General features: G+C 38.3%; 1 long non-coding RNA gene across 1 annotated transcript; it reads left to right on the plus strand.

The window, feature by feature from the left end:
* The first annotated feature begins 413 nt into the window (after window positions 1-413).
* On the plus strand, window positions 414-16,571 carry LOC117076450. The gene is made up of 3 exons (XR_004434370.1): window positions 414-639; window positions 15,286-15,505; window positions 16,424-16,571. It is a non-coding gene; the product is annotated as an uncharacterized LOC117076450 (long non-coding RNA).
* Window positions 16,572-72,089: the final 55,518 nt, after the last annotated feature.

Genomic DNA, 72,089 nt, shown 5'->3' on the forward strand with positions numbered 1-72,089 from the left:
AGACCTTGCTTGTAGAAGACGTATTTACTTATTCAACAAATATCTACTGAGTACCTACTAAGTGCCAAGCACTATTCTCAGCATTGAGACATAAGATATGTAATTTGTCATTGCTGACTCACTTCTTGTGAATCCAAGAACTCCGTAAATAGTAGTCATTTATTATTAACAATCCTTACTGAGATAAAAACCTGCTTTTTATAGTTTACAGAGAAGTAGCTTTTCTTTTATAAGTGTAACTGCAACTAAATAGTTCAACATGATATCATAGCTTACTTGTGGTACGGCAGTACTGGGAAGAGGAGAGCGTGGTCCCTTTAAATGATACGGAAGTGGGGAAAGGAAGTGAGGGTTAGAGGAAAGCGGGTCCCTGGCTAGGGCTCCACCCCCATGGATCTAGGTGAGGACAGGAACTCCTGCTTTTCTGCCCAAATGTTGCATTTTCCGAGCCCACCCTTTCCAGCCATGCCCCCATCCTGGGCCTATAAAAACCGCCCTGCCACGCCCTAGCGGGCAGACACCCACTAGACGTCGTGAGGAACGCATCCGCGGAGAAGACACAGGTGGCTGGTCATCGAGAGCCCGATGGGGGAAGAGCACGCGGACAGGCATCGGCAGGCCATTGACCAGCGGGACAAGGTGGAGTTTGGCTGGGGCAGTGGGAGGAGAGCTGGGGCTGCTGAGCTGCCTTACTCCAGGGGAAAACCATCTCCGTCTCACTCCCCCATCACCAGAGAGCTACTTCTACTCAATACAACTTTGCACTCATTCTCTAAGCCACTTGTGACCAATTTTTCTGGTACACCAAGCCAAGATATCCAGGGATACAGAAAGCCCTCTGTCCTTGCGATAAGGTAGAGGGTCCAACTGAGGTGATTAACACGAGCTGTCTATAGACGGCAAACTAAGAGAGCACCCAGTAACACACGCCCACTGGGACTTCAGGAACACACAAGTCCACTGGGGCTTAAGGAGCTGTAAACAGTCACCCCTAGACACTGCCGTGGGGTCGGAGCCCCACAGCCTGCCTGTCGGTATGCTCCTCTAGAGGTCTGAGCAGTGGGGCGCTGAAGAAATGAGCCACACTCCCATCATACGCCCTGTGAGGGGGACAAGAGAACCTGTCCCTTTTCACTTGTGATAAAGTTATTATTGTTGTAATTTTAACTTCTAGAACTATAATATAATGGTACAATGGTATATATTGACAATATTCCTCTTTCACCCACATTTTGTATCTGTTCAAGATTAAATGAAAAAGGATATTCTCAAAAAGCTAGCAAAACCAAAAGCAAGACGTTATGCCAAATATAAACATATTTCTGTTTAGCAAATAGCAGGAGTGTATAAAACATTCCATTTCTCGTTTCACATAACAGAATGTTCTATGCTTACTGTATTAGTTAACAAATTCAAGTCTGTTTATTTTGTTTGAAATTCCACTTCATCCATAAATTACAGCATTACACAATAACACCAGAAGGACAATATCACCATTGTTTGCTTTTACAATCATCTCAGCCCACAAAATGCTTCCCATTGTCAGCTTGCTGTCATCAAGCTATTGTTGTTTTCCTCTTTCTGGGGTCTTGTATTAATATCATTCAAATTATTTAGACACTCAACAGTGTTTTTGCTATCAGTGCAAACCTCTAAAGAGCTGGAGCCCCAGCGTGATGACCAAATAACCCTTGACTATTTATCTTTCCATAAGTCATTATTTCCCGAGGCCCTGGAGAAGCTGTGTTGCCATGTGTGCACTGCAGAGACAGGGAGCTTCTCCTGCTGGAGCTGGTTTGTTCCATTGGACAATGAGCACTTTTCTGCTTGGCTCTCTGTATGGGTGCATACACAATGAGGCGGTTTAGGGAAGAGAGATGATGTGGTGGGTCATTGATAACAACAATCCCCAAACTTCTTAAAGAATTTTTGAGGCACCTAAAAATGTGTTGTCTTTATGAATTATCCTTAACCCTTTTTAATTGCATAAAAACTTCAGGCACTTGAAAAACATTAAAAGATGAAAAGTAAGTCTCTCTCTAGTGCAATACATAGTGTTAGTCATTGGAAATACAGAAAGGAATGGGCCCTGAGGACCTAATGGGAGATACAATGTTAAGGTTGTTTCTAGTGTTTGTTGTTGTTGTTATTGTTGTTTTAAGAATATGTTCTACATGTAATATGTATTCTCTCCCATTTTTTAAAAACACAAATGGTGATTTACTATGCATACACTTTTTGTTTTTGCATTATTCTTTTAACAGTGTGTAGAGGATGCATTTTCTACTGTAAAGGGTTCTTTCCCCCATAAATAGCACTCTGATTTTATTTTGGGAGAATCACGACTTTCTAATTTTGCATACTCCTTGTGGGATTGTAAAGCAGGTACCCTGTCCTCAGGTAGCCAATGGTTAGGTATGCAACCCAGCTTATTTCTCCTTAGACCAAATCTCAGCCAGATCCAGAGATACTCAGGATCAGAACAATATTTGAAAGGCATTGCCAGAATTCAGACAAGATGATGGAGCAATACCTGATGCCCAGTGGTCTAGGGTAACTGTTTCCTGTTCTGCTCTCCAGGCTCCTGTCCATTCTGTGGATCAACTCATATTGCCTCAGTTCATTTTGTTTTGCTTACATAAGCCAGAATTAACTTCTGTTGCTTGTAAACAAAGAGAGTTAACCAAAGACATACAATATATCAGAGTATAGAGACCTACTTTACTCTTGGTCAATGCCTGCATGAGTCTTCTATATATGGATGTATCACAGTTTATTTAACCAGGCCTTTGTAAGTGGACATTTAAGTCTAGTGTTCTGTAAATAAAAGTTCAGAATATACTTCTCTATACAGTATGTATTCTTGCATAGCCACCTTTGCACAGATATGTGAATGTGTTCTGGGGAAATACATTTGTAGAAATGGAACTGCTGGGTCAAAGAATTAGTAGATTTTTAGTAACATCAAACAGCGTTGAAGGCCCCCATATGAGAATAACGACTACTGATAGAAGACATAACTAATTAAAAAATTAATGACAGCTTATTCATAATAACTTCTTATCGTCACTGAGTGAAAAGGTAATTCTCGGTGAATTTACGAAGTGACTAATATTAAATTTAGAAAACTCAGAGAATATATAAAAACACAAAGAAAAGCCAACCATCAAGTCACTTATAATTCTCTCACCAACAGTGGTAGAATTACATTTAGTCATCATCATTATTCTTATATCCAGTTTTATAGTTATTTTTGAAGAGGATTATTATCCACTATCAACTCTGTCATAGCTGGAAGTAGAGGCTACTAACATGTATTTCTTAAACTCCAAGTACTGTGTATGGATTTTCTACTTAACTTTTTGTTTTTGATTACTAATTTAGTTGCTACAGGTCAGAGAACATACTCTATATGGTTCCAACCTCTTGAAATTTGTTAGGAGTTACTTCATGGCCTGTTATCAACTGTGGCTACATTTTACATGTGCCTGTGAAGAATGTGCATTATCTAGTTTGGGACAGTATTCTATGTACTTGCTTTGAATTGGGTTTGCTAGTTGTATCCTTCAAATCTTTTACATCTATACTGATTTTGTTCAGTTGGCCTGACAGTAGCAGAGAAATCGATGTTAAAATACTCTACTATGATTGTGGATTTACCTACTTCATGTTATAACTGTGTTAATTTTTGATTCATGTATTTTGAGGTTATGTTGTTAGGTGCATACAAATTTAGAATTGCTACATTTTCCTAGTGAGTAAATATTTGTTATTTATTTGCCCCTGTTTACTCCAGTAGTACTTTTGACTGAAAATATATTTTGTTTTATTTCACAGTTTCCATTTTGTTACTTTATATTGCATATATTTTTCCTCTTTTAAAAAATATTTTGCCTTCAACCATTATATTTATGCCTTTTAAACAGTATAGAGTGTTTTGTTTTGTTTTGTTTTTAAGTCCAGTTGGATAGTCTTTGTCATTTATATGGAGCATTTAGTACATTTATAGTTAATGTAATTATTGATATATTAGAGTGTCTCCTATCTATCTAGCCTATCCTCTCTTCTTTTTCTTTTCTATGTTTTTGGATAAATTATATTAAAGAGTTTTTATTATCTCCGTTTTGCTCTAGGAGTTTGAAAGTTTTACTTATATTATTTTGGTATTTACATGGCTATTAAATCTATCTTTGACATATCAAAGTCTAATATTAGGACTTTTAACTTTATTATGAACATTAGTGATAGCCACTTTAATGCTATTTATTCCCTACTGATTGATATGACATTGTGTATTTTAATTTTATATATTACAGAAGCCAGTAAGACATTAGTATTATTGTTTCGTACATTCAGTATTCATTTTGAGACATCACATATTTACCATTTTTTTTTGGCTCTTTACTCTTTTTTTTTATCTCTGTTCTTCATCTGGGATAATCTTCCTTCTGCTTAAAGAATACTTTTTAGTGGTAGGGGCGGAGCAAGATGGCCGAATAGTAACAGCTCCAGTCTCCAACTCCCAGCGCGAGTAACACAGAAGACCGGTGATTTCTGCATTTTCAACTGAGGTACTGGGGTCATCTCTCTAGGGAGTGCCGGACAATCGGTGCTGGTCAGCTGCTGCAGCCTGACCAGCGTGAGCTGAAGCAGGGCGAGGCATCGCCTCACCTGGAAGCGCAAGGGGGAAGGAAATCCGTTTCCTAGCCAGGGGAACTGAGACACATAACACCTGGAAAATCGGTAACTCCCACCCCAATACTGCGCTTTAAGGAAACAGGCACACCAGGAGAATTATACCACACACCTGGCCGGGAGGGTCCCACGCCCACGGAGCCTCCCTCACTGCTAACACAGCCGTCTGCGGCGATCTATCCGCAAGGCAGCAGCGAGGCTGGGGGAGGGGCGCCCGCCATTGCTGAGGCTTAAGTAGGTAAACAAAGCCGCTGGGAAGCTCGAACTGGGTGGAGCTCACAGCAGCTCAAGGAAACCTGCCTGTCTCTGTAGACTCCACCTCTGGGGACAGCCACAGCTGAGGTCCAATAGGGAAAGCAGCGGGGGCGGTGCAGAGGCGAACAACTCTGTCTGACAGCTTTGGGGAGAGCCGTGGATCTCCCAACGCGGAGGTTGAGATCGAGAACGGACAGACTGCCTGCTCAGGTGGGTCCCTGACCCCTGAGTAGCCTAGCTGGGAGACATCCCCCACTAGGGGCAGTCTGACACCCCACACCTCACAGGGTGGAGTCATCCTGAGAGGAAACTTCCAAAGGAAGAATCAGACAGGTACACTCGCTGCTCAGCAATATTCTATCTTGGCAACCTCTGCTGCTGATACCCAGGCAAACAGGGTCTGGAGTGGACCTCAAGCAATCTCCAACAGACCAACAGACAGTCCTTCTGACTGTCAGACGGAAAACTATCAAACAGGAAGGACACCTATACCAAAACCCCATCAGTACGTCACCATCATCAAAGACCAGAGACAGATAAAACCACAAAGATGGGGAAAAAGCAGGGCAGAAAAGCTGGAAATTCAAAAAATAAGAGCGCATCTCCCCCTGCAAAGGAGCGCAGCCCATCGCCAGCAACGGATCAAAGCTGGTCAGAGAATGACTTTGACGAGATGAGAGAAGAAGGCTTCAGTCCATCAAACTTCTCAGAGCTAAAGGAGGAATTACGTACCCAGCGCAAAGAAACTAAAAATCTTGAAAAAAAAGTGGAAGAATTGACAGCTAGACTAATTAATGCAGAGAAGATCAAACGAAATGACAGAGATGAAAACCATGACACGAGAAATACGTGACAAATGCACAAGCTTCAGTAACCGACTCGATCAACTGGAAGAAAGAGTATCAGCGATTGAGGATCAAATGAATGAAATGAAGCGAGAAGAGAAACCAAAAGAAAAAAGAAGAAAAAGAAATGAACAAAGCCTGCAAGAAGTATGGGATTATGTAAAAAGACCAAATCTACGTCTGATTGGGGTGCCTGAAAGTGAGGGGGAAAATGGAACCAAGTTGGAAAACACTCTTCAGGATATCATCCAGGAGAACTTCCCCAACCTAGTAGGGCAGGCCAACATTCAAATTCAGGAAATACAGAGAACGCCACAAAGATACTCCTCCAGAAGAGCAACTCCAAGACACATAATTGCCAGATTCACCAAAGTTGAAATGAAGGAAAAAATCTTAAGGGCAGCCAGAGAGAAAGGTCGGGTACCCACAAAGGGAAGCCCATCAGACTAACAGCAGATCTCTCGGCAGAAACTCTACAAGCCAGAAGAGAGTGGGGGCCAATATTCAACGTTCTTAAAGAAAAGAATTTTCAACCCAGAATTTCATATCCAGCCAAACTAAGTTTCATCAGTGAAGGAGAAATAAAATCCTTTACAGATAAGCAAATGCTTAGAGATTTTGTCACCACCAGGCCTGCCTTACAAGAGACCCTGAAGGAAGCCCTAAACATGGAAAGGAACAACTGGTACCAGCCATTGCAAAAACATGCCAAAATGTAAAGACCATCGAGGCTAGGAAGAAACTGCATCAACTAACGAGCAAAATAACCAGTTAATATCATAATGACAGGATCAAGTTCACACATAACAATATTAACCTTAAATGTCAATGGACTAAATGCTCCAATTAAAAGACACAGACTGGCAAACTGGATCAAGAGTCAAGACCCATCAGTCTGCTGTATTCAGGAGACCCATCTCACATGCAGAGACATACATAGGCTCAAAAAAAGGATGGAGAGAAGATCTACCAGCAAATGGAGAACAAAAAAAAGCAGGGGTTGCAATCCTAGTCTCTGATAAAACAGACTTTAAACCATCAAAGATCAAAAGAGACAAAGAAGGCCATTACATAATGGTAAAGGGATCAATTCAACAGGAAGAGCTAACTATCCTAAATATATATGCACCCAATACAGGAGCACCCAGATTCATAAAGCAAGTCCTTAGAGACCTACAAAGAGACTTAGACTCCCATACAATAATAATGGGAGATTTCAACACTCCACTGTCAACATTAGACAGATCAACGAGACAGAAAGTTAACAAGGATCCAGGAATTGAACTCATCTCTGCACCAAGCGGACCTAATAGACATCTATAGAACTCTCCACCCCAAATCAACAGAATATACATTCTTCTCAGCACCACATCGCACTTATTCAAAATTGACCACATAATTGGAAGTAAAGCACTCCTCAGCAAATGTACAAGAACAGAAATTATAACAAACTGTCTCTCAGACCACAGTGCAATCAAACTAGAACTCAGGACTAAGAAACTCAATCAAAACGCTCAACTACATGGAAACTGAACAACCTGCTCCTGAATGACTACTGGGTACATAACGAAATGAAAGCAGAAATAAAGATGTTCTTTGAAACCAATGAGAACAAAGATACAACATACCAGAATCTCTGGGACACATTTAAAGCAGTGTGTAGAGGGAAATTTATAGCACTAAATGCCCACAAGAGAAAGCAGGAAAGATCTAAAATTGACACTTTAACATCACAATTAAAAGAACTAGAGAGGCAAGAGCAAACACATTCAAAAGCTAGCAGAAGGCAAGAAATAACTAAGATCAGAGCAGAACTGAAGGAGATAGAGTCACAAAAAACCCTCCAAAAAATCCATGAATCCAGGAGTTGGTTTTTTGAAAAGATCAACAAAATTGACAGACCGCTAGCAAGACTAATAAAGAAGAAAAGAGAGAGGAATCAAATAGACGCAATAAAAATGATAAAGGGGATATCACCACTGACCCCACAGAAATACAAACAACCATCAGAGAATACTATAAATGCCTCTACGCAAATCAACTAGAAAATCTAGAAGAAATGGATAATTTCCTGGACACTTACACTCTCCCAAGACAACCAGGAAGAAGTTGAATCCCTGAATAGACCAATAACAGGCTCTGAAATTGAGGCAACAATTAATAGCCTACCCACCAAAAAAAGTCCAGGACCAGATGGATTCACAGCTGAATTCTACCAGAGGTACAAGGAGGAGCTGGTACCATTCCTTCTGAAACTATTCCAATCAATAGAAAAAGAGGGAATCCTCCCTAACTCATTTTATGAGGCCAACATCATCCTGATACCAAAGCCTGGCAGAGACACAACAAAAAAAGAGAATTTTAGACCAATATCCCTGATGAACATCGATGCAAAAATTCTCAATAAAATACTGGCAAACCGGATTCAGCAGCACATCAAAAAGCTTATCCACCATGATCAAGTGGGCTTCATCCCTGGGATGCAAGGCTGGTTCAACATTCGCAAATCAATAAACGTAATCCAGCATATAAACAGAACCAAAGACAAGAACACATGATTATCTCAATAGATGCAGAAAAGGCTTTTGACAAAATTCAACAGCCCTTTATGCTAAAAACGCTCAATAAATTCGGTATTGATGGAACGTACCTCAAAATAATAAGAGCTATTTATGACAAACCCACAGCTAATATCATACTGAATGGGCAAAAACTGGAAAAATTCCCTTTGAAAACTGGCACAAGACAGGGATGCCCTCTCTCACCACTCCTATTCAACATAGTGTTGGAAGTTCTGGCTAGGGCAATCAGGCAAGAGAAAGAAATCAGGGTATCCAGTTAGGAAAAGAAGAAGTCAAATTGTCCCTGTTTGCAGATGACATGATTGTATATTTAGAAAAACCCATCGTCTCAGCCCAAAATCTCCTTAAGCTGATAAGCAACTTCAGCAAAGTCTCAGGATACAAAATTAATGTGCAAAAATCACAAGCATTCTTATACACCAGTAACAGACAAGCAGAGAGCCAAATCAGGAATGAACTTCCATTCACAATTGCTTCAAAGAGAATAAAATACCTAGGAATCCAGCTTACAAGGGATGTAAAGGACCTCTTCAAGGAGAACTACAAACCACTGCTCAGTGAAATCAAAGAGGACACAAACAAATGGAAGAACATACCATGCTCATGGATAGGAAGAATCAATATCGTGAAAATGGCCATACTGCCAAGGTGATTTTAGATTCAATGCCATCCCCATCAAGCTACCAATGAGTTTCTTCACAGAATTGGAAAAAACTGCTTTAAAGTTCATATGGAACCAAAAAAGAGCCCGCATTGCCAAGACAATCCTAGGTCAAAAGGACAAAGCTGGAGCGTCACGCTACCTGACTTCAAACTATACTACAAGGCTACAGTAACCAAAACAGCATGGTACTGGTACCACAACAGAGAAATAGACCAATGGAACAGAACAGAGTCCTCAGAAATAATACCACACATCTACAGCCATCTGATCTTTGACAAACCTGAAAAAACAAGAAATGGGGAAAGGATTCCCTATTTAATAAATGGTGCTGGGAAAATTGGCTAGCCACAAGTAGAAAGCTGAAACTGGATCCTTTCCTTACCCCTTATACGAAAATTAATTCAAGATGGATTAGAGACTAAATGTTAGACCTAATACCATAAAAACCCTAGAAGAAAATCTAGGTAGTACCATTCAGGACATAGGCATGGGCAAGGACTTCATGTCTAAAACACCAAAAGCAACGGCAGCAAAAGCCAAAATTGACAAATGGGATCTCATTAAACTAAAGAGCTTTTGCACAGCAAAAGAAACTACCATCAGAGTGAACAGGCAACCTACAGAATGGGAGAAAATTTTTGCAACCTACTCATCTGACAAAGGGCTAATATCCAGAATCTACAAAGAACTCAAACAAATATACAAGAAAAAAACAAACAACCCCATCAAAAAGTGGGGAAAGGATATGAACAGACATTTCTCAAAAGAAGACATCCATACAGCCAACAGACACATGAAAAAATGCTCGTCATCACTCGCCATCAGAGAATGCAAATCAAAACCACAATGAGATACCATCTCACACCAGTTAGAATGGCAATCATTAAGAAGTCAGGAAACAATAGATGTTGGAGAGGATGTGGAGAAATAGGAACACTTTTACACTGTGGTGGGATTGTAAACTAGTTCAACCATTATGGAAAACAGTATGGCGATTCCTCAAGGATCTAGAACTAGATGTACCATATGACCCAGCCATCCCACTACTGGGTATATACCCAAAGGATTATAAATTACTCTACTACAAAGACACATGCACACGTATGTTTATTGCGGCACTATTCACAATAGCAAAGACTTGGAATCAACCCAAATGTCCATCTGTGACAGACTGGATTAAGAAAATGTGGCACATATACACCATGGAATACTATGCAGCCATCAAAAAGGATGAGTTTGCGTCCTTTGTAGGGACATGGATGCAGCTGGAACCATCATTCTTAGCAAACTATCACAAGAAGAGAAACCAAACACCGCATGTTCTCACTCATAGGTGGGAACTGAACAATGAGATCACTTGGACTCGGGAGGGGAACATCACACACTGGGGCCTATCATGGGGAGGGGGGAGGAGGGAGGGATTGCATGGGGAGTTATACATGATATAACGTATGCACATGTACCCTAGAACTTAAAGTATAATAAAAATAAATAAATAAAAAAAAAATAAAAAATAAAAAAATAAAAAATAAAAAATAAAAAATAAAAAAAAAAAAAAAAAAAAAAAAAAAAGAATAACTTTTTAATATATTTTTTAGTAAGTATCTGGTGACAAATTATTTCAGTCTTTTAGAATGAAAATGTCTTTATTTTGGCTTCATTGGGAATTAATTTTTTTAATTTGCAAGTTTGACAGGTGATAATGGTATTATACTGCTTTAATTTGCATATATTTTATATATTTACTATTTTTTTTTCTTTCTTCTCTTGGGTACTTAATTTTTTACAAAGTTAAAAGCATCTTTTTCTCTGTTTCTTTTGTCTTTTTGCAGGAGAGAAGGAGAGGCTAAATTGTTTATATAACTGGGGTTAAAATACTATTATGATTTTGGTAACTTATCATGTGTTCATGCACACACACAGACATGAGACACCTGTCTAAGAGCTGCCTATGGCTAGTAAGTTAGCTCTTTATGTGGGCAAACATTTTGTTAACACCACCAAGACATGTGAAACATTCTGTACAGTTATTTTGATTTCTTGGGACAAACTTTTTATTTCTGATGAAGCCTATCAGTTCAGAAGGATGTCTTGGTACCATAAAAAGATATCAGAAAAATTACAAATTATATTCAATATGTACTTTATTATTCTGTAGGTACAATAATGAAAGAAAACCTGGGTGACAGTCAACTTATAGAGCTAAAAGGGATCCTAGAGACAACATAGCTACTAACACCTAGGATTTCTTACAGCTTAAAAGAGGTACAGATCAGTTCTATCTTCTAAGACTTCCAAAATGTTAGAAACAAAGAAATACCTAAACCAGCTTACAATATTTAGAACATTTTTTAAAGTTTGAAAATTTCAAATTAAAATTTAGTCAGCATACAAAATACAATGCAACATAATTACATTGGTCACAAGTTATAGTTTTTAAAAACAAATTATAACACCACATTACACAGGCAGTGAGTTCAGATAATGAGACACAAATTTAAAGTTTTGTGGAGAACGTTATCTATTCTCCATCCTTGAGTATCTTTCTCTGATTACATATAAAACAATACAGAAGGTTCATGTTTCAGCATCTACACCTAAGGCTGTAAAATCCTAGGCCAAATGACCCTCTTAGCTACTTTTATTCATTTGACTGATGACAAAATGGAAGCCCAGAGGGTGAACTGCTTTATCCAGCATTGTTTCACTGAGTGGCAGAGCCCGGGCTGGAGCCAGAACTCTGAATCCTAGACCAATGTTTTCTCATCTGTGTGCATTCTCTCTCTTTCCTACAATGTTTCAGTAAGAGGAGCTCTTTCTGTTGAAATTTCATTGAAGGGAAGAGGTAATCCTGGGCCAACAGAAATTCACTCCTTCAGTAAAATATTTTATTTTAAAAGTTACCTGAAAGTCTATGGTCATTCTCTTATCCCTCCTGCCCTTGTTTGAGTTATATATTGATGAATAACAGAGCACCCCAAAACTTAGTGGCTTAAAAAGATAATAATTTATTATTATTCACAGTACTTACATTAGGAATGCTGGTAGAGCTTATCTGGGCAGTTCTTCTGTTCCATATGGGGTGGGCCGGGCTGGGAGCTACAAGAAGATGCTACTTGCTTGTCCCACATTGCATCTCTGAACTTCACCATGTGTCCTTCTTTTTCCATGTGGTGTTTCATCATTTAGTATTCTGGCCCAAGCTTTTTTAGAGCGTGGCATCTGGCTTTCTACATTCAAAGTGGAAGCTCTTAAAGGCCTCTTGAAGACCTTGACCAGAACTGGCAGAGTGTCACCCCCACCATATTCCATCAGCCAAAGCAGGTCACAGGCAGAACTAGATTCAGAAAAAGGGGCAGAACATTTACCTCTTGGTGGCTGGAATGACATGCAGGTACAGGGTGGGAAGGAATGGAGGGAAGTCATCTTTGGATACTATTCACCACTCTCCCTTAGCACGTACTTGGTATTTCTTTTCTGAAGACCAGAACACATTGCTTCTTTCAAACTTGTTTTTATTTTAAAGCATAAATTAGAACATGAGTTGCACATATGCTTACCCACTTGGTCCTTTCCTTATTGACTAAAGATAGAACAGACTTGTTCTAAACAGGCTTCAGTTAATGCAAAGTATGTAGGCCACCCCTATAGAAACTTGCTTCATAATCAAGAATTCATGTAATGTTTTAGTTTTTCTTTTGCTTCAGCCCTCCTGCTATTAGCCAATAAAAGAATTATAGTTTTAATAACTAGTTGACACAGCTGATTTTATCGATTTTAATAAATAATCAAACATGCCTAAAAGCAAAAACATCAAACAAATGATTTAAATCCCTAAAACCTTGCCTGTGCTAATCATGAAACTCAGTTAAATGACTAAGATAAAAACAGATTAGTGTCATTAGGCAAAAAAAGAACATGCACCAATTACAGAATATAAGTCTTATCAGTTTGTGTAATGAAAACCTGAAATGCTAGATGAGCAGCTGTGCTCTCACACATTTGTGGAGTGTTTCAGACTCTTATTTTAAATGGTCATCCAAGGGAAACCAATAACCACAGCATAAGAAGGAGGAAGGGAACGTGCATTAAGGGCCTGCCCTTCCCTCATGGCGTTCTGTCCTTTTGTATTTTTCCTGAGCCTTATAAAGTTTGGCGAAGCTGGATACTAAGACTCACAGATGAAGTAAGTAGTCCAAGGACCTGCAGCTAATGACAGGTCGAAGTAGGATTTGTACCCAGGTCTTAGTGGTTAACCAAGTCCATGTGATTTCCACCACTCCTACTTCTCAAAAAGGAATACAACCATAGTTTATCAGGAACAGTGCTCCTTGGGTCAACCCTAAGACCTGTCCTGTTTATTGCCAAACCTTCGCCATAGCATGGAGGGGAAGATGGATGCTATTTTCACTGATGTCATTCTTGTGTCTTAGGGTTCCTGTTAAACCACCCCAACTCCCTGTTAATAACCTATTTGTAATTTCAGCATATTGTAATCTCTTTGCCGTAATTGTCTCCGGAGAGGTGTATGTGCCATTGTATTCGTTAGTTCTCATGCTGCTATAAAGAACTGGGTAATTCTTTACTGCTGCCCTAGACTGGGTAATTTGTAAAGGAAAGAAGTTTAATTGACTCACAGTTCTGCATTGCTGGGGAGGCCTCAGGAAACTTACAATCGTGGCAGAAGGCAAAGGAGAAGCAGGCATCTTCTTCGCAGGGCTTCAGGACGGAGTGAGTGCAAATACGGGAAATGCCAGTCGCTTATAAAACCATCAGATCTCGGGAGACTCACTCACTATCATGAGAACAGCATGGGGGAAACTGCCCCCATGATTCAGTTACCTTCACCTGGTTCCAACCTTGACACCTGGGGATTATAGGGATTACAATTCAAGGTGATAGCGAAACCACATCAGCCATATACCGCCCCGGTTTTTATACTTTGGGGTATTATTCAAGGGTTCTTCACCTTTTTATACCCTTTTATTTTTAATTACTATAGACACATAATAGTTCTACATATTTCTGAGGTACATGCTATCGTCTTTTTTTTTTTGTAAAGTTTATTGGGACACCATGACTTTCATTTATTTATGTATTGTCTATGGCTGCCTCTAAAGAAATAAAAAAAGCAAAAACAAAAAGTCTTCCACTTTCTTATGCAGAGTAATGCAGTTTTCCTTAGCTCTCCCTTAAAACTCCATTCCAGGTCTCCTTTGAATTCCAAAGATTTGGTCAAAGCTTTGAAAATACCTATTGTTAGGACAAATGATGTTCTTAAATGTAGGGCCCTTCTTCTCAGCCCTAATATGTGAATAAGGAGAGTTTGTTTTTTTTATTCATCTTTCAGAATGTATAATTTAAAGCCAACTTTGACCCATGACTACTTTCATTTAGTCCAAGATTTAAGAGAGTGAAGAGACTCCATAATTGTATGTGAGACTGAAATAAAGAGTTTACTGTTTTTTTTTTTTTTTTACTATGGAAGTGAAGACAATTGGTTAAGAAGTGTCTGAAAACTGTGGGTATTTCAGTTCCATTTCTCTGATATTGTAGCAAAGAAAACAAAGATTGGCAAAATTCTATAATGCCATTCAAACATAGCCTGGGAGGGAATCCAAGAACACAGGCTCTAAAACAAATAAATCACTTGCTATTATGAAGTATGGAAAGCACGGTGATCTCAGACCTAAAGAAGGAAATAATCACTGCTCATACTGTGTTTGAAAACACAAGTATTAAAGAGAGAACTGTGTAAACTTACTCTGGAAGTTTCAGATGCAGCAAATACCCAGAGATGAATGCATCTGACAATCAGAAATGGCAATGCTGTGAGTTAAAGGTGATAATGACCTTTAGGCCAGAAGAAAAAGGGATAATGGTGTGAATGGTCTCAACCCCTTTCTCTAGCTCCCTCTTGGACTCAGCAGGAGAGCCTTCTGGTTCCAATCCATGATCCGGAGCTGGAGGAGAGAGATGTGACTCAAAACTGAAATCATGAAGCTTGAAGTTATTTTCAAGCAGTAGTGTCTGTTGGGCCCTGGGGAAGGTATATGGGAATCAAAATAATGGCTCCTCAAAGATGTCCGCATCTTAATCCTTGGAACCTCTGAGTATATTACCTTTACAAGGGAAAGGGGACTTTGTAGATGTGATTAAGAATCTTGAGATGGGAAGTGTTTTTTTTTTGTTTTTTTTGTTTTTGTTTTTTGGATTATCCAGGTGGACTCAATGTCATTACAAGGGTCCTTATGCGGGAAAGAGGAAGCCACAAGGGTCAGAGTCAAAGGAAGACTTGAAGATACTACACTGCAGACTTTAAAGATGAAGGAAGGGGCGAAAGCCAAGAATGCAAGAAGCCTCTAGAAGCTAGAGAAGGCAAGGAAACAGATTTTCCCCTAAAGCCTCCAGAAGGAACACAGCCTTGCTGACCCACTGCAATGTCTGACATCTAGATGTGTAAGGTAATACATTTTTGTTTTTCTAAGGCACTAAATTTGTGGTAATTTGTTACATCAGCCATAGAAAACTAATATAACTACGTGCCCCTTTTTATTCTGCTACCAAGAAGGGTCTTTGACATGACCCAGTGAAATCAGAAGACATGAATTGGGCCAGACTGTAGACGGTGCAACTTTGAGTGTGATGTAGACAATGGTGAGGCTTTGCTGTGGCAAAGTTTTCTGTTTCTTACCTTTGGTTGTCAATGGGAAGTTCTCGTACATAGATAGGATGGTATAAGGGTCTTGGGGCCTCTTCTACTTTACAAGGAGGCACTGTTCTTCCTTTTTATCTACCCTAAAAGGCTAAGGAAAGAAGAAAACTATGATCAATAATCTACTATCAAGTTTGTAGACTCCGGAGCAAGATCATCTAGTTTTGAAACATACTTGCTGTGTCATTTTAAGCAAAGTTAATTTTGGTTTTCCCATTTTTGAGAAAAGGATAAAATTAACTACCTGTTCCATTATTTAGGTAAAACACTTGAGCAGTTTCTGGCATATAATAAATGTGATCATGATAATGATGATGTTGATGATAATGATGATTTTAGGTTCCTAATTTGTATAGGTTTTGACTCTGCCTTTGTTATTTTTAGGTTTGTAGTCTTGCATAATTTTTTAAAGTCTGAATGAGTTTCTTTTTTTAAAAAATTATAAACTAGAAGCAATAATAGTAGCCTCCTCAAAGGTTGTTATGAGGAGTAAAATCATACATTTAAAGCATTTGGCACATAGTAAGTGCTCAGTAACAGTCAGTCATGTTGCTTTATGAATTGTAGTCAGTGGAGCTCCAGGCAAAGGAGGCCAGTACGTGAGCCTCCCTAGGATGTAATTCTTCTTCATCTTCTTTCATTCAGCTTCTTCTTCTCTTTCCTTCAGGATAGTAAGACTGAAAGTCTCAGAAAGGCACTGTTAACATTCTTATTCCACAACGATGCAACTCAAAACTGGGGTCCTCAGCAGTGAGCGAGGGGCGAGAGAAGACACTGTATAAACATGGCACATCCTTCTGGAAAGTCAACTTTACTCAAAGGTAAATAATTTAACATGTTTTTCTTTTTAAAACACACATGGATGTATTATGAAGGAGAATGCAAATTTTGCATGAATTTTTAAGAATAGGAGTGGATTATTCAGCTACTTTCTTATTGCAGCTTTAGAAACCCAGCTCAAACTAGCTGAAACAGAAAAGACACTACTGCGCCTGTAAGTTGAAACTTTGGAGGGATATATTTCAGAGTTGTGGCTAGATCCAAGGGCTCTCTCGAAAACCCTCTGTGAAAAAAAAAAAAATGCTTCCTCAAGTCCAGAAACCAGAAGCTCAGGAAATTCTTGCTTGGTTCCTCTTATTAGAGGCAGAGATGGGTCAAAGACCTGCAGGGTAGAGTTTGAACACTGTCATCAGGACTCTACTTTGCCATCTTCCAAGTCTGTTCTCCTCAGTATTGGTTTCATTTACAAGAAGGCCATCTCTGCCCTTATGGCAATGATGGTCTTTACTCCAGGCTTAAGACCCTTACTATCTACTATTTCCAAAGCGGAGAGAGAACTTCCCACACCTAGTGACCTGTGACACAGGATTTTATCCTGAGGACAGAGGGAATTCAATTGGCTAACATAATCTGCCTTCCAATGGTGTAAGAATGTCTGGACTCTTTCCTTCACCAACCCCCAAGACATGGAGGCATCTAAAAGATAAATAAAACTTGCTGACTGACTGAAGGAGGAAGAGGGGATTTCAGGCAAAATCAACCCTGTTCACTAGGAGGAGACTTCAGAGAAGTTGTCTGCTTCTGGAGAGCATAGTCCCCGATTCCTCAAGACATACATTTATTGTTTTATTCAATGTATTTGCCTGCAGTCAAAACAAAACCATTACCGTTAGCCAAGTTCACATGTTTCAACCAAATCCATATGTATCGGATCTGTTCTGTAGGTTATGGGTGAGCATGAACATATAAAAGAGGCACTTGCCTGTACCTGTCCACTCCATGGAGTTTGAAAAGGGGCCACTTATGGAGAATGTCTTTAGGGACAGAACCAATCACTCTGTCTTTCCTTCAACTCTCAAAGTAACTTCTGGCTTTAATCCTCAAGTGTCTACATGGGAGTTTAAGAAAAATGTTTTTCATAGAATTCAGGTGTTTGATATTGCATGAGTTATCCATCTTTGTATATATCTCAAGACTTGTGGTGTTAGTTAAAGATTCAGAGTTCTGTGTCCTGAACAAGCTTCATACCAGTATTACTAAGGATGATTATGGGATTTTAAAATTCTTTACTTAAATAGATTTTATGACTTTAGGTTACCAAGTCAACAAAAGTTAAGACAAAATGAGTAAATTTGGATGTAAAACCATCTTGGGGGTGGGTGCGGTGGCTCACGCCTGTAATCCCAGCACTTTGGGGGGCCGAGGCGGGCAGATCACGAGGTCAGGAGATTGAGACCATCCTGGCTAACATGGTGAAAGCCCATCTTTACTAAAAATACGAGAAATTAGCCGGGTGTGGTGGCGGGCGCCTGTAGTCCCAGCTACTTGGGAGGTTGAGGCAGGAGAATGGTGTGAACCCGGGAGGCGGAGCTTGCAGTGAGCCAAGATCATGCCACTGCACCCTAGCCTGGGTGACAGAGCGAGACTCTGTCTCAAAACAAAAACAAAAACAAAAAAAAAAATCTTGGGACTTTCCTCAGCATTTTGGGGAAATGTTCTGTGATTTAAAAAAAAGTACTGGATGGCCAGGAGTGCTGTTCTTAGGAATTATTATTCCATATTAACACATTCAAGGCTCTGAGAAGTCTTGCAGTAAGGAACTCCATTTGGCTTTGTTTGACAGCCTTTCTCACACTTATTGGCAGCTCGGATAACAACTGTTAAAATTTGGTGTAATGTGAGTTCTCTGAATACTCTCTGTGAAGAAATGCTTCTTCAAGTCCAGAACCCAGAAGCTCAGGAAATTCTTGCTTGGCTCTATTTTCATAGGCAGAAATGATCCAAAGGCCATAAAGGTAGAGTTAAAAATGCACTTGCGCATCACAGCCAGAGAAATGATGGTGTTCCTGCAGCATATGAGGGACTGGGCTGAGCACCAGTTGCAAATATGTGATTAGCCAAATCCCCAGGTGAATCTTGCAGAAAAGAATACTAAATATGGATCTAAAAGTCATGTTTATTCCCTTTTATTCTTTCCTTTAACCCTCTCTATCTCCTCAATTATTTTTCCACAATCAAGAGCTAAGAGATTAAAACATGAAGCAAAAATTCAACAGGAACGTGGGTCTTCAGCCACCCTAGACAAAAGAGGACAATTTTTGACCTCTCCTAGGAAATGACCAAAGGAGCTGAAATTATCCAAATGCTCTGGATTTGCACTGATTTTCTTCTATTAGTCTGCCCACCAATATGGAGACTGTGGCATCTGTGGTAGTGGCAGATGAGTCAATAGAGCCAGGCCTGGCTGCAGGCAAACTTGTCAAAGAGGTGGTGGTGTTGATTAGAGTCTTCTGCTCCCTGTACAGCATGGAACGGCAGAGCCTGCAAACTTCTCATCCTCCATGGCTTTCATCCACACACTTCTCTTCGCCTTCTAATCATCTGATTGAGCCCACTTGGATCTTATTCCTTTCCCATTAGCTAATGAGAATAGTAACAATAATAATTAATAATGATAATAGCAGTAGCAACTACTGTTGATTGAGTGCCTTTTACAATTCAGGCGTGATGCAAAGTAAGCCCTTTATGGACATCATTCCATGTCGTCTTCCCCACAACTGTAGGAAACGTGCATCCTTATATAAACGTACCTTGTTATTTACCAATGAAGGAAGGAGATTTAAGAATGTTTAAGCAAGTTCTTAGTGCCAGAGAATGAGAAAATGGCAGAACCAAGTTCTGAAAGTGTTGGTAATGGTGAATGAAATGAAATATTAGTATTCTAGCAGAGGCCCTCTGGAGATTATGATGCCATAGCTTCAAGAAGGGAGTTAAACGTTGGAATTTTATTTTCCATGGAAAGTGACTTTAGAGCATTTCCTCTTTTCACCACATTGACTGTTCATGGAAAACATTCCCTCTGTGTGTGTACATTCAGGGTGGGGAGGTGGGAAGAGAAGGGAGGATGTGAGACGTGAGAAAACCTTTTCAGTAAGAGGCTACCAAAACACATTTCCTGTCATAATTAGTGTAATGAGTTCTCGTTTTCAGTTAGAATATATTTTTTCATATTAGATTTTCTTTTATTTCAGTTTGATATGTTTACTTTTCAAGAAAGAAGCCAGCATATGGCCTCTGTTTCAGCCTTGTTAACCTTTTGCTGTTTTTATAACTGTTTACCTATTTTTAGACATTTTAGTCAATGAAAATGATGAAGTTCATCCACTTATAAAATAAAACATCTGTGGCAAAATGAGGAAGTGGCAAAATGCTAAAAGAGCAGTCAAGAAAAACATAGCTTGTTTAAATAATGCCAAATGTATTTCTACTAGGCCTGATTATATTTAGTTTTTTCACTTTTCAAAACCTCTCTTTGGTCTTCTGTAATTGTCTTTAAGGATCCAAATCATTTTCAGTGCAACGGCTCAAAGAATTTCTCAGATTGTGGTAATATTAACAGGGAAAAACAACCATCATCATTATAAATTTTATTATTTTGGGATTGTTTTCAAGCCACCAGAGTAATTGGACTGTAGCCTGCTTCAATTAATAAGGTTTTTAAATGCATTTGTACAAATCTGTTTTTTTGGAAGTAAAAATCTTGACTTAAAAAACCTTGCTTGCAGCTGAGACTTATTGCTATGCACAGATAAAACCTGGGGGCCATTTCTTTTTCAATAATTATTTTCAAAGAAACCTATGAAATCTTCATCAACATTTTTAAGAAGTAGTTCTTATCAAGGGGAAGAAAGACTTTGAGATCTAAACCTGCTTAGGCACCAGAACGGAGGTGGTGGGTGACAGAGTTTCACATCACCTGCTGAGTGTTAGTAGTGCTTGCTGGAAGGCAACATCTTAACGAGAAGGGCCTTTTGCTTTTTTTTACCAATTTAAATATTTTGTTCCTCCAATAATCTGTTGTCCTTGAGTTGGGGCTAGAATATACAGGGATTTCTACAAACCAATTCTCCACGGTAATTCAGGGGATTCAAATGACAACATGATATTCCCCCAACGAGCCCCCCAAATGTACATAATTTGATTTCATCAAGAAATTGTATTGTGATACTGCCAGTAGAGAAGAGAGACAACTGTCTCTCATGTTTTTTTGGTTCTTTTGCTCTTTCAGTTGGGAACATTTATGGAACTAATTTTATTTCGTATTGCAAAATCTGTGTAGCACTCTGACTTGTATCATGAATTCCAAAGGCAATTCTAATTGACTAGATGAAATAAAGTCCCTTTGGACTTAGCATCTTATCATTTCACCATGTCTTTTTGGGTTGTTTCTCAAGAATACCATTAAATAATTCACTGATTCTGACCAAGTTTGGTGCACAGCTAAAGGGCCTAAGCCATTCTAAAAGATTCAAGTTCCATTTGGTTTGACTTTCTGATTTTGAAACAAAATATTAGCTGACACCATTTGCAAGTGGAATAGCTCTGCCATGTAAAAATTGTTTTTGTTATCATTTTATTCTGGGGATGAAGGAAAGATTGAATGGATACATTTCTTGTGAAGAAAAAGTTGGGTTGGAATTCCATGTAATTGCCTTGAATTAAGATAATGGTTAGAAGAATTGGGTCCAAATTTCCTATTAATACAGCATTCCACTAGACACTAAAACATCGCTATGACTAGAATTGCAAAATCTCAACTCATCTCATAATCTCTGCTTTGAAGTTGGCTTCTTAAAATTCATTTTAGTGAAAAGTGCAAATAATTTTCCAGTCTCTAAGACTAGGAATCTTATGTTTCTTTATTTCCTTGTATTCTTTCTTTTATTTAAAATATATTTCCTTTATTTCCTGTAGTCATGAATTTCTTATTGTGTAGCTATTACTCATGCCACTGTTCAAAATTAACATCTGGGAGGCAGTGTTCACAGTAAGTAAAAATGTGAATCCTCACTCTGCTGTAACTTCTCCTCGTACTTCTCCTTGACTCAGTTAACTGTCAGTGGCTCCCATTCGTCCACTATCAGAAATTTAGCTGCATCTGCTTGTTGTTTGAAGCAAGGTATCATCTCTATTTCCAGCTCTTGCTATGTCCATTTCTTTTGTCATGTGTATGTATTCCAATAAAACTTTATTTACAAAAATAGGCCTGGGTCAAATTTGGACTGCAAGCCATAGTTTGCCAACCTGTTATTGAGTCTTACAACCTACACCATGTCCATTTCTGTCTCTGTCCTTCTGTTCATATTGAGCCTTCCTCCCAGAGTGCCCACAGTTTTTCCTTCTGCCTGTCTCCAGCTGACCTTTGTATTCAGGTTTGGTGCAGCTCTTCCTTCCTATCTTTTTCCTAACCATTGTACTCAAACTGGTCTATCCCTAATTTCACATCTGCCTCAATCAGTAACAGATCTATGCAATTCCACCTGGGATTGCACTCTCATTATTCTGTCTGTCTTATTTCCTCAGTTAGATTGGCAGTTCTTTGACCCAAAGAACAATGTCTCACATTTCTTTTATATTTCTACAATAAGTAGCACAAGTCTAGACATATAGTGGAAATGGAACCATCGCATGCTTTTCACTGATATACGATGATAAAAGCATGATAGTTTCCTATGATTTTTCATTATTTATCTTCTCTGTTTTTATAAATCCACTTCTTGTAGTTGTCACAAATTAAATATTAGGCAGACATATAACTTCTGATTGGAATAGAAACTAGTAGATGATATTAGACCAGCAGTACCTCAAAAATAATTATAAAATTAGAGGTATTTGTCAACAACTCATCATATACCACCAAATGAAATGCAGGATTTGAGAAAATAAGCTGTTTGCCCAAAGACACGGAGCTAGTAAGCAGCAAAGCCTCTGATGCCAGGAGACCCCTTCCAACCACCATGCTTTGCTGCCTCTCAGCCTAATTTTGCTTCCCCCAATCTGTGGTTCTGCACAAGGTCCTTGAAGGATTCATACGTGGAAGAGGCAAAGGAAAGCATTCGAATTTTAAACCTCAACGTAGAAGACTGTCATTTAGGCTGGTTCCAAGAAAGACTTTTTGCTTTGTTTTCCAGAGATGAGAATCTAAACCAAATAATCTGTTTCCTCCTACCTTGTGCAGATCTTGGGTCTTAACATTGGTAGTAAAAACGAAAGGTGCAGAGGAAAAGGAGTGAGAGAGGCAGAAAACTCATTTGTTTGATTCCTTGGGGCTGTTTAGTCAATTGTGAGAAGAGGTGGAAGATGACCTAAGACTGCTGAGGTCATGAGCTTGCCCCATTCTTGCTGAAAGGGGAGAATAAGGGACGGGAAGAGGCCTTGAGCTTCCCATAGACAACACCATTGTCTGAGATCTACATAGGTACAAAGAGCATGTTATTTTATGATAAAATCTGTGAACTCCAGAATGTTTGCCAGTTGGCGGATGTGATAAAGTCTGAGGCATATTGTCACTTAAAAGAATCTAGAGAAAAAGGCATTTTGGAATAAATACCATAGTTTTATGTTAATGCTGAGTCTCCAGTTGTTTTATGTTTTTATATTTTTATTTTTTTTGAGATGGAGTTTCATTCTTCTCACCTAGGCTGGAGTGCAGAGGCGCAATCTTGGCTCACTGCAACTTCTCCCTTCCAGGTTCAAGCGATTCTTCTGCCTCAGCTTCCTGAGTAGCTGGGATTACAAGTGCCTGCTACCACACCCAGATAATTTTTATATTTAGTAGAGAAGGGGTTTCACCATGCTGACCAGGCTGGTCTTGAACTCTTGACCTCAGGTGATCCACCCGCCTCGGCCTCCCAAAATGCTGGGATTACAGGTGTGAGCCACTGTGCCTAGCCTGTTTTATGTTTAAGTAGCTAACAACCACCTTAAACCATAACTCCTATTTCCAGAAAGAAGTCAGAAAATAGGAAACAGAAAGATGAAGACCCTTGAACAAAATGGGAGTTTGGGGCACCAACTCCCATGCAGTCGACAATCTGAGTGTAACTTTTGACTCACTACAAACTTAACTACAATAACCTACTGCTGGCCAGAACCCTGACTGAGAACATACAGTCTGTTAATACATATTTTGTATGTTATATGTATTATATACCATATTCTTACAACAAAGTAAGCTAGAGAAAAGAAAATGTTATTAAGAAAATTGTAAGGAAAATATATTTGCTATTTGTTAAGTGGAAGTGAATCATGATATGGTCTTCATTCTCACCATCTTCATATTGAGTAGGCCGAGGAGGAGGAGAAAGAGAAGGGGTTGGTCTTGTTGTGGCAGAGATGGAAGAAAATCAGCCTATAATTGACCCATGCATTTCAAACCTGTGTTGTTCAAGGGTAATGGAAATGACAAATGGTGAAATTTTCATAATTTATAAAAGTAAAAAAAGAGAAAATAATTTTGGAAAATCATTTAATGACACAATGATATGTTTCTTACTTATTTTATTTTGCTAAGGTGCTAATTTATTTTATGAAAGGAAATAATGTCACTGGAAAATGATATTTACTGCTGCTCTCCAGACATTGAATATATTCTGTTTTAACTTCTAAGAACAGGATTTCTGATTTCAGGAACTAGTGTTCCTGATTTAGTGTAGTTGTTAGCTAATTGAATATAAGACAGTTTGAAGGTCAGGAATTTATTTTATTCATTTTTTTCCATTCCTTCCTCCTTTCTACTTTTTCCCCCGTTTCAGTCTTTCTCACTTGTCTCTCTTTCTGCCTCTATGTTTCTTTCCCACTGAAATCAAGATTTCCTGCTGGTTAGTAAAGCTTTCCCAAATAGCAGAGGGTATTGGTTTAGATGACAGACTGCAGAAATATTGAAGACATATCAAGTCCCTGATCACCACAGACAAGTGGTCTAGACTAGGATTTTTTTTTTCTGTGTCCACAACATCCTGTGGGAGGAAAATTGTTAAGATCACATAATATGATAATCTTATGGTAGCCGGAGAGATGCTGATGGAAGCTCCAAGTCTCTTTAGAGACTCATGTTGATGATCATGCAGTAAAAGGAGCCAGGGTCCTCTGAGTTTACCACACTAAGATTCTGAACCGGGTGGCAATGTCAACCTGCTTGGTGGAAATATATTAATTGGACATAATTGTGTGATGGTGCAAGCATGACATTTTATCCAATCAATCTTTTCTTTTTCTCTTAGCGTAATGAATATTGATTAAACCCAGTTAAAGAAGCATCCCCGGATGGTGGAATAAGGCAACAAATTGAATTGGGACATCATTTTAGCACTGACTCCTTGAGGCTCAGTGCTTAAAATGAGAAAGTAGGGCCGATTCCCAGACTATACTGGGAGTTTGTAAAATGGGTTCTTTAAAACCATTTTAACAAGGAAGTCTGTGACCCTGCAGATCATACTCCTATCCATGAATCAGGACATTAAGGCATTTTCATTTGCTATAATTTTCTTTGAGGTTGAATATTCATAATGATTTATTTCAGTAGTTAGCTAAAATATTTGTGTCCGATTTAGACAAAGTAATGGGGAGGGAAGCATCCTGGACTTTGAAGAATGGAAATGGGAGAATTGAGCTTTAGGAAAAATGTATCATCAGCCATGTAGAAAGTGAGAATTTGGTATAGACTAATTAATTGTGACTCAATTTTTGTTCTAATGCCCTTGAAGACATCAGATGTTAATCTCCTTTCTCTCTTTTGGAGAATCTACTGAAAAATTTAAGTGAGCAAGAGGTGGACTCAATTAGAGTTTTCTTGAAAGCCGTGACTGAAATTTATCATCAAGCCTGTGCTAGGTTATGTCTCAATGCACCAACCCACGCATTTTAGAAACCTTCCCTCTTTGTCATCAAAAATCATTTTAATGTCATGAAGAATCATTTTACTACATCAAGCAAGTTGTAAAGATGGTTATGAGGGTTGGAGTAGGTTGATAGCAACAAATACTGGTTTATTTTAGAATAACACTACCAAGGCGGATTTGTGCATTTATTCCTTTACACCAAATCTATTCTTAGGCCCATTCATCCCCAGATGTTGCCATCTTAGAAGCCATACATCATCAGAGTAAGGTGCTCCTATAATGTATTGCACTAATACATTGTGCGAAGGACAGCACTGATGATAAATTTCTTAAATGATGGTGCTGTCTAAGGCTAATGACTCTAAGAGCAAATGCAAGGTAATGCGGTGATTTCTTTTCGGGCCCCAGCAAAGAATACAGAAGACATCTCAAAGCCATTTTCATTTGGGGGTAATATTGAAATAGACAGTATTTAAAAGGCCTTTGCAACATACACTTAGGCAGTATTAGGGCAAATGTGAATGGCTTTGCATTTTCAGTTAAAAGCCACTTAATACTTTACCTCATCAAAGTCCCTTCCTTCCTTCCTTCCTTCCTTCCTTCCTTCCTTCCTTCCTTCCTTCTTCCTTCTCTTCCTTCTCTTCCTTTCTTTTCTTTCCTCTCTCTCTCTCTTTCTTTCTTTCTTTCTTTCTTTTTCTTTCCTTCTTTCTCCTTCCTTACTTCCTTCTTTTTCTTTTTTTCTTTTTCTTTCTTGTTTTTCCTTCTTGCATTTTAGAGAGCTAAAAAACACCTTGTTATTTGATAAGGAATAGCAGTTGAGGCTTTACTCTCTCTTCGTGGGAATGATGGGCCTTGTGCTTCTTTGAATATGTTGTGTTTGCTTTCAGGTCTTTCAGGTCTTTACTTTAGGCAGGAGATACATTCCCAAGACCATTCACACAGTTGCAGCCAGAGGGATGAACTAACGGGGAGAATTTGTGGCTGTGAGACCCTTGTCCTATCAAAAGGGTTGTGGGTGGGTGGCAAATTCCTGTCTATGCCACAGAGTTGTGTCACATCCAGGCCCAGGAAATGCCTGGTTATGCATTAGTTGGAAAAAAATCCCTAAATTTGAGAAATTAAGAGGTAAAATGAAACATTTAATGGAAGATTTTGGTAGAAGTCATTCCTTTGGGCTGTGTGGTATATTCTCTTTGTGCTAACCGCAGCAAAAACTGACAGAATTCTTTCTTAGTCTGGGGGATGAAGCCTCTCCAAATATTTTCATTCTCATTCTTTGGGCAAGTTCAAAATGAGATGTGTCTCATGTTTTTCCAGAGGTAAAAATGTCATCCACACAATGGAGTTTTCTCACTGATGATAATGATAGTAGTAAGAGGTAAAATATATTTGTCATTGCCAGCTACTGGTCTGAGTGCTTTCATACATTGCCCATTGAACTCAAGCAGGCACAGTTGTTAAGCCCATTTGACAACTGAGCAGTCTGGGCTTAGAGAGATTAAGACACTTGTTCCAAGTGACTAGGAGATCTGGTATTTGGACCATATGACTCCTGTGTCCATGAGCTAAACCATTATACCATATTGCAGGCTCATGTATTTTAAAATTAATCCTATATCTTCTTCTGCATCACGACATGAGACAGGAAGTATCAAGTCACAGACTGGACTTGAAAATAAATAATTTCATTGCCCAATTCATTGGCTTTTATCAGATGATAATACACTTAACCCTTCCTTCTTTGCAGCCAGACACATACATAATAACAAGAGTAAATTCTCTCCTCTTTGGCTAGATGTCATATCAAATTTTAAAGTCTTTTAAAAATACCATTATGCCTAATCTTTGAACAATGGATGAGACCAGTGTGGAATCTTTTCTTAGTTTAATGTCCCTTCAAAGTTCTTTTCTCTCTGTTGAGAGCTAGAATAGTGTTTCTAAACCTCCCATTTAGCCAGAAAGTAGCATTATCTTTCTATTACTTATCCCTTAATTTGGCTGGGCATGGTGGCTTATGCCTGTAATACTCTCACTTTGGGAGGCTGAGGTGGGCAGATCACTTGAGGCCAGGAGTTTGAGGCCAGCCTGGCCAGCATGGTGAAATCCCATCTCTACTAAAAATACAAAATATTAACAAGGGGTAGTGGCATGTGCCTGTAGTCCCAACTGCTTGAGAGGCTGAGGCACAAGAATCACTTGAACTTGGGAGATGGAGGTTGCAGTCAGCCGAGATCACACCAGTGCATTCCAGCCTGGATGACAGAGTGAGACTCTGTCAAAAAAAAAAAAAAAAAGAAAAATCGCTTAATTTGTTGGTGAAAATAGCTGCTTATTGAATTAGGTCCTTTGGGGTATAATGTTAACTTCCAATAGGAAGAATTGGTTGAAATCCTTGCTCTTTACTATTTGAGTGTGGTTTGCATTAGAAATCATTTCTCTGTAGATTTTGGATATTAGCCCTTTGTCAGATGAGTAGATTGCAAAAATTTTCTCCCATCCTGTAGGTTGCCTGTTCACTCTGGTGGTAGTTTCTTTTGCTGTGCAGAAGCTCTTTAGTTTAATTAGATCCCATTTGTCAATTTTGGCTTTTGCTGCCGTTGCTTTTGGTGTTTTAGACATGAAGTCCTTGCCCATGCCTATGTCCTGAATGGTACTACCTAGATTTTCTTCTAGGGCTTTTATGGTATTAGGTCTAACATTTAAGTCTCTAATCCACCTTGAATTAATCTTCGTATAAGGGGTAAGGAAAGGATCCAGTTTCAGCTTTCTACTTACGGCTAGCCAATTTTCCCAGCACCATTTATTAAATAGGGAATCCTTTCCCCATTTCTTGTTTCTCTCGGGTTTGTCAAAGATCAGATGGCTGTAGATGTGTGGTATTATTTCTGAGGACTCTGTTCTGTTCCATTGGTCTATATCTCTGTTTTGGTACCAGTACCACAAGAACTCAAACAAATATACAAGGAAAAAACAAACAACCCCATCAAAAAGTGGGCAAAGGATATGAACAGACATTTCTCAAAAGAAGACATTCATACAGCCAACAGACACATGAAAAAATGCTCATCATCACTGGCCATCAGAGAAATGCAAATCAAAACCACAATGAGATACTATCTCACACCAGTTAGAATGGCAATCATTAAAAAGTCAGGAAACAACAGGTGTTGGAGAGGATGTGGAGAAATAGGAACACTTTTACACTGTTGGTGGGATTGTAAACTAGTTCAACCATTATGGAAAACAATATGGCAATTCCTCAAGGATCTAGAACTAGATGTACCATATGACCCAGCCATCCCACTACTGGGTATATACCCAAAGGATTATAAATTATTCCACTACAAAGACACATGCACACGTATGTTTATTGCGGCACTATTCACAATAGCAAAGACTTGGAATCAACCCATATGTCCATCTGTGACAGACTGGATTAAGAAAATGTGGCACATATAAACCATGGAATACTATGCAGCCATAAAAAAGGATGAGTTTGTGTCCTTTGTAGGGACATGGATGCGGCTGGAAACCATCATTCTTAGCAAACTATCACAAGAACAGAAAACCAAACACCGCATGTTCTCACTCATAGGTGGCAACTGATCAATGAGATCACTTGGACTCGGGAAGGGGAAAATCACACACTGGGGCCTATCATGGGGAGGGGGGAGGGAGGAGGGATTGCATTGGGAGTTATACCTGATATAAATGATGAATTGATGGGTGCTGTCAAGTTGATGGGTGCAGCACACCAACATGGCACAAGTATACATATTAACAAACCTGCACGTTATGCACATGTACCCTAGAACTTAAAATATAATAATAAAAAAAAAGAAATCATTTCTCTGTCCATTATCTGATGGATTCTCACTTCTATAATTGTTTTTTTGAATTCATATTTATTCCAGCTTCCTCCATTGTAAAGAAAATAAGTTGAATTTCAATGATACTTTTAAATGAATTTAATTTTGATTCATACTCTATGGAATGTTTATCTTGTAAGAGTGCTAGTAAGAGAGAAATTGGCATGACAATCAAAGCTTGGTTTGATATTTTTGCCAATAAATTTGTCCAGATGTGAATAAGAAAAGTTAAATAAATAATAAAAATAACTATGAGTGTTTAGTGTTATCAAATCAAGTGTTTATAAAGTTAAAAAAATTTAACACATTATTTATTGCCCTATTCAGATTTTCTTTTTTGTTGCTTAAGTGATTGAGAGACTGGGAACTAGCCTCTAACTTTAGTTTTCTTCTTTGTTAATTTTCTTTAAGATGGAAGGACATTGCAGGCCACCTTAAGAAGCTAGATTAAGCAACTGGTTCTGATGGGTGATCATTTTGCTTCACTTTCTACAAATATAACCAGATAGCTAAGAACAAATAGTTAATATTTTCAAAATATAACTACATCTGTTGAGTCCTGACCATATGCCACACATGCTATTAGGTAATTCTACATCATTATCTCACTTATGTCTGACATCAATATCCTGAGGTGGTTATTAATGGCCTCATTTTACAAACAAGGAAACTGAGGCTTGGGAATTTTAAATTAACTCCATAGGTCTGTAAATGGTGGAACTGAATTTTAAGCATGTGTTTGTCTAACACCAAAACCCAATTCAACAACAATGAAAATAAATAATCCAATTCAAAAATAGGCAAAGGACTTGAATAGACATTTGTCCATAGAATATATACAGATGGCCAATACACATATGAAAAGATGCTCAACTCAACATTATTAGTTATTAGGAAAATGCAAATCAACACCATAATAAGATACCACTTCACACTCATTATGTTGGCTATTATTTTTTTAAAAAGAAAATAACAATTGTTGGCAAAGATACGGAGAAATTGGAACTCTTGTGCGTTGCTGGTGAGATGTAAAATTGTACAGCTGCTGTGAAAAACAGTTCAGCAATTTCTCCAAATGCTGAACATAGATTTACTATGTAGTCCAGCAATTCCACTCCTAGGTACATACCCAAAGGAATTAAAAACAAGGACTCAAACAGATTCTTGTAAAAGGTTGATGGCAACATTATCCACAATAGCCAAAAGGTGGAAACAACTTTTGTCCATCAACAGAAGAATTCATAAACAAAATGCAGTATATACATGCAATAGAATATTATTTTGCCATAAAAAGGAATAAAATTCTGATACATGCTACAACATAAATGAACCTTAAAAATATTACACTAAATGAAATAAGCCAGACAAAGGACAAATGTCGTATGATTCCACTTATATGAGGTACCTGAAATAGGTAAATTCATAGACATGGAAAATAGGATAGAGATTACCAGGGTGTGAGGGAGATGGGGGGTATGAGGAGTTATTTAATGGGTACAAAGTTTCCATTTGAGATGATGAAAAATTTCTGGAAATAGAGTGATGGTTGCACAGCATTGTGAATGTACTTAGTGCCACTGAATTGTACACTTACAATTGTTAAAACAGTAAATTTTATGTTATGTATAACACGCACACAGGAGAGGGTGAAATACTTCTGGGCAAAGAAAAGACTAGGTAAGAACTGAAATGTAAAGCTAAGTATAGCCATTGCTTAAAATTGTAGTGACTATCAGTTTTAACAGATGGCAAACATCTTTGCAGGAAAAAAAAAAAATCCTTGTTTTAGGTGTATGCCTAATTAGTGGGATTTGGTTAGCTTTTCTAAATGAAATCAACTTGGCCTTCCAAGAGAGTTCGATGATAAGACATTAAAACACTGTGGACTGACAGAGTTTGAAATGGCAGAGTGGTTCTTCATGCTTAAGAATAAATACAGCCATCAGCACAGTACCAGGCTCACGGTAAGTATGCAAAAAAGAGTTGTTGAATGGAACACCTAAAATTATAAAAAACCAACAGCTATGTAATAATTTCAAGTTAACTGTAAAGATTACTTATGAGTTGTGTTTTACACATTTTTGTGTGCAATGCACATTTTTTTCCAACCATAAGTTTTATAAAATGGAAAAATAATGCAAACTGGCACACTCAATCAAAGGCACTGGAATTCTATTTTTAAATTTATAGGAATTTGGGAACATGATTCTTTTAGGGATGAGAGCTGCCTAGAATTAGGATGAGGCTGTTATTTTGATCAGCCAATTAACATTTCTAGGCTGCCCCTCTGAACAGCCACCCATATTTGTATTGAATTTATGTCAGAGTACATCAAGCAAACAGGAGGAGAAGAGTACAGGAAAAAAAAATATTTTAAATTAATTTGAATAAGTCTAGAATAGAAAAAAATACAGCCACTTGCTTAAATGATTTTAAAGGTAACTTTTTATCGATTGAATTTATAGCAACAAAGATTTTATAAAAATATAATAAAGATGTATTGAACCGTGAATTTTAAACTCCTTCAGCCTAGAGGATTTTGCTTTCTCTGTCTCCTTTACTTAGTATTTCTTAAATTACAAAGCCTGGGAAGGAAACAACTTTACTGTAGCATTTTGATTTGAGTGAAAAGTATTTGGTCATATATTAGATAACTAGGGCTGCAGATCTTACACTTTCTATTAATGAGTTGTTATCTTTTTAATCTGTGTTCAAAATATGTGGAGTTTGATGGTTAGTACCATGCAATGGCTTAGGATAAGCTTTGTGCATTGCTTGATTTAACAAACATTTGAGGAACTGTGGTAGGGGCCAGCTGCTCTACAGCAGGGTATGTTCCTCAAGAGTTCAGAGCCTGGTGCAGGGAAGACAGTGCTGAACCAACAACTACAATCAACTCTAGGAAGTGCTGCAACAGGGCTAAGCTCAGAGGACCCTGGGAGAGCTCTTCTCTTTGGACAAATAAAGGAAAGCTTCATAATGACGTAGCAGATGTTTTGGGGGCGTTTCATAGTAGCCCCTCAGTCCACTTCTGCTTTCGTTGCCCAGGTGGGGGACAGTTCTGACACACTGAGAGTGTGAGCTGTGCCTCTCAGCTTGTCTGTGGAGGGCTTTCTCTGAGGCATCAAGATCTGGAAGTATAAATTGCCCAGTCACTTAATACTCCTGGAGGTAACATCTGACATGAGGGGACGGAAGCCAATTGACTTTAAGTAGACAATCCTGAGAAAAATTCTGCGTGGTTTTCAAAGGCCCTGACATTGTCTATAGCAATAATCTTGACAATGCAGCTTTACTTACCTTTCCTTCTTCCCTTTCTCAATCTTCCTGCCTCCCTCTCCTACTTCCTATAATCATTTCCCAAGTAAATCACCTGCACTTGAACCCCTGCTTCAGGCTGGGCTTTCATGAGAATCCAAACTAAGAGAGAATGTGGCATTTCAGCTGGGGAAGAATGATGTGAAGAGGGGTTTGTTCATGGTGTATGTGGGCAGAAGGGCTGCCGTAACATCACCAAGGACCATGGGGTGTTTCTTGGTGGCAGTAAAGGTGATGAAAACGTCAGAGCGTGCTGACCAGTGGGACCTGGGAAGGGAGAGAGATTGGCGAAATATGCTGGGATTAGTCATGAAAAGCCATATGAGACATAGCAAGAACTTGGGACTATCTTGCAAGTAACAGCCAGCCAGATAAAATGCTTAGCAGGGATGTCATGCATGGAGGTCAGAGACCAGAGGTCAGGCAGTTAGGACACTATTGTAATAGGCCAGGTGAGAAAGGATGAACTAGGACAGGTCAGATACGAATGAGGAAGAGGAGACTACTTGGAGGGAGGTGGAAATAGTAGACTCAGTGGATTTGGGGACTGCATGGGGGCTGAAGAAAAGGGTGAAGTTGAAGTTGCGATCTAGCTTTTTAGCTTGGGAGACTGGATGAAAGATGATGTCTTTAGCTAGAAAATATGGAAAAAGGAGGATGTCAGAGGATGGGGAAGGACAGGAGAGAATTGGGCATGCAAAATCTGAACAGTTTCAGTTTGGGATATGTCCTTTGGAAGACTCCTGTGAGCTATCCCAGTAAGATTAAATAGACAGGTGATAAAACGGATCTATATTTAGGGAGAAAAAATGGAGCTAGAGATAGAAATTTGAAAGTTATTAACTTTTGTACTGGATACCACGGAATTAGATGAAATTGCCTGAGAAGAAATGGTGAAGAAGAAGGAGAGATGGAACCAAAGCTGGGCTGCCTGTTCAAGCATCACATAAAACATCGAATACAAGTTTATATTAACAAAATAATCACCTGTATTTCCAACACATTTCCTGGAATATACATTACAAAGTTGCTCGATATTGCTATTCTCTGTGTATGTGTATGAAGTTTGGCTGCCTGTAGATTTTTAAAAGGCTATATTTAGTACAATAATTTGATGAATATATTCATTGAAGAATGGGTTTGGCTGAATTGATTTCTTTGTGATTTTTGATATATATATAGATACTTATATATAGATACTGCCATTGATAAGAGCCAAAAAAGGAAATGTTTAAGCCTGGAAACCATGCTGTATAAACACCCTCCAGTGGCTTGATCTGTGGGTGCTTTGAACTTAGGGCACCCCTGGAGTGCAGAGAAATGCCATTAAAACTTTTGTTCTGCCAGGCGTGGTGGCTCATGCTTATAATCCCAGCACTTTGGGAGGCCACGGTGGGCTGATCACTTGAGGTCAGGAGTTTGAGACCAGCCTGGCCAACATGGTGAAACCCCTGTCTCTACTAAAAATACAAAAATTAGCTGGGCGTGGTGGTGACCACCTGTAATCCCAGCTACTCAGGAGGTTGAGGCAGGAGAATTGCTTGAATCTGGGAGGCAGAGGTTGCAGTGAGCCAGGATTGTACTACTGCACTCCAGCCTGGGTGACAGAGGAAGACTCCATCTCAAAAAACGGAAACACAAAAACCTTTTGTTCTGTGGTGATGTACACTATACTATTAAGAGGAAATCTTAGTTTAGAAATGTTCTATTAATTTTTTACTGCTGTGTAACAAATTACTATAAACTTAGTGGCTTATGACAGTATAAATGACCTCACAGATGTGTAGATTAGAAGTCTGAGGGGACTTGGCTGGGTTCTCCATTCAGGGTCTCATACAGCCCATATTAGGGTGTTTACCTGGCTGGGATCTTACCTAGAAGTTATGTGAGGTGGGTGATTCACTTCGGGCCCATCCAGGTTATTGGCAGAACCTAGGCTGTGGTGTTGTAGGTTTGAGGTCCCTGTTTTCTTGCTGACTGTTGGTGGAGCACTGCCCTCAGCCCTATTCCTTAGAGCTGCCCACATCCTATTTCATGTGTCCCCCAGCCCTATCTTGAAGTCAGCAACAACACACTGAGTCCTTTTCACGCTGCAAATCTATTTCTTCTACTGTCGACTAGAGAAAACACTCTACTTTTATAAGGCTCATACTAGGTACACCCAGATAATCTTCCTGCCTTCAGGTCAACTGATCAGTAACTTTAGTATACCTGCAAAGTCCCTTCATATCAGTATATAGATTGGTGTTTAAGTGAATAACCAGCAGCTGGGAATCCAGGGTGGCCATTTTAGAATTCTGACAATGTTATTTAGCAATTCAGCAAATGTTATGCAATGCCAGGAATACCAAAAGTGACCTGTTAGTCCCTATTAACTAGACCATCACAGCCTTTTAGCCAAACCCTCCGCAGTTTCTTTTGAATTTCCTCATTTATCTATTCTGCTGATTATGCATTCCAAAAAATTTAGGAGGCAGGTTGGTGATAACCTTTCAACTGATGATAGCAGGAAAGGAAGGAAAGTAGGGTCTAGTCATTTTCAAACTAATTGTGTCTGAGTCGCACTCATTGTGTACAAATGATTTTGATTTGTTTATATTTTTCAAAAATAATAATTCAGTATGACCTATTTAAAAATCCTATATCATAGATAATGTAAGTCACCAAATATATAAAGTATAACAAAGATTAAAATACAGAATTATAGTTAGAAAGTGGGAGGAGATTGGGAAAACAATATATCAAAAATAGTACCTGAAGAAAGTTAAAATAGCATGTAAGTCCAAAAGTAAGCATAGATGACTGTCTTCAATGGGCTTACAGTCAGATACAATGGTTTTAATTTTTTTAAGCGAAGTGATGATTTTTTAGAGAAAAGCTTGTAAAGAAGCCAAATATATAAAACACTAAAAGGTGAGATACTTGGTTTGGAATAAGGGAGAGAGGCCAATAGTTCCACGTTTTCAGCTTCTTTCCTTTTTTTTTTTTTTTCTGAGACGGAGTCTCGCTCTGTCACCCAGGCTGGAGTGCAGTGGCCGGATCTCAGCTCACTGCAAGCTCCGCCTCCCGGGTTCACGCCATTCTCCTGCCTCAGCCTCCTGAGTAGCTGGGACCACAGGCGCCCGCCACCTCGCCTGGCTAGTTTTTTGTATCTTTTAGTAGAGACGGGGTTTCACCGTGTTAGCCAGGATGATCTCGATCTCCTGACCTCGTGATCCGCCCGTCTGGGCCTCCCAAAGTACTGGGATTACAGGCTTGAGCCACCGCGCCCGGCCTCAGCTTCTTTATATGCCTGTTTTCTAAGGCAAAGACTCTTTGAGGTCCCTAGAGTATCGTAGATCCTAGTATGGAAACCCCTGGGTTAGAGATGGGGGCGACCGCAGTGGACATTTATAATTTCTCGGTAACCCAACATCTATCTCATGTGTCCAACAGCCTGTATTTTCTCCTGGTGAGCAAGCTCTCCCCTACTCTCCACTCACATGGTTTGAAGTGGTTGATATCACTCTCCTATGAAGGCTTTTGTTTTAATTAGCTCAATCATAAGTGTGTCTTTCTAACTCAGCCACAGTGATTGTTTAAAAAAGTGGGCATATAACCCAATTCTGACTAATGAAAGTTGGACCCAGGACTTTTGTTCTAGCTTTGCAGAAAATATGTTCTTAGTCTTCTACTGGACAAAAAGTTGAGAGGAAATAGGTCTGCTATAGCCATCTACCACTGTGGGAGAACCTGTCTCATAATGAATTCAACCCATAGAAGAAAGCCAGAAGGAGTCAAGTCAAGAGCAAAGATACGGTGAATTGCATTTTGATGATGTCTTCTGAGCACCAGAAACCAGGATTACTCTTTAACTTTTCAGGAACATAAGCTCTTTCTGCTTGCTCTATATTAAAAAAAAAAAAAGATATTTGCTGTGAGGAATATTCTTAAATGATACAATGGGCCGGGCGTGGTGGCTCACACCTGTAATCCCAGCACTTTGGGAGGCGGAGGCGGGCAGATCACAAGGTCGGGAGATCAAGACCATCCTGGCTAACATGGTGAAACCCCGACTCTACTAAAAACACAAAAAGTTAGCTGGGTGTGGTGGTGGGCGCCTGTAGTCCCAGCTACCTGGGAGGCTGAAGCAGGAGAATGGCATGAACCTGGGAAGTGGAGCTTGCAGTGAGCCGAGATCGTGCCACTGCACTCCAGCCTGGGTGACAGAGCGAGACTCTGTCTTCAAAAAAAAAAAAAAAACAAAAGATACAATGACTATAATGGAAAGTCAAATTACTCTGTGCTGATTGGAGGAATCAACAAATTACTATGCAAGAGTAAAAGAAGGAAATATGATTATTTAGTGTTGGAGGGTAGGATTGTGAATAGTGTAGGATGATGATTAATATAATGTCAAAAGGTAGAGAGGAATATAGGAGGACATTTAATAGAGGTTGAGATTAATACAAGAAGATGTGGTATGTTTAATATTTTCAATACCTGGAATGTAAGATGTGGTACAAGAATGGGAGTCTATGATATTCATGCTACCTGTAGTGAGCATCTGTTGATTTGGTTTTTTTTTCACCCCTCCTTAAGGAAACAGCAAACCTTTTCCTTTTGATTCTGGCTTTACCCAATTCTATCTGGACTGTCAGTCACACTGTCCCTCTGGTTTCAACAGCTGGCCTAAGTGGTAGTCTTATGATCAAAGAAGGGTCAAGCAGGGTCCTTTTTCTAGAATGAAATATATGGAAAGATGTTAAGAAATCCCTCTCAGGGCTCTAAACTGCGTATAAGTTGAGGATGATTGGTTCATAACACAATCTCTGCCCCTCCCCCCCAACTACTTTTATCTCCAGTGCTTATCTACACTAGAAGAGGATGAGCCCAACAGACTGAGGGCTGGGCCAAGAGATGGAGAGAGAAAAAGGGGAAATACACACAGACAAATCTGGTGATATTATCTCTGTTGACTTCACCTTGGGCTTCCCAGTTACATGAACCACTATCCCTTAGCCCTTCTTTTCCATCTCGTAAGCTAACTTGAGTTCTGTTTCTGTCACTTGGGAAGAAGACTTCCGTGCTATGTCACTGATCATTCTTGCACCTGTGGCAGACATTACTAGTTGATTATAGCACTCTTTCCAGTTGAGCTCGAATATACCCTTAGATTGCTTCTCCATGTAATGCTTAGTGTAGACACTCTCAATTGACCTAAGGTGACATGAAAACTATTTTTAAATCTTACATGGAGAGATGAATTGTCAGATAAAGCTAATACAGTTGTTGAGCTCAACATCTGGAAAGCTTTGAATGCCATACTAAGGTGTTCAATTATATTAACCTGGCACTGGGGATTATGACACTTATGAAAAATAAATATGGCTAAGGAAGTCTAAATCACTGGAGTGGCATTTGGCATGTAGCGAGTTTCTTATTTGTGATGGTTTTTGTTAACTCCATTCAAGAAGGGTCAAAAAACTTCTTGAGTATTGCCATGGTTTTGATATGGTTTGTCCCAACCACAACTCATGTTGGCATTTGATCCCCAATGTGGCAGTGTTGTGCGATAGGGTATAATGAAAAGCATTTGGATCACAGGAGTGCATCTTTCATGAATAGATGAATGCCCTCTCTTGTGGGTGAGTTCTCATTCTCTCAGGAAAGATTATTTCCCACAAGAATGAATTGTTAAAATAATCTGGCTTCCTTTGTCTCTCTTGTTTTCTTTCTCACCATGTGATATCTTTGCACGTGCCCCCTACCTTTCCACTTTCTGCCGGGAGTTGAAGTAATCTGAAGCCCTCAACAGATGCAGCTGCCCAAGTTTGAACTTTTCAGCCACCAGAATCATAAGCCACATAAACATCTTTTCTTTATAAACTACCCAGTCTCAGGTATTTTGTTATAGCAACACTAAATATACTAAGACTGGTATCTTAACATAGTTTATACAGAAAAGCATTTTGCATCCTGTACCTCAAATATAGCATCAGAATGAAGCAACGAGGTAACTGTTATTCATTGTAAATACAGTTTTAGTAAATGCTGTAAAATTGTGATGGAAATTTAGAGGTAAATGAAATTTCCTTAAAGTATTTATTTTTAGATTAGACTCTGGGAGCCCCACAGTCAGATGAAGCCTCTATGAATCAGAAGAGATTGAATGATTAGAAACAATTTTTCAAACAGAGAGTTGAAACTGGAGTCAGAATAGCATAATTCATAATAGGAGATCATGTTGGGTGAGGCAAACACAAATAGAGGTTTGTGGCTGAGGAGCTGGGTAAAACTGAACTAGTGTGAAGTGGTTTAGGAGCTAGTCAGGAGCTAACAGGGAGTATCCTGGTCAGTTTTCTTGGAAATAGGGCCCGAGACAGGGATGTGGTTATGTTATATGTGATTTTTGAGCAACAGCTCATTATGACAAACCTCTGTGAACAGGCAGAGAGAAAAAGAAACAGAACAGGAAAAGAAAAAAGTAAAGCCTAGCCTCAGTCTGATCAATAAAAATGGGAGAAATCTTGAACCTAAACTGCACTACTGAGTACTTGACCTGCCCTAGCCCTTTGAATCTCCCCGTTAGTTATTGGCCATCAAGTAGGTTAAGCGATTTAGAATCGTCCAAAGGCCATCGAAACGGGGAGGGGCTGAGAGCAACCTACTATAATAGCTAATTTTATGTGCCAACTTAGTGGTGTTTTTGGTGAAGTTTAAATTTAAATTGGTAGACTTTAAGTAAAGCAAATTGCCCTCCACGTTGGGAGTGAGCCTCACCCAGTCAGTTGAAGACTTGACTAGAATAAAAATACTCTCCAAGCAAGAGGGAATTCTCCTACAGACTGCCTTTGAACTTTATGTGCACCATGAGCTCTCCTGGGTCTCCAGTCGGATGGCCACACTGAAGATTTTGTCTTGTCAGTCTCCATAATTGCAATTGTGTGATCCAATTCCTTATAACACATCTCTTTATACACACACACACACACACACACACACACACACTTTCTGTTGGTTTTTGTTTATCTAGTTAACTCTGACTGATATGCCTATTGGATATGCCTATTGGAAGTCTCTATCTCAGGGGAGGTGGTTCCCATCAGCCAAGGACAAGTCTTCTGCAAAGATCACAGGTATAAGCCCTTAGCAGTGGTCCCTGCAGCAACTGGGTGCACCAGCAAGGAACAGGAATCTTGGTGGAGTGCCATTCTACTTCACGGAGCATGCATTTGGACAACGCTTTTATGGAGTGCTTGAAGAATGCTAGAGGAATAAACAGCATAGAATTAAATTTATTTTAGTTGCAAGTGAAGTTGATGGCCCTTCACAAATTCCTCCTCAGTATATTGTCAGTTCTTGCAAAACTCCTTTTGGTAACCATTTATTTATTAGTATGGCAACATGATATGGTGATTTCAACTTTTTGGGCTTGAAGTCAGAGACACCTGTTCAAATTCCAGCTCCCTACTTACCAGCTGAGCAACATTTGCACGTGTAACTTAATTTCTGAGTTTTGAGTCCACATCTATATGATAAATATTACAATAAGCACCTGAAAGATGTATTGTGAAGATTAAAACTAAAATTGATATCATACACAGAAAGCAGATATATGTCACCTGTGAATACTAAACTCTTCTGTGCCAGACAGTGGGTTAAGCAATTTAAAATCATATGAGGCTAAATTCCCACAACAATTTTCTAAAGTAGATATTCAACCTGTTCCTTAATGTGGAAACTACGGTGCAGTAAGGTTAAGACATGTGCCCAAGGTCACCAGTCTGGGAAACAAAAGAGCTAACGTTTTTCTAAGTTTGTATCAGGAAGTAAAGACTGGTCATCATTCTATCCTTTGTAGAAAACAGACTGAGATACTGTTCAGCTTCTGATAAATAGAATTCTAGAAGCTTTGTGACTTGGTCGTCACTCTGGAGGCGTGGGATCCTGCTCTGGGAATCTAAAATCATGAGTCAACGCTGCAGGTTTCCACCGCCCTTGGGAATGCTGCAGCAAGAGAGATGAGAAATGGGAATGTCTAGGATGCCAGGTGGGAGGGGCACTTGGCCATTGCATCTTGAATCCAATGTGTCCGGGTGAGCCTCATGCTCTTCCCACCACCTGCCAATCATGGTGGCTGAGGGAGGTGAGTAAATGGAATCCAGGGCAAAATGAGACTTCTCAACTTCATTTTTGTATGCCACAATCAGGATGCAAATCAAAGTCTCCGGGACTGAAAAGGTCATAAATGGAAAACCTGCTGCACCTCTGAGTTTTCCTAGATTTCAATGATTTGGTCTAAATCCAGAAATTGTCTCGAGACAATAAAAAGGCTGCTGAATGGTAACTGAGGAGGACTGCTAAACTCACAGCGAGCTCCTTTGACGTTACCAGGGGCATTTAATTTTCATGTTCTTGCAGTAAATTTGAAGGCAAATTATAAAAGTAAGGCTCAGTTTTGGTAAGGCTCCAATTTATGTGCATGGGGCTTCTTCTAACTAGACTTTGGGGGCCGCTGGCTAGTAAAGTTTAAAGACCTTTGCCAAAGTGTCCTATGTGGAAAGTTCCCACATTTGTGGAATTTCCAAAGACGTTTTGTTGTATGCTCCTAGGCCTTGTATTATCCACAGGTTTGGAAAGTGGGATGAGGCTGCTGGGAAGTAATATTTTTAAAGGGCAAGTGTAATAGGAATCAAATCACTTTGTCTAATGTATTTAGGGAAATCACATAGTGTCTGCTTCTACGTTAAAATTTAATTATTGTGAAATTTAGTTTCACAATTTGCCTTTCAAGGGAAATTGAGGCCTGTAAGAGGTGTTCTGCATAGTAATTAGGATCTCCAGGTCTCAGTTTCTTCATCTACAGCATGGCAATATCAGATGGAGTAAATTTAATAATGCTTGTAAAGCTCTTAGTGACATTGGTGTCATATATTATATATTAAGTACAGTCAGCCCTTTGAATCTGTGGATTTGAGCAAACACAGATTTTAAAAATTTGAAAAAAATAAAAAAACAAGACAGCATATTAAAAATGCAAATTAAAAAATACACTATAACAACAATTTCCATAGCATTTACATTGTATTAGGTGTTATTAGTAATCTAGAAATGATTTAAAGTATAAAAGAGGATGTGCAGAAGTTATATGCAGATTTTGATATCTGGGGGTCCTGGAACCAATCCCCCACAGATACTGAGGGATGCCTGTACTTATAATAGGAAACTAATATAGCAATCATTAACAGTAAAAAAATCTTATAGGATGAACAAAAATGGTTTGTAATCCATGAGGCTGAGAAATAGAGCAATCTACAGGTTTTGACCCAGACAATTTTGGACTTTGGTGCATGATCAATGGCTTTGAATGAGGTTGCCTTTTTGAAGGAGGGAAGATGGATCTCCGTCTACTCTGAACTTCACTCGAGACTGAAAAGGATGAGGATCAGTGTCATGTTGTATCAGGATTCCATTTTTACAAATGATTGCACATATCCCTCATTTGAGAGTTTAAATGAGCAGTTTAGGAAGAGAAAATGAATATCTATGTTCTTGAAGGCCAACCTGGGAGCACAAATCTGAAATCTGGGATCTCACTAGAAAGCCTGTGTTATTTAAATTTCCAAAATGAGCCCTTCTAATGTGACCTCAAGCTAATGTGTGGATCTGTTTGAATAACAGCTTCGAGCAATTTCTTCCAACAGTGCCTACTAAGCAATCCAAGATAAAAGTATTGTTTTTCCACAAATGGTGGAATTGTCAGGAAGGCAACAATTTGCACCAGACTTTTGCTGGTGAAACAGAATTCAAGCTTATTTTGTTGTTGTTGTTGTTGTTGTTGTTTTACTTTTTAAAAAAACCTTTGAGAGACTACTGATGTGACAATACTATATGCTTGCTAGAGATTCTACAAATGACAACACCCTATACTAGAATCTCGCCTTATTTTTCTCTTTCCACTACCCCCACCAACCATCTCTCACCAGACAGAATAGGTGAAGAGGTTGAGTTGTAGATCTCATTTCTCCTGTTTTGCTGCTTGTGAAGTCTGCCAACAGAATCCACCTTGACAAAGTCAAGGACTGTGCGTTTAATGTTGAACTGAGTGAATAAATTATGCATGAAATTGTGCTGGAGTCTCTAGTGTGCAGAATTGCTCCTTTTGATATGAAAGGTTAATTCAGAAAGGAGTCCAAAATAGCTGGAAATTGTGGGGATAAGTGGAGAGTATTCACTGTTGTGAGCTGTTATTACTAGAAATTGCATTCCCTCTCTGGCTTCCCCAGAGATTTCGCTTTGCCAGTGAATATAAACTGTACTCAATAGAATAGCATTTAGAAGTAACAAGAGTGTATGTCCACACACAATAAAATATTCTAATGGCGTTTTAAAGAGAAGTTGTAGTTTTTCATGTATATCATGCACCCCAAGGAAGAATTTCTATTGTATTTAGGTCAAGAACAAGGCATATCAAAAGTAATGAGTTTTGATCATATATGTATTACAAGGGACTGTTTGAGATTCCCATTTCAGAACCAGGGCTGGTCCTGTCACTGATTAGTTATGCAAGCCTGTCTTTTGATAAACCCCAAAGCATCCTTGAGAAGGAACCACCCCAAATTGTTTTATTACTGCATCTCACGTATCGGCTTTAATTTAATCTTCAGTAAATTTATGGAGTTCTTCAACCTGTTTCACTTAAATGTCCTTTTTACACACATCCTTGTATCATTTTTACGTTAGTTCATTATTTCCAGCAGAAAAAAAAATGTAGTTGGCCGGAAAGCTAAATTTTACTTAAAATACACGTACACATATTTTTGGAGCTTGTTAGAGACTCCTTTTTGTGTTTCTATCACAAGGGAACAGAATTGTGCCACCAGACTGTGGTAGTTGTTTATTTTTGTCGCTCTTATGTACATTTTCAGAAACCATCTCCTTAATCTCCACTGAGTACCAGTAGTTTTTTCTCTAATTATAAAGTGATATCATTTCTGACCTGGGGTAGTTTTTAATTTTAATTTCTGCTTTGTGTTTATAAACTGATAGACTGCATTATCCTGTTGGGAACATTGGCAGAAAGACTTCAGTCTTTTGTGTTGGTTTTAACAATTAGATATTCATTCAATGTATTAAAATGTGTTTGGGGCCAACTAAAGATGCATTTTTGATGTAGATTTTTTTTCCTTTCTGTGTTCCACTTATCTATATATTTTACATTAGCAATGGAGCTTTTAAAATTCTAGATTGGTGATGGTGAATAGCTGTAATATTATTTTAAAAAACTAACAAAAGTTAAAGTGAACAAAATTGATCCAATTACTCTTTTTTAGGTATTCTTTTTTTGTTTCAAAATGTTTATGCAGCAAAATATATATAAATCTTGGCATAGGGAAGATATTCCTACAAATTTTGGCAGATGCTGGGTTAAAATAAAGTAGTTATTGAAACACAAAGGTGTCTGTGGGTTTTTTTAAGTGTGTTTTTTGTTACTTTATGACATTACCAATGAGCATTTAAAATGCCCAATCCTTAGCCCACTAATTAATGCCAAGAGTATTAAGTTTTTTATTCTGCTATGTGTGACTCATTAGTCTGAGCTCTGGATAGCAAATTGGCAAAATGGCCTCTTGTCACTAGGAAAATGTTCCTAGTGCACAGTGAGAATATATTGTGCTTAGAGGGTAAGGGGATGCACATTTTTTTTTTCCAGGTGAATCTGGATGTTTTAGGCTGCTAAAGTTCGAGAAATAAGTCCCAAGACACTATGCAATTGTGCTTAACATTCCGATGATTATAGTGATATGTACCTAGGTAATGTTAGCTGCTGTGTACTTAAACATATTTTAAGCCAGTCAGATATTCATTTTTGATATAAGTTCAAATGCTTTCAGCAGATCAAACTGAAAAAATCATTAAATCAACTTTGTAACACTGAGGACAGGTATCGAAGGCAGTGAAGATACGGATTCGTGTCTGATTATAATTTACACAATGTGCAAGACAAACTAAGGAGTAGAAATTTTCCTGTTGCTGTGTAACACACACATGCACAAATAAAACAAAACCTGGAAGTTCTTTTAAGCAATATTTAATCTAGCATTGATATGCTTACAATATATATTACATAAACAAAATGTAAATATGTTTACATATAAAATCTATACTTTCACATAAAAAGGAAATAATTTTAAATATTTTATATATTAAAATATGTATTTTAAATGTCTTATATAATTTTAATTAAACTTTAAATAAAATACTTTCAGTAGTATACTGAAAGTATTTTATTTAATACTATTTATTTAGTATGTTTTAAATATTTTACTTAAAAGTATGGTGACAGAATGTTGACTTTTACCCCAGACATTTTTGCAGGCAAAGAATCACCCAACGAAACAATTTAGAAGCAAATGGAGGATCTTTTCCACAAGTAATTAATACCTTTAAAAGCATGTTTGAAATAATTAGTTAAGCAAGGGAATCAATCTCTTTTAAAAGCTTCCAATTCACTAGAGGCTCATTCAGTAGCACACACCTGCTCACCAATAGTCCAGTGCCACGCCACCATTAACATATTTTTTTCATCCAACCCCCTTTTTCTTTGAGTGGGGGGAAAGTTGGTACATCTTTTCTTAAAAATATACTTGCTTCTTCCACCCCCACTCCTTTACCCCAAGGTCCAGAAACATGATGCATTCATTTCTCACTCTAAAGTGAAGCGACTAGTGAATATTTAGAAGCTCGGGTTTTAAATTGCATATATTAAATGCACATAAAATGAATATATTGTTTGTGAAATATTAAACCAAGTAATTTTTTCCCAGTTGTTGAGCACAAATGTAGGCTTTTAATGCACTTGTGTTACCTTGGGAAAATCTGGAGCTTTATTAGCTCTTCTTTAAATCATAGAAATTATTCCTTTTAACTGTAAATGATCTCTTCTTTTGGTAAGTTTCTTTAACTAAAGATAACTTCACAAAAGCACATGTCAGCTAACAAGAAATGCAAGGAGAAAGTAACTGTTCAGAGGTGATTTATCTTTTTAAGCATCACTTGGGGGCCATATAAAAGGCAATTTTTAAAATGCAAGTAATCTTTAGGAAAATATTATGAAAGGACACTGTTAGTATTCTGTTGTGTTGTATTAGCATCCGTTTCTTGGGCAAGATGTTTCATTTTAACAATATCCTCCACTGCATGAAAATTAATTTATTTTCTTCTTTGGCACAACTCCAGTCCTTTTTTTCTTTATCATCCCAGTAGATGAAATGATTTGAGTGAGCAACATATTTTTTTGAAAGAACAAATGTATAGGTGAAGGTGACCAATGAAAATATTTAGTTAAAAAATGAAAAATGATTGATGCAGATCTTCCTGGTGAGCACTTTGGAGTCTTGCTGATAGGCTATAAGAAACAACCATTTACCCCAACTGTTGAGGGAAATCATTTTAATCCATGAATGCTGCATATTGATTTTGGAAGATTTGCAATGCAGTACATGTAATGGGTATTTTTGCAGCTGGTACCACATGTATCCAATATTAATATTTATTTTACATTATACATTTTATTCTTGTACTTTCCAAATTTTAGGCATAAAAATTAATACTTACCTTGAAATACTTTTGAAAATCAGTATTTTTATTACTTGGAAGCCTGAGAATCCTGTTTCTTTTGTTGTTTCACGTTACACTACTTTTCTATTGCTGTTGCAACAAACTACTGTAAACCCTGCAGTTTCAACAATACATATTTATTATTGTAAAGTTATGGGGCTCACTGAGCAAAATCATGGTGTACGCAGGGTTAAATTCTTTTCTGGAGGTCTAGGGGATAATTTATTTATTTGCTTTTTCCTGCTTCTAGAGGTGGCCCACATTCTTTGGCTGGTGGCCTCTTCCTTTATTGTCAAAATCAACCCTGTTCATCCCTCTGGCTCCCTTCCATGGTCACATCTTTCTCCACCTCTGACATCAGCAGAGAAGGGCCTTGTCAACGACTCATGTGACTAGGCTGGGCCCATCCAGGTAATCCAGGTTAATCCACAAGCTCAACATCCTTATCCTTTGTTACATCTGTGAATTCCCTTTTGCCAGGTGAGGTCACATATTCACAGGTTCCAGGGATTTGGATGTAGATAAGTTTGGGGTACCATTGTTCTGCTTGCTGCTCACAGAAAGATAAAGAATGTCAACAGCAATAGCAGTTACTGTCATTTTTTTAGTTGATGCCTCTTTTGGACCCTTTACAAAAGTAATAAAGTACAGTGCATAGTAGCACTCAGTAAGTATTTTTGGGGCTAATGAAGGAATGAATTAAGGATAAAACTATTGCACAGGAACAAAAAATATAGTAGGTACTCAGTAAATAGTAGGTATTATTATTATGATATAATTTCTCTCTCTCTTTTTTTGTGTTTTTTTTTATTTGTTTTTTTTTTTTTTTTTTTTTAGACAGAGTCTTGCTCTATCACCTAGGCTCCCAGGCTGGAGTGCAATGGTGTGATCTCGGCTCACTGCAACCTCTGCCTACTAGGTTCAAGCGATTCTCCTGCTTCAGCCTTCTGAGTAGCTGGGACTACAGGCACATACCACCATGCGTGGCTAATTTTTGTATTTTTAGTAGAGACGGGGTTTCACCATATTGTCTGGCTGGTCTTGAACTATTAACCTCGTGATCTGCCCACCTTGGGCTCCCAAAGTGCTGGGATTACAGGTGTGAGCCATATAATTTCTCAAGTAGCTTCAAATTGTGCCAGATGTGTGTGTCTTTTTCCATTTGTGATGCTATAGAAAAATACCTGAGACTGGATAGTTTGCAAAGAACAGTTGTGGAGCTTGGAAGTCCAGGATCAAGGTGCCTGCATCTTGTTTGACCTTCTTACTGTGTCTTCGCATGGCAAAAAGCAGAAGGACAAGAGAGCTTGAATGTTGAGTCCCCACATGGAAGAAGAGCAGAAGAGAGTGGATCCACTCTTGCAAGCCATTTTTTATAATGGCATTAATCTATTTATGAGGGTGGAGCCCTCTTGACCTAAACTCTTTCCGTTAGGCACCACCTCCCCACACTGTTGTATTGGGGATTAAGTTTTCAACACATGGATTTTGAGGGACAAATTCGAATCAAAGCAATAATTTGAGTAACAAAGATACCACTCAGGTAATTAAGAGACACATTTTGGTTAAGAATTTAGACTCTGGATTTATTTATTCATTGTTTTTTTACACATTCCACGATTCCCTATTACTAAATATACACTGTGCTACCGGCTGTGAATACAATGATGAACAGAACAGATGTGCTCTCTTGCCTCATGATGCTTTCAGTCTAGTGGAAACGGCAAACTGTTAGGTAAATAAACAAATTAAGGTTCATATCTTGGTGCCATAACTTGCCAGCTGTGTTATGTGATTCTGGGCTTAACCTCTCTGAAACTCGATTTCCTCATCTGTAGCTGAGGTTAATAGGACTTACCTTGAGAGGTTGTTATAAAGATTAAATTACTTATTACACATAAATGTTTATTATAATCCTAGGCACATAAGAATCACTTTTTAAGTAACTTTTAAAAATGATCATTATTAGGCACCTAAAGAAAACTTGGCTCTATTTTTGATGAGGAAGTTTCATCCTTTATAGGGACAACACTAAATAGCAATATAAACTTTAAGAAGGTAAAACTGTATCCTAACTTTCTCTGCCTGATTGCTCATGCTAATTTTTTTTAGAAAATACTATTACTACTACTATTGCTACTATACCTACAACTATTAATGTTATTACAATACTTACCTTTACTAACTTCTTGTTATGTGTCAGACACTATTCTAATCACTATGTCTGCATTATATTATTTAATCCAGATCACAGCCCTGTAGTGTGAATTGGTTGCTCTTACAGAACTCATTTCACAGCTAAGAAATTTGAGAGAAGAGGGTTAAGCCCTACATCTACAACAGGAGAGTGACAGAGCCAGGATTCCTACTCAGGCAGTCCGACTCAGGTGTCAACCATTCTTTGGAAGCTGACAGGATTTGGGATAATTTTCCAATGAGGCAAATTGCATGGGGGAAGATGGTGTGAAAATAGAAAAGGACTATAGTGCTGAGAATTTCATTTTGCTCTGTATTTTCTAAGATACAGGATCAAAGAAACATAACTTCTAAGATAAAAGAGCCATAACTCATTTGTTCATGTATTTATTCTTTGATCAAATATTTACTGCATGCCTACCAGGTAGTGGGTACTGTCAGACATTATTAAATTTGTGTCCTCAAGGAGCTGTCAGTACGTTGTTGGGACAAGTAGTCACCATGGAGTTTGCTGCCTGTCTTAGTAGAGGTCTGTGCATATGATGCTCAGGAAACTTTGGTACATCTCACCTAGCGTTCTCACCAGCCTTTTCCTGGGTGGCCAGAAAAGACTACCCAGAGGAAATATATCATGAGGAACAATTCATTTGCTTACTAAAATCTTAGAAAATGACTTACTGCAAGATATGTGGATATGTACATAAACACATATCACAATGATTAATGATACAGGATTTGGAGTTAATACTGGCTACTTTCAAACCTTCCCTTTGCCATTTATGAACCTTTGACCTTATACCCTTTAAGTCTTAAGAATATCTCTTTCTCTAGGTTGAGATGAAGACTACAGGTAGAGATCTTGGTACAGTGTCTGGTGTGTGGTAAATGGCCAAAGCACATTAACATTGATTATCATCCTTATTGTTGTCACTACCATCATCATCACCATCAGCATCATTATCATCATCATCATTATCATTATAATTCTTTTAGAAATAATTCTCAAACAACGTGACAGGAAATGAGGGATTTTTTGTTGCTGTTGCTGAATTATTAAGAAACAGTATGTTGGTCTTAATTTTTAAAGCTGGAAAAATTTCAGACACTTTATAAGTCCCTGTGATCTCATAGAAATATATATTACTGGAATTGATGTGTGGAAAGAGCACAGTTTGTTTTTACCCCAGCTGAAAATGTGCAATGACATAATGTAACCCTTTAAGATAACAGAAGCCAGCTGCCCCGTTCACATTTAAATATGAGTCACCTTCCAGGGAGACTTGCAAGATTCTATGTGCCAAGCTGGAAAAGTAAAAATTGCCAGCAAGGAGGGAAAGAATAAATTCACAATTGGAAGGAGGTATTACAAGCCAAAGGTCCCACCTAGCCAATTCCCTCTCAGAGCAGAAAATGGCATGCTAATGGCCAGAGAGAAGAACTGCCCCACCGTGGCATTGTGGTCTATATTACTGAAACGTAGAGACCTTGTCACATTTAGAAAAGTCTTTCTACTCAATTAAAAATATTTTGCGTTCTGTTTAAATGGCACATTTGCTCAGGTACAAACACAGTCTGCTGCAATGAATTTCTAAAAAATGCAATATAGTTGTTTATGAGTTCCTCCATCCTACAACCCCACCCAGGGCCTTGGCATTGGGTTGGCCAGCCACTTCCAGTGTCTTCCAGTACAGCAGAGCAGCTCTCAGAAGAAAACCGAAGGCCTATAGGGACAAGAAAAGACAGGCTTGAAATTTCAAATGATGTCTTTGTGAGTGTTTGCTGAGAACTTATCAGAAAGAAGAGGCCTGTATGTGGTGCTTGGGACCAACATTTAAAAAATTAATTACATATGTTAATTGAATTGACACATAGGCAATTAGATGAAGTTAAAGGTTAGTTTAAAGGAATGACAGACTGCTAATTAGGATTCCCCTCATGGCTGAATCAGATTTGCTATGGATCTGTCTTGGTGAACTTTTACCTGAATGATAATTCAGTCATCAATGATCAGTTGGTTGACTCAAAACCTAGAAGTTACTTGAATTTTGGCAGTTTGGAGAGGCTAAGGCATAGAGTAATCCATGTCCCTGGAAGAAGTCATGCTCACCAGGCACAGCAGTGGGTGCTATTTTCAAGAATAGAGGCAGACTGACTGGGTGTGGTGGCTCACACCTATAATCTCAACACTTTGGGAGACTGAGGCCAGCAGATCACTTGAGGTCAGGAGTTAAAGACCAACCTGGCCAACCTGGCGAAACCCCATCTCTACTAAAAACACAAAAATGGGCCAGGTGTGGTGGCATACACCTGTAATCCCAGTTACTTGGGAGGCTGAGGCAGGAGAATCGCTTGAACCCGGGAGATGGAGGTTGGAGTGGGCCGAGATTGCACCTCTGCACTCCAGCCTGGGCCACAGAATGATACTCCATCTCAAAAAAAAAAAAAAAAAAAAAAAAGCAGATTGTTAGAGAAGGTAATATGGGAAGTATAAAGGCGAACTTGAATTTTGCTTTTCAAGAAAACCTTTGGGAGGACAACTTGATAACTTCTAATTTTATTTCTACCAATTAGACAACATACTTCAAGATTTTCAAGATGTACACAAGGATTTAACAGTGAAGATGTTCAGAGTAGCATTGTTTACTTTAATGAAAGATTGAAAATCATGTGTAAATATTTATTAGGTTGGTGCAAAAAGTAATTGCAGTTTTTGCCATTACTTCCATTGGCAAAAATTACTTCTAATGGCCAAAACCACAATTACTTTTGCACCAACCTAATAGAATAGGGGATTGATAAATAAATTATGAACATCCATACAATGAAATATTTCTGTGCTGTTAAAAGGGTTGTTTAGCATTATATTTATGGACACACAAAGATGTGATCTATTTATTTTAAGTGAAAATAAGGTGGTAGATCTGATTTTGGTTATGATTTTATGTAACTAGCATCTTTTTGTACAATGTTATTTAGGTTTAAAAATTGTAGAATGTCTTTGTCATTAGGTCTCTTTCCATTTCTATTAACTTAATTATTAAATTTATGTTGGTGGAGTTCTGACATTTAATTTCTTAGCTTTGTAAAAAGTAATATTTAATTTTATTAAAGATAATTCAGGCTGGTGCAGTGGCTCATGTCTTTAGTCCCAGCACTTTGGAAGGCTGAGGCAGGAAAATCACTTGAGCCCAGGAGTTCAAGACCAGTCTGGGCAACATGGAGAGACCCTGTCTTTAGAAAAAAATTAAAAAGTAACCAGGCATGGTGGCATGTGCTTATAGTCCAGCTACTCAGGAGGCTGAGGTGAGAGGATCATTTGAACCCTAGAGTTTGAGGCTGCCGTGAGCCGTGATTGCACCAGTGCATGCCAACCTGGGCAATACAGCGAGAACCTGTCTCAAAAATAAATAAATAAATAAATAATAAAAAGAGAGAATTTGAAATATATAACCTATTTGTTTTCTTAACTCTATAACTACTTATTCACAAAAAACCAAAAATAAAGTATTACCCACAAGAATATTCCCACTTTAACCATGTCCCCATAATAATCACAGTCTCTCACATACTCTATGTAAGCAGTCTAATATCAGTGTGACCCCATTGCAGTGTCAAAAAATATATTTTTTCAGGTGTAAAGGACGAAGGGGCACTCCCAACCTCCTTGAGCAAAAGCCACCCCATCTCTTCTCTCCCCTGTTACCTCACCAGCTTTCTGCAGTCAGAGAAAAAAAAAATGGGAGAGTAACACATTGTCCACTAGATATATGTGAAGAAGCACTTTATAATTTCAGTATTAAATTTCATTTGTGCACTACATGTATGCTACTACAATAGTAGCAAAAATTGGTCAAATGTGAGATTTTGGGAATGCTGTAAGTGGAATTCTGGCATTAATGTTATGTTACATATGCATATTTATATGTATGTTTAAATCAAGGTTTCTCAGTCTTGGCATGATTGACATGTTGGGATGAATAATTCTTCATTGTTGGGGGTGTTCTGTTTGTTGTAGGATGTGTAGTACCTGTGAACAACCAAAAATGCCTCCAGAAATTGCCAAGTGTCACCTAGGAGTTGGAGGTTAGGGGAATGTAGGGACAAAATTGCCCTATTTGAGAAGCACTGGCTTAGATTGATATATATGTATTCCAATGTTAATGGGTATTATTTCAAGGTGGCAAGAACATGAATGATGTCCCCTTTTCTTTCTGCCTCTCTTGTTCTACTTTATGTATCTTGACTTGTGTTTCTTGTACATTAAATAAAAAAATCAAAAGATAAAAAATGCATAATAAACCAATCAGTGTTCTGAAAAGCAGAGCATACAGGGCTGTCACTCATGGTCCTTGCAGTTGTATAGTGCTTTGGAATTTGCAGTTCCCTTCACATATGCTTATCATCCTTTTGGAGCATTCAGATCCTGGGAAATAGATGGATAGGGATTATTACCTTTCTTTTTTACAGGGAGAAATGCTGAAGTCTAGATCAAAGTCATTTGGGTGGTTACATGGCAGAAGTTGCACTAGAGCTGCACTAGAGTTGCACTAGAGCTTGACTCTTGAATTATATTAACCACTGCTCCCTGATCGGGAGCCTGTAACCTTTTCCATGCATTACACGTAGGCATGGCTCTGAGCTATGTTTGTCCTCAGGGCTTGTGTGCATATCACTGTGATCATGAAGACTCGTCAATGGGGGATTTGACCTAACACATAGAAAAGAGATCAGAAAGGCAAGGCATTCCCCTGTTAAAGATGTGAGCAGTGGTGAGGTCTCAGATGGGTGACTCATTTCCTTTACTGATCTCCCACATAGAGTCCCAAGCCATTCTGAGGTTTTCAACACGCAAGGAGACTGACATGTGCCAATTTTGTGAGACATTGTCTATGAAATATTTTATGCACTCAGTTTTTCTGTCCTGGATGCATATATATTTTGAAAAATTTTAATGGAATTAGTTCAGTTAATTCCCAGGGAAACAGACCCTTCCAGGTTTCCCATTATACTAAATATCTGGGGGTCTTTCTTTTTTTCATTGGTGCATTTCCTCTGTAACTATTAACACTAATGGGAATTTAGCATGTGCATCGGCAGGTGGATATACCCACATGTTGGGAATTTAATTTCTCAGTCTAGGTATGTCTTGGATAACATACAGTGATTATTATTATCCATTAATACCAGAATGCACAAAAATACTCTGAGAAGTAAATAATATTTCACACTCATTGCCCTTTTTTTTGATTTTTAATTTACTGTGTGCATAACAAGCAAATTGTACACTTTCTCTTCCTGCAGCCTTAAAATTAAGCTCTTTTACTTTTGAATAACATCTGGTTGGCAAACACTTACCATTTAATTTTCTTACATTGAGTATGGAGCATTCCAGCATATCTGCAAAGTAGTCAACGTATAGATACAGGTGAGTGTAAGAAATCTTGCTTTAGATTTTAATTTTAGTTTTAATTTTAAGAGCATTAATATCTTGCCCCAGTGACTACACTTTTAATTTAACCTACTGTACTCGCATTCTCACATTTCAAAACTGACAAGTGAATGGGGAGGGAGGGAAGGCTTTATGTAGTGTTGAACTTGGCATAACTCCTTTAAAAGCAGTAATACCCATCTCTGGATCTTGGAATGCCTAGCAAAGAAGAGAGCCCAGCACATAATTTGGTTCTCCAAATAATTCCTGAACTAATCAAAGAAATCTGTACCTCATAACGCCTCCATTCCTCCTCTTGGATCCTGTGTCTGTTGACTTTGCATCCTCTCTTATTTGGTCCTTGGCTTGACCTTCATATCTGACCATGTGTCTTTAGGGTTGTGACTTTCTTTTCTATCTGTGACTTACTCAAGTCTAGCAGGTTAAACTGTGACTATGGTCACCATGTATAACATTAACCCCCAAAGTTAAAGGATGGGTTTCCCTCACCCCAAATTCCTGTTAGCTTAGATTCAGCATTCCAAACTCAGTTCTGTCCAAGAGCCAGGCGGGCATTGTTGACTGGTGGAGCGGGCAGTGGGCAGGACAACATGGAGTGATGAGGACTGTGGTCAGCTCGAAAAATTTCAGGACTAATCTCAACAGGGAAGTAGCTACTTCATCCCTGCTCAATGTTGCTATTTAGACATGTGTACCTAGAGTTGCCAGATCTTTTTAATTTTTCAGGAGAAGTCAGAAATGTAGACTTTTGGCTGAAATATCTTAATTTTCAAATGTAGCATAAAATTTCTAATTTTTAAAAACACCATGCATATCAATTACAGAAATTTGAAATGCTATTTGATGATGTCAAGGAATTATTGTTAAATTTTGGTGTGATCTTGAAACTGTAGTTTTTTTTTTAATGTCCTTATATTTTAGAAATATTAACTGAAATCTTAACAGATGACTGATGCAGTATTTGAGATTTGCTTCAAAATGATCCACGGGTTGGGGTGATGTAAATGAAACAAACAAGGCTGGCCAATAGGTTGATAATTATCGAAGCTGGATGATGGAGGAATATATACATATTTAAATTTGTATATGTTTGAAGTTTCCATAATAAAGAGTTTTAAAAAACCATGGCCACAGGCCAGATTTGACTTCAAGCTACTAGAGTTGTCTCTGATCCATGAATTTGTCTATACACATCCCAATCTATTTATATTTTTAATCTGTACTATATTTGGTTGTAGTATTTTAAAAAGTTTATCATAAATGTACCACTCTAAGGCTACGAGAGCTGTCCCTTATTCCACAATTCGTGAACTTTTTGAACAAGTGCATGTTCATCCCGTTTACTTTGTACATTTTTAAACCTCCAATCTTATTTGCCCTGAGCTTTCATCCTTCCAGAAGAATTTGATATTCTCTCCTTATATGAAAGTCCTGAAATTTATCGACATGCATTTCAGAGGCTTTCCATCGAACTTATCATTTGTGACCCATTGTGTCTTTTCTAAGGCATGTGGAATTTTGAATAAATTCTAAATAATGTGGTGGTGTATGCTGGAAAAAGGAGAGATTAATTTCCCTTTCAATTATTGTCACCTTCTTACCTATTTCTCCTTCCTTTTCTGTCAGGATCTGAACTATCTTATTTGTTTCTTCCTCTTTGGACTTTGAGATCTTTGAGGACAATTGTAGTGTGCCATCTTAGTGCCTAGCCAATACCTGGCTCACAAACAGTCTTTCACTTACTCAGAGATGTTGATGAAGCCCCTTCCTTCTTCCCACTACTTCTATCCTACTCCTTTCTTGCTAAAAGTGATGTCTCACTCTTGTGAAAGAAGAGAGCAATATTTCAGTGATCCTTTGGGCAATTTCTGTTTTCTTTCCAGGACTGCTGCAGACTGAGCCAGAGCCCCATTTATAGATTAATCTCGACACCTGTTTTTCTTTCCCATTCTTCTCCTTCTTGCCATACCTCAAAGTTAGAGATGGAGGGCTCCTTGGGATTCCTTTTGATTTTTACTAATCTCAAATTTGATAGCCATCACCATGTGATTGCCCAGCTGGCCTTCCTTTGCTCCTTTATTCAACAAAGATTTACTGAGCACATACTATGTGTCAGGCACTATGTGTCTATATCAAGGATCTGTTGGTAAACAAAACAGACAATAAGTCTTTTCATAAATAAGTGAAAAGGATGAGTAAGAGGATTTCAACAACTGAAGGAAAGACTTAAGAGCTTCTTAAGAACTGTATCTGTTCATCAACCATTTGGCTACCTTTCAAGTTTTCTATTTCTGTTTTCTTTTTGTACATAGTTACTTAGAAACAACCTGTCCCCTTCTCCAATTTTCATGACCCATTTAATGTTTTACATATTGTTTCTCTCTCTCTCTATCTCTCTCTCTCTTCACTAAAGCTTTTCTTGGAAATACACTATCGAGGTGGAAAGTGATTTAACAAAGTAAAGTTAAATCATATTAAAATTCATAGTGTATCTATAAAAATGTTTATATTTCACATCTAACACTTCTTATTACATGTTAAAATACAGTGTTATTTAAATTAACAAAAGATTCTCACTCATGCTACAAGATAAACAGCCCTAGTCCAGATACTCTTCCCACTGTATTAGGCAGTGTTCAGACCTTATCAGTTGCATATATTTTTCCTATGACAGGAGGCCATATTTTGATGCCAAAGTTAAGTAGTGCTATATTGAAAAAAGTCTAATCTGTATAAATGAACTAGTTTAAAAATACGACGGCATTTAGTCAACTAATCAGCTGTGAAAATAGCTGCATCCAGAGAAAACATTTATCTGTAAGAAATATCTAATCTATTTGTGTCCCAAAGAAGTCAGGCAGGAATGTATGGATATGATAGTTATCCAAAGAGACTGTGCAAAGAGAAAAAGAAATAGTTTCTTAATACTCCTACTAAATTACATTCAGAGCACTTCTTTTCTGTTACTTTGTTACAACATGACCTTGCCCAATTTTAGGAATGCAAAATAAATTTTACAGATAATTTTTTTTATTGGGGAGAGGGGGTTAAAAATGATATTCTTTAAATATGCCCTTCTTTTCTATCTTACCCCCTTCCCTCTCTGCTTTTGAATGTTTATTTATCTTCTTTTGAAAGTTACCAGATCCTAAAAGGGTACAGTATTTTTAATTCATTTTAAAAGCATGTTTCCATATACATTTTTTGAATTTTGGATTATTCTCGTGGGACTAACACAACACTGAAAATTTGGCATCTGCAAGCATAATTCAATGAAGAATTGTCTTTGCCTTGTTTGAGGACATTTAGTTTTGAAATAACAGCATTAGAATCTTTTGAAAATAACAGAACATGAACAGAAAATTATTTCCCTTGGAAAAAACTGTAGCTAATTTTTTCCTTTGGCTGATTTGCTGCTGAAATCACACATTCGTATAAATGCCAAGCTATACATATGCATATACATATGTATATGGATGAGTGTGTGTGTGTGTGTGTGTGTGTGTGTGTAAAATTCCACTCTACAATCATGCTATAAATTGGAGAATTTGTCTTTTTAAACTAACACTCATTCATATACAGGTCAGGAAGTAATGCAGAATGTTGGTGTTGCTAACACATTTCATCCAAGATTTCAATTAATTAAGTTTTACAATTCCCCCATGCAGTGGGCAAACACTGTCATTTTCTCAGCTTTATTGATGGGAAATTTGAGAGGAAAATCATGTTCAAGGTCAAACAAAATCCAGGTCCTCAGAGCCAAAGAGAAAGGGAAACTTGAGACATCTATTTGATATTTTAGTTGAAAATAAGTATTTGTTGAATGAATGAAATATACATATTAACAAAAAAGGTTTTGGGATCTGAATTCGTCAAAATATCTCTTCATTTTTTTCTCCTTCTGAGAAGAATGCCATCTAAACTGTGAGTTTAATTGAACTTCATTCAGCCTCAAGAAAGTTGATGAGGAAGAACCAGATACACATACATAAATGTAGCCAGTTGAGGCTTGCATCGCACAGGGGTTGCAAGAGAGAGAGGTAAACAATTCTCACAATCCAGTTTGCTGAATGCAAAAGGATTCTGCCATCATGAATTAGAATGGGCACTGACCTCCTTAGCATAAAGCTGCATTTCTGCTTGACTTTACTTTGAACCTGCAGTTAGAAGTTTGCCTTAGTTTGGGTGCGGTAAAAGTTCCAGCTGATTCAGAACAGATTTGGATATTCCCGACAGAATCACCAGATCTAACAAAAAGGTCTTCTAAAAATTCAAAGGAGTTTCATGAAGCTATGGGGAAAATTTCAGGTTTATACACTTTGAAGTATAGTGTATGTCCTGGACCCAGTTCTAGTCTCAGTCCATAAAAACCTTGTGCTGACTTTGTAGCCACAGTACTGAGGAGAAGTAAGAATTTTGTTTAAATGGATATTGGGCAATTGATACCATTCTCATTTAACTTGCAGATAATTGCAGTTATAAAATGGGTCATCCCCAGGAACTATTCTTGTCCAAAGTTCTTTTATAATTACGTTGCCTTGTTTGTTCTTCTATAATAGGGGGCCTTCAGTTGATCACTTGCTTCTTACTGTATATACAGTCATGTAAGTCTCAAATAGATAGGTTCTATTATAATTTTACAGTTTAAGACATCAAGTCAGAGAGGTTAAATAATTTACTAAGGGCACACAGCTACCATGAAGAGGAAGACAGATTTGTATCTAGTCTGTAGGATCCCAAGCCCTAAGCCTATAGGAACTATCACTACTCTTGCCAACAGGAAGGTATTAATATTTTCATTTTATAGGTTGAGGAAATCAGGGAGGCTAGTTGACCTGTTTAAATTCACAAGAAGTTAGTTCCAGAGTCTGGGCTATATCTGGTCTCTATTTTTTCTAACAAGGGACTCGTTCTACCAGGCCACAGACTAGGATGATAGAAGTGTGTGCTGGCTAGAAGAGTTTTTTATGTGTTATTTGTAAAGTGACATGTTTATTATAAAATAAATAATAATTCAACCTAAATCAATAGAAATTTAATTTTAAATCAGAGGATGAGAACCTTAGGTAAGCATTTTAGATAGAAATCATAAATTCAAAATTTAGTTCCTATAGTAGCCAGGGTTATTCAGAGAGAAAGAACCAATGGGATATATAGATACATAGAAAGAGATTGATATGAGAGATTGGCTTACACAATGATAGGAGTTGAGAATTCCCATGACCTGCCATCTGCAAGATGAAGGCCCAGGAAAGCTGATAGTGTAGTTCTAGCCCAATCCCCAAAGACAGAGAACCATGGGGAACCAATGATGTAAGTCCCAATCTGAGTTCAAACACCAAAAATCAGGAGTACTGGCGTTTGAGAGTGGGAGAAGATAAATATAGTGGCTTACCAAGGGACAGCAAACTTATCCTTTTGTTCTATTCAGGCTCTCAATGGATCGGATGAGTCTGTCCACCTTGGTGAGGACAATGTTCTTTATCAAGTTTACTGATTCACCTGCTTATCTCATCTGGAAGCACCCCTCACAGACACACCAGAAATAATGTTTTACCAGTTATCCGAGCATCCCTTATCCCAGTCAACTTGACACATAAAATTAACCACCCCAGTCGGCAAGTTCAGTTGGCTGTGGAGGATTTTCCAACAGTTTTAGTGAATGACACCAGCATTTATTCATTGTCCTACAAATATTTAGAATCATGTACTAAATATTCACTGTTAAGGGTAATAATAAAAAGTTGAAGAAGACAGACTGTCTTGAAGATCTTGAGTGTTATTGGTGATAAAGATCTGATATACGGCAATCATGAGTAACAAGAAGCTATGAAGTGCTGTATAACGTATGAAAAAAGAAAGACCTTTGTCAGTTGGTATTAGTCAGGGACTCTTCAGGGAGATTGGTGATCTTGAGCTATGTCTTGAAGAAGAAAATTGGGATTTGTTGAGAATTAGATGCAGATGCAGGAGAATCACTCTGTCAGTGCAAGACTTACTTATTGCTGGAATACTGAGTGCCCACTTTATGCCAGACACTGTGCTAGTTGCTAGGGACATGGCTGTGACAAGAACAAAATACATTCCCTTATGGAGTGTGTAGCCTAGAGGGAAACCAACAGTTAAACAAGGAATTATTGTAAAGTCTGTGCTGTGAGAGCTTGGAGAAGGGGAACTTGACCAGCAGGAGAGTCTGGGAGGCAAAACCTCCCAGGGGAAGTGCTATGTTCTCTAATAAATATGAAAAAGTCAAAAGATGCACTAACTGTGGTCATAGGCACTGTAATTCATATACAATAACTTTTAGTCAGGAACCGATCTTTATTTTCCTCTGCCATTCCACCATTTCTGAGCAAACTTTTCTGCTCTCTATTGATAGATACTTAGACTTCAAATTAATTTGAAGGTCATCCTGGGGAAAATATTATGATGGCTTATTATTTCCATCACCTCCTATTTGCTGGCACAACTTGTGGGGAGATGCTACTGGCATCTGGTGGGCAGAGGCCAGGGATGCTGTTAAACACTCTACAATGCACAGGACAGTCCCCACAGCAAAGAATTATCTGGCCCAACATGTCAATAGTGTTTCAGTATCCTGATCTAGACATAGAAAACTTGGGCTGAGTTTGAGAATCTGAGCGGTCCATATTAGCAAAGCTTAGAATATGTACATATGAAAGGGAATAATGGGTTAGAAAGGCCATACTGTAAAGGGTCATGGATGTAGGTCAGTGGAAGTCTGTACTTAAGTAGTGGAGAAAAGATGAGAGGAAGAGGGAGTGAGTGGCAGTGGAAAATTATCTGGATATTTTAGATTGGAAGTCATGAGAGCTTAAACTGGAGATGATGACAATGGAAATGGAGGAAAAAGGAGGTATGTCAAGATGCAGACATCCATGCATAAAAGGATATATATCCTGACTGCAGGAGGAGAGGGAAGGCCATTCCAAAGGTGATGGATTTGGCAGTGGTGCTGCCATTCATGAATAATAGACAAGACAGAAAGAGGGATTTGGGGAAGAAAAATGAATTTGGGTTTGCTTGTGTTGTGGTTGAGATACTGACAGGACCTCCAGTTGGGACTGCCTAGCAGGTGAATGCAACTGTGAGTCAGGAGCTCAAAGCCATGACCGAGTCTAGGGACCATGCTAACATCTTTGTTCTAAGCCAGAGGTCCTAAATTGGCAACCTGTGGGCCCCATCTGGACTACAGATGTGTTTTGTTTGGCCTGCATAATGTTTGAAAAATCTTTAAGATTTGTAACAGCATACACATCGAGAGACTGCATATAAAAACCCGTCTTTTTTGCTTGTCTTGAAATATCAGAGCATCTGGCAATTCTGGGTTCTCGTTTCTGCATGGCCAAAGCCTCAGCTGAGGCTTGGCTGCCCACTTTCCATAGGGCATGATGTCTCCAGGTTGCCTCAATCCCCACCATGTCCTGTTAAATGTCACCTGGCCAGCCCACCTCCCGCATTTATTTTACCTGCCTAAAATTTGAGTTTGCAACGCCTGGGTTAGATTATGACTGTATCAGAGGCTAGCTCCCTCTGCATCTACACATGGCCACATTCATTTCCCTTGTGTCTCCTCAAGTTGCCTTACACCTTCAGCATCTCTGGTTATCCTCTCAGGGTTTTCTTCTGCTGCAGATATGCACAGGTCTCTTGTCACTTGCAGCATCTTCATTTGATTCTGCCATCTCCCAAGATCCTTTTTCCTTTGACTCATTCATTTTGTTGAATGAACAAATGATTCTATGTGTGAATAAACCAGCTGCTTATACTTATGTCTTTGGAACCCTCAGACTCCCCTTCGCTCTCTGCAGTATTTTTGATCCCTGGCCTTAGTCTTCACCCTTCTACAGGCAAACCCTCCCCAGTGACCATGCGGTAGCCAAATCCATTGACTTTTTCTTCTCTCTAAGCACATTGCAACTCCACAGTCTGTGTGTCACTGTTTCCTCTGCCCGTGGTGCTGAGACACTGGCATGGCCCATTTCCCCACTTCATTCATGCCCGTACAAATAATAATATTGGCATGTTAAGGAGGCCTCTCCTGACCCCACTGTCTAAGAAGGCCCCTTCCCCATGGCATGCTCTTTCTCCTTGCCCTGTTTTATTTTCTTCACAATATCTGCCACTACCTGACATTATATTAAGTAGAGCCACATGAGAATGCACATTTTGTAGGTCAAAACCAGACAAATACTGGCAATTTCTTATGGTTCGATTTAACATATTAATTTGCTCATTGTTTATCCTGTCCTCCTTATAATGTAAGTTCACTGAGGACAGGCTCTGGTTTGCTCACTGTTCTATCCTCAGGCCCCAGCACAGTGTCAGGCACATAGTGGATGCTCGGTGCATATTTGTCAGACACAAACATTTTGAGATGCTCTTCATGATCTTTCTGTAGCGGTCACCAATAACCATAATCTCTTTGATATTGCACTGTTCTTCTGTCATTGTGACTTTTGTGCTCCCTCTAATGCTTCCTCTCTGCCCATTCTCTGGCTTCTCACACCACTTCTTTCCAAAGGGGAATGTCCTAAAACATTCAGGCCTGGCTGTCTGTTTCACTCTGCCATTTCTTGCCTCCTCTGAAAGTTAATCGTCCTTGTGTATTCATCTCTGAGTTTGGTGTAAATGACTTCCACATCTGTACCTGCAGCCGTGACCTCAGTCCAAAGTGAGATGTTAGTATTGACATCAGTTGCATATTGGACATTCTATTTTGGGTAGCCCACATCTTCAGAAATACAGTATTCCAAAATTTTACATCTTCCTTTATTTTTGAAAATTTGACTTCATCACCTGGTGTCCCTTCTGCCCTTCACTACAAAACTGAAGCACTTGGAAAGTTCTTTGTCTCCTGCTTTGTCTGCAGGGACCCTCTTCCTTCTGTCACCAACCCCCCATTGACTTTCTTTGCAATGCTTCTCACATTGGTCCCTTTCTTTTCTTTCTCTTGACGAATATCGTGATTAATGCTAGAGCCTTTTATCTCACTGCTTTGTACCTTTTCCCTTAATCCTGCATATTGAGAACAGATTTAACTTTTGTATAATATTTGAATAGGTTCATTATTCTACACCAAATATATCTTTAGACCCACCTGCAACTTTGTGAATATTTTGGTCTTTTTCCAGCCTGCTTTTCAAATCCCACTTCCTGTGATGCCTTCTGAACCACTTAGCTCTCCACCCCCATTGGTTTCCTTGCTCTTGCTTGAAGATGCAGCACATATTTCCAGTGGCAGCAGCCCTAGGTGTCCTGGGAGGCTAGTCTTTCTTGAGATCCCCATCAGCTTCTCTTCCTTTAGGTAGGATCCGTGTGCCTCCTCGGCAAACATAGCTGCAAAGTATTACATCTTTGAGCAGCCCTTCCCCACAAACAGATTTCCATCTCAAGTCCCTTCTACAGAGAAATTCTGGAGCTGCCACTGCATATCCTTGTCTCCATCTTTGCTGACTTTGTTTCCTTTCCCCAGAAACCCCTTTCTGTGAATCAAATCCTTATCACAGGAGACAGTACAGCAGGGTGGTTCAGAGCATGAGTTATGGAGTCCAGGTAACTGGAGCTTGAGTCTTAGCCTTTTACACTCCCTTGCTGGGTTACCCATCAGCAAAATTCAGCTGTTTAATTAAGGCAATATTTGTAAAGGGCTTAGCACAGTGCCTGGCATATCTTAAGCATCATTAGCATCAGCATCATCATTCTTCATCATAATTTAAGGCCCACTATCTACAATAAATCTTTTCCTACAAGGTCAGTCCTCAGATCTCACCTTCTAATTCCTATTTCACTTCTTGTCTGGGCTATTCAGAATGCATCCACTTTACATTTCATAATTATATGACTAGGTTGTAAGCTCTCAGAGGGCTGGAACCATGTCTTACCCTTCTGTGGGTCCAATTCTAAGTGCCAAATCTATACATGGCTTTCCACAAATACCTGTGGGATAAAAAATTATTTGAGACCATGAGTGAAGCACAAAGCTGTATTAAAACAGAGTTCCAGTGCCTTGTCATTTAATCAGAAGGAAAATGCCCTGTGTTTCTTGTCTATTGTGCTGTCTTAAGATAGGAATAATGAAATATACCAAGTGCGTACTAATTTGGCAGTTATTCTCAGAAATCTGGGACTTTACACTTTAATTAAGCACTTGTAGTTAAGTGTTTGGCCAGAAGATGGTGCAGTGTTCAAGGGATCCTTCTCTCGCAAAGTCAAAACTGATTTTCAAGGAATGAAATTGCAATCCGACCAAGTCTATAAAGAAATGGGAGAGAGTGATGCCAGTTCAGCTTTGACACCATCCTAGGGCTTAGCAAGTGTCATGCTTTCATGTAGTTTCTTCCTTCCTACTGCCTAGCATAATGAGCTGGAGGACTCTTCTAATTAGCTAAATATTATTGTACATCAGAGTGGGGCCATGCTTCCTGTACATTCTTATTTGGGTTTTGCCAGCCAAGGGAAGAAAGCTGTTAGAGGCAGGAGCAGATGTAAGGAAGGCACAAAACATGCCAAGAAGTCATGGCGCGTCTTTGCTATTGGATGAGTCATTTTACTTCACATATTTTTATTCTGATATTAGTCGGAATTCTTCAAGTCAATATGTCTTACTGGAAAAATCTTTTGTGTGTGGTATGTGTATGCATGGCGCGTGTACAGTGTGTATGTCAAAGTTTTATCTACCCCTGAAAAAGTTATATAAATAGGATTTTATTGCTACAACATCTAACGTAAAATGCAGACTGACATAATCTTCTCATTATTATTATCTTTAATGCAGTGTAATGTATTGAGCCAGAAAAATAATACTGCAGTTTGATTTCAGATGTACTGTTTACATTGGTTGGAAACTAATTTAAAGAAGAAGACTCAAAGTTGGTGCTGATCAGCCATCTTTTATCAAGTTTGTGTATCATGCACTTGCTCCATTTTTTTTTGCCATGTAAAGTCTTCTGAAAATTGAAAACTAATTTATTATCATGTAGTTATTAGCACAATCACAAAAGAGGTCACTGGTCTTTCCTTTAATTTCTGTCACAGGCTGCAGGCCGTATTATGCTAAATCAAGGATACGGGGAGATAATTAACATAGCAACTCTGGCAAGTTTAATAGGTGAGTGATGAACATTTAGAGTTTGGCTTCGAAATCCATGTCTTAATTACCATCCGCCTGCATGCAGTGACGAGGATGGGGCTCTAGCACACCTATTACAGATACAGTCTGTTGGGCCAAAGTTTTCATGAGTTGTCCGTAAAACTATTATTAGATTGAGAGACTTCAAGGCAAGAAAGAAAGAAAAGTGCTTTGTGTTTTGTTTCTTTTTTTAGAAAAAAAATGTGAGAAATCTTAAGCCATTCCAATGTGTGGCTCTTTCAGAAGCATCCACTCTACTGCAAGAGTTCTCCCTGGGGGCCTGTTGTCCTCTGTGGGACATATGGTACCGTCTAGAGACATTTTTGGTTGTCACATCTGGGGGAGGATGCTATTTGCATCTCGTGGGTAGAAGCCAGGGATCCTGCTAAACCTCCTATAGTGCACAGCACAGCCACCCCCACAACACAGACAATAAAGAATTGGCCCCAAATGTTAATAGCACCAAGGTGCAGAAACCCTGCCCCAGAACCGCCCACTACATCCCCTGTTATTTTTCGCCGCTGGTTGCCAACAGGTGTCACCGCAGGCCCATTTCTATCTGCAGCGTTATCAAAGAGAGTCCATAAACTCTTGTAACATATGGAACGAAATCCCAACTGCAAAGCTTTTGTGGAAGGCAGTTACATGCTGGTGAGCTGAGGCCTATGTAACCAAAATTGATCAATTACACAAATTAAGCATAGCCCTTAAGGAATTTATTTTATTGGTCTGGACATCTGTTGCAGTATTGTCCAAATCCAAAACTCAAATGGTGCCTCGGGTTGCCAAGTTAGGCAAGAAAATCTAGTAGCTATAAAAGTACAACTGAAAACCCTATATTAATATCACGTCCATCTGCTGAATGTTACATAAATATGCAGACTTTTTATTTTCCTTGGGAATAACATTTATTTTTACAGTGCCCAGTTTGACATTCTTATGACATTCTGTTCAGTTTATTACATTGTAACTTTAAATGTTTCTTCAAAAATGCATTTATAATGTTGTTGTTAATCTTTTTTCAAGGGTCTGTACCACCTGTTTAACTTATAGTTAAATAGAGAAGTCCTTTTTCTTATAGGAAGAATGGGAAATCTTTGGACAAAGAGGCTCAGAAAAGATTTTGAGTAACACTTGTGTAGTGTAAAGGGAAATTATATAACAGCCATGAATGCTAATATTCCATCCTGCTCTTTTACAAGTTGAAATGTAATCTCCATTTTAAACTAAATTAGCATCATTTCCAAACAGAGTATCATATTTATATCAGATTTATACAACCACATCAGATTACTATTAACATGTAAAATAGTCTCTTTTATGCTGCTGGTAAAAAATAGATTGAAGAGAATGATTTGATTTCCACTTTAATGTCAGGGATTTAAATTAATCTGAGTGGACATGTTTAGGTTGAGAGTTGCTCCAACATTGAAGAAACAGCAGGTAGGGGCGGCTTTACCTTAAGAACCTGTTGTGATCCTGGCACGAAGAAAACCTTGCAGTTATAAAAGTACATCTGAAAATCATGATGTTCCTATCATGTCCATCTGCCGAATGTTAAATAAATATGTTGGTTGGTTATTTAAATATGTTCAGTGGCTAAGCCAACTGGAAAATTATAGGATATGTGTAGGAAAACTTAGAGGACATTTTTCTTCATGTTTTTCCCCCTTCATTCTCAGTCTATATATTCAGGAAAACACTTTTTAGTAGTCAATTATTGAATGAATTCTAATCTAATAATAAGACCATCTAGAAGGGTCAGGGAAACTTAAAAAGCAAAACCAAAACTGAACAAACAAATAAACAAACAAAAAACCCAAGGCAAACAAAACTTGGCACAGGTATCAGAGAGATTTCCTTACGGTATTTTCTATTTAAAAAAAGAAAAAGATAGATAGAATTGTATCGGATTTATTTTAAAAGAATACTTTTTAACTGCAAAAGTGGTTCATGTTTACTATGGGACATTTAAGTAATATGAATCTAAAAGTGTATTCAAAAAATTTAATTTTAAAATTTTAAGTGAAAATATATTAACCCGTAATTAGATGGGTGTGAGATTCAAGAAAAGGGTAACAATAGGTATTGGTTTTTTTCTTAATAGAAATTCAATGATTCATTGACTGTCATTTGTACCAGAATTCTTATATCCCCTCCACCTCGCCCCCACTTGGAACTAAAGAAGGGAGGGTTGTCTGGATAAAACCCAAATACATTCACTTTTATGGAAACACATTTCCAGTGTAAAAGAAGATAAACTTTCAGGGAAACGGGGAAGATGTCTGAGAGTCTGAATTGGTCATGAAGGCAAGAGGAGCCAGTTTCTTGTCATTTGTGCATTGGTGGACTAATCCTGTTTGAAATAAGATGAGCTACAGCTGTGCCTGTACTGGAAAAGGAGGAGCATAACTCCTCCAAGGTCACCAGCAAAGAATTTTCATGCCAGAGGTTGCCTTATAGAAATGTGGGGTGAATAACTCATTGAAGTAGGGTGACATAAAGGAGCATCTACCGTGTACATGGGAGACCTGTAATTTTTTCCCCTGCTTTTGCTACTGTCATTTCCAAGTCAAATCAGTTACTCCATTTTAAAAATAACCAACATGGAAACTGTTGCACAAAACAATTTGTGGTGGTGGGGGTAGAGTCTATAAAAAGGTATCCATATCTCTGAATTCAGCACTATATAAATATCTAGGAGGCCTTATGATTTATATTCATGCACCCAGTTAAGTAGATGGATGGTTGAGAAGAGAAGGTAACTTGCTTTTGGAGAGAGAGACTCTAACTGGCCAAACTAAGAATAACTCTTTTGATTCCCAATAGTCTTAAAACCAACAGGCATTTTCTTTTCCTGTTATAGAACCGCTGCATTTATTGAAGTCATAAGCCCGTAGTCTATCTTTAGACTCCTGATGTAATTTCTGAATCACTAACCATTTCTGAGACCACAAGATATTTAAAAATAAGATAAGAAATATTGACTGAGACTCCCTGAAGCCTGCAAGGGAAACGAAGATACCCCGGCAGAGGTTTACAGTGGAATTTCTCTCCTGTAGTTCATGCACATTGAAAATGACATGATCTATCCCAAGGAATAACTTAAGACCTGATCCACTTAAACAGCTCCAAGTGATTTATCATAAATGTGCTTATTTGGAAGGTTTAACAGTAACTGCTTATGGGAGGTGGTGGGGTTAACTACCAAAATTGTACATAACTTGGATCCTGTGTATGGCAATTAATCAAGAAATTATATTCTTTGACTTTCTAACAACCCACACAGAGTGCTACATCTGTGGCATGTTTAAAGAGAGAGAGAGAGAGAGAGGGATGAAATATTTCTTCTAATAAAATGCTAATGGTTTTGTTTTGGAGAAAAAATATTGAATTATTGTGGTGTTAGATTTATCTGTATGAGGATTTCTCAAGTCACAGTCAGTAAGTACTTCTGACAGAAAACCAACTATGTCCTGAATACAATATCCCAGTCATCTAAATGACTTCAGGATTATGGAGAGGTCCCTTTATAATGCTGCAGAAAGAACACGGGAATAAATGGTGTGATAGAGAACTGTAGCAGTCGAAGTTATTACTGTGAGCATTTGTTAAATGTTCAAGAGTATTTATTTAACCCCAAGCACGTTGGAATATGTTAATTAAGACAGGTGAGGCATCCCATTGATTTGTGGTATCTCTCGTGGGCATAACTTGCACCCACTTAGTTGCTCTAGTCCTTAGGTTTTCAAGATTTTGGGGGGGATGCCTACTGTGGTTAGGAACCCAGAGCTCACTTCCCTGGAGTGTTACTTTTACAAATTCAGTATCTGAAAACCTAAAAGTACCATCATCTAAAAAGAAAAATTTGGGTCAACAAAAGTGTCAAAAGTATAATGTCATTTTCATTCCTATGATCCTTTGTGATGTGGTTCAAATGGCTTATTTTAATAGTTCACTTTTCAATCAGTAGCTTTTTAAAAATGACAATTTTGCAAATGCTTATGGAGCAACTACTTTGTGCCTGCACTGGCCAAGAGACAGAAAGATGGAATAATACCTGACTTCTACCTTTTAAGATCTCATAGTGCAGCAAAACAGAGAGCTGTAACAAATATTTGTAATGTGAAAAGAGCAACACTCATGAAACAGTCCAGTGCTGGACACTTACCATAGTAGAGACACTGCATCAATTATTCTCTTTTACAGACAAGGGAACTGAAGCTTGTAGAGAGGTTAGATCACACAGTTAACAAGAGGAGAGACAAGCATTTACCGGAAGCCCTGTGTGGTTCTGGATACTCACATAGTGCTTGCCAGATGCCTGACATTGTGTTTAGGGCTTTACACTCATGACCTCACTCAGTCCTCATGACAACCCTATGCAGGGGATACTATAATTATCCCCATTTCACAGAAGAGCAAACTGAGCTCTGAGAGGGAGCAACTTGACCAAGATCATGTAGGTAATGTCAGAGCAGCAATTTGAATATAGGCTCTTGACAACTAAACATTACTGCTATGAGATATGGAGACATTTCTGCCTGGAGCTGTGGGAAGGTACAGAGATTAGGGCAGATAAATTATAAGAAGATTAGAAATATGGTCTTGATAAGGACTTTGAAGATAATGCTTATATCAGACTTCCTTCTCATCTGAGTCAATTGAAGGATGTATTTTTGAACCTTTCAGAAATCTCTGTAAGTTATAGATCTGAATTTTAGTGAGAATCTATTCCATTCCTTGGAGTGCAAAAATCCAACACAATGTCTGGGAATTCAAACTTATAAAAATCATACAGAAGTAATTCTTTAAAAAAATATTTTATTTCGAAGTAATTGTAGGCTCATAAGAGGTTGTAAAAATAAGAGAGTTATAGTATGCCCTTCACCCAGCTTCCTCCAATGTTAACGTTTTATATAACCATAGTACATATCAAAAGTGGGAAATTGACTTTGACAAAATACTATTCTCTAGACCACAGATCATATGGGGATTTCATTAGTTTTTAGATGCACTCTATTGTTTTGTATAGTTCTTTTCCATTTTATCACATGTGTAGATTTGTATAGCCACCAAGAAGTAATTTGTTTTAAGCTGGCATAAAGAAAAAAATAAACTGTTTTGAACAATCTATCATTTTGTTTTAAGGTATTGTTAGGTTTAGGGGATGCTTTGCCAAATATCTTACTCTTTTAAAATAATTTATGTTTTAATGAAATATTACCATGATGTAAGAATGATTATTCATAGTAGAAAAAGGTTGCTAAAAAAAAAAAAAAATCCCCTTAGGGTATATAACTTGATTCCATTAAGAAAAGTAAGGTTTCCATATATTTATTACTTAAAGCTTACTTGTTAGATTTAGTTTTTAAACATTTACAGATGGCAGTGATAGGCTCTTGATTTTTCTCTATATTTCTATGTATCTCAAATGAGTATGAGCAATACTGTCTTGAGGTGTATATTGAAAGACATCGTCTTATATTAACATGGGAAACTGTCTATTGCTATTCAGAGCTTTTTATTTTGTAGCTCTTGTTTCGAAGAAGGATGTGGAGGTAAAAACCTAAATTTTCAGTATGTTCCCAAAAGCCCCAGACGTCTGAGCTTAAAATGGGGTTAAATTTTAATGAAAACATACCCTCTAGTCAATGTGCTTTAAATTATAATTTTAAAAGCCAATCACTTTCTTTTTTGACTGACATGTGGCATTTTGGATAAATTTTTAAATCTTTAAAATCTGTAAGAAATGAATTTGGGATCTTGTAGGTATCGTATTTAGAGCAGGGAAAAAAAGGGATAGCTCATAGTGAAGGGGTTGAATTAAAATCATTTGTAATTATGCATCACAAAGAGGTACAATCACAGTGCATCCATTTATACGTGCATCTGTGCATCTGCCTCTGACCCCAGCTTTCTGGTTTCTGTCTCCTTTCTTTACAAAATCTTCAGTTATGCGTAGATGCACACATTAGAGAGGAAATTGGGGCTAATGATTTAGGAATGTGCTAATTAATTCTTATTATGTTCTATGAACCGAGAGAAATAGTGAAAGGTTGTCTGCATATGCATATACACTATGTATATTTTTCCACACAGTGTTTTCTTCTGAAGGAAAGTTATACTGGGGTGTTTTTTTTTTTTTTTTCTTTTAGGTTCTTATACACAGTGACAGCTAGCAGAATCTAAAGTGCTGACATTATGACTTAGAGATGTGATAAAGAGAAACATCTATTGCATTTTCTGTAAGTAAATGTGGTGCCGGCATTGAGAGAACATATGTAATCAGATACCTGTTCTCCCTGAGTTTCTTAATTTAAGCCTCGTGATTTCTAATTAGCAGTTAGATTGCATCCATTGTTATTTTGTCTTTGGTTATCAATGATGATCAACCTTTGCTAAACAAAGATATGTCATCATGCTGGGGACACTCATGGATTTTTTTTTAAAAGGTTTTAACATTTGATAATAGGTTTTCCAATAGCTTGAAGGGTAGCTTTTAACATTTCTTTTCTAGCTGAAGTATTTCCTGAGTTCTGTCCAAGCCCTCTGTAGTTAAAGAAAAGGCTTTTTGACACTGAATAGACAATGTTGTGGCTTTTTTTTCCTTCTTCAGACAAATGTATAGGCATTTAGGCCGCCACGTTGTACTCTCGTAATTGAGACACCTTGCAGAAATGGCAATTATAGGGTGACTCGTGTCAAAAATATTCAGAACAAATTACATTTTACCGATTTTGAAAAACTTTCAAAGGTACTCTGTCCTCTTTCATTCTCCTCTCTCTCTTCCTTCCTCCCTCCCACCCACTCTTCGTTTTTTCTTTTAAATATTAAGTAAACTATTTGCATTTTTACGTTTCATCAAAGTTGTGCCAGGTTTTTTCTGGGTTTACTAAAACTCCAAGTGGACTACTCAGATCCAAACAATTAGTGAAGTCTAAGGTGTTCTTAATTCCTGAAATGAAAACAGAATGGATGTTCAGGACGTTCTGTGTTGCTCTGGCTACCCGCTTGGCTTCTCGCTCAGAATATTCTTGCTCTCAAGTTAGTTCCCGTTCTGTTTA

The sequence above is a fragment of the Trachypithecus francoisi genome, unplaced genomic scaffold, assembly GCF_009764315.1.
Source record: "Trachypithecus francoisi isolate TF-2019V2 unplaced genomic scaffold, Tfra_2.0 Lachesis_group0, whole genome shotgun sequence".
NCBI classification, from domain to species: Eukaryota; Metazoa; Chordata; class Mammalia; order Primates; family Cercopithecidae; genus Trachypithecus; species Trachypithecus francoisi.